The following is a 72,089-nucleotide window of genomic DNA, read 5'->3' as shown; positions in this document are numbered from 1 at the left end:
TCAGCCGTTGTCTACAGGAAAGTATTTTATGTATAATCTCACGTAACATCTGGAAAAGGTACTCATTTGATAAACTGAAATTAGTTACGCTATGTAAAAAGGTGCTAAGTGAAGTTATTTTGTCTCTTCACGTAGGAATTCTGAACAGGAAACGCTGGGGAGGTATAGTCCGTAATTGGGAATGTAGCAGTGCTCATATTGGGAGAAGCTGCCTCCTCTGAAAGAACACAGTAGCTGTTGTAGAGAATCGCTAACAGTTAACTTCCCCTCTACCAGTGTACAACAGAGACTTAAGTACACTGTGTCCACATGCGTGTTCTGTGTTAGTGTTACTAGAAACTAATATCTGCGTTACATGTAACGTTCCCGCAGTTTATCGGATATAAACATTCCCTGTCACGTTGCACAGTGCGTCGCCAGTGCTTCATGGATTATGCACTGGTTGCCTTGGAAATATTTTCGTACGATTCTGCGTTTGCCTTTTGTTGCATTCTGTTTTTGGCTGCTTTTGCTGTCGTTGGGCTCCACTATTTCTCTCATTCTGGTCTGCAGCCTAGCATTTGGTGCTGCAATATTTTAGTGTAAGCTGTTATATGTTGATCAATCTCACGAGAACCATATTGATGTACATGTATTAATCCATATGAATGTTTCATTTTAACGTTTACTTAGCACATTAACAAAAATGGAAAACGTACTTTTAATTTAATATCATTGCGTGTTACTGTATTTCTACGCTATTTTATTTTTTTTGAGCGCTTCTCACTTTGTGATCTGCTGAAATAGTGTGAATCCCACGGATATTTGTCTGGCCTTACGAAAAATATTGCAAAATCCCGTGTTTTTACTTTTTGCCTGATGACACATCTGATGATGTCCTTTAGCCGAAACATATCAAAATAAGGAAAAATGAAGTGCGGTGAAAACTGAAAGATTTTGTTTGTTTTTGCCTACATTGGGGCCGTTGTAGTGATGAATCACAGCCTGAGGTGCTGCTACAAATTGCAAGTTCACTCTGGGGCCGACAGAAAAGTATAAAACATGTACGTGCACTGTACAGTCCGTTCATTTGGTGAGTAGTCTTATGCATCCTCATCCCTTTAATTTTAGTGCATGTGGCTTTCTGCGACAGCACAGTAAACTACAAACAATCAATGTAGCGGTCTGAACAGTAATAACGTGAGCACCCAGTTATGATGCATTCGCAGCAATGGGAGGACGAATGCTCTATTGCAGTCCTTACCGTTGAAGCTGCTTGCTCGTACACATCGCTATGCATTGCCACATTCAATGAACATAATCACACTTCAACTGCTCTGAGCCATTAGAGTCAATTATAAAAACTGTCATCTGAATAATAAGACATGCATGTACAATATAAACCATTACGGTGAACTTATAACTTTCTACAGACTGTAGTGTACTACCAGCGTTAAAGCAGAAGTACACAACACACACTTGTGAAAATATAAAATGAGTCCAGAAACTGTGTTGATTAAGAATTCTGATAAAACTTCTGTCAGCGTTAGGGCAGAGGTGTATTTCATACACTTTAATTGTTATGTAAGAAGTTCAGATAGTGTGTTCAGTAGGAGCGCTTGTAAATAAAATGTAAATGTCTCGTGACTAGGTCCTCCCGTTGGGTAGCCCGTTCGCGGGTTACAAGTCTTTCGATTTGACGCCACTTTAGCGATTTGTGCGTCGATGGGGATGAAATAATGTTGATTGAGACAACACCCAGCCATGGGGCGGAGAAACTCTCAGACCCAGACGAGAATCTAACCCGGGCCCTTAAGATTGACCTCCTGTAGCGCTGACCACTCAGTTACCGGGTGCGGACGGTGCTCTGGTAAAAGTATTACATGCTCCAAGAATGTTTGCTAAGAGCGAAGAATCTTAAAATTGCTCAATAGACTATAAATTCTGTCAGCAGTCGCTCTGTAAAATCAGTTGCATCAGCACCATGCCAGTGTCTGCTCTGGCTCTGAATGGTGGAAAATAAGACTAGGAGCTACCCCCCCCCCCCCCCCCCCCCCCATAGAAGGTAGCTCTTCACCACAAGACAATTAATCAATTAATATGACACACTGCAGGACCACGTTTCATTCTTGTTCAGTCAGCCAAAGAAGTATCGGCTATGAAGCATAAGTGTTCCGAATCCTCTCATGGAGACATGAGCAGACTCTCCAGTTTTCATGGCGACTAGTCTGCCAGTACACACCGTGAATTATATGCCTTTATACTTGTTCGTAGTATGGGTGCAGTCTGACATTTTTTGTGTCGCAGGTGGCAGTATTCCGTAGCCATTAATGGGGGCGATAGGCTTTATCTCCTGATCTCTGCTTCTCATGAGGGAGTCGGATGGTTCAGGGAATATAGAGATTGTAAGCACACATCCCTATATCTTTCTATGTGCGTATAAATGAATAAAATGGTTATGTGGCGTAATTATTCTTTTGTTCCCTTTATGGAATTTTTCAGTGATGTTTTTAGGTGCGTATAGATCCGGTCAACATAAGACCGCTGATTATACAACCCAAGGGTGTGTCCACTCCTGAACTGCTACTTAAAATTGGTGCCTGGGACGTAGGCAAAACGCTGACATCGTCTGCTTTAATCCAAATACTGAAGGTTGGGCAGATCACCGATGGGACGCCTAGTCATCAAGTAGATTATGTTGTGTATGCCGTGACCCCATTTTCAGCCCTGAGCTCCCAGGGCTTTACGCAAATTACAGGTGAGTGTCTGTGTATGTAGTCGTTATCCATATTTCTTGTGCAGTCATTATTATTTATGGTGTATTATTTATAGGATATTTTTGTTCCTAGAGACTATTGACACAGATAATTACCCAGCCCATTGAATGATACCTTTCTCTAGCACGAGCACACAGGGATGGATTCCTATCATAGATGAGTGCATTCGTTTATGGTAACTGATGTTTCTTCTACAATGATCATTTATGCTTGCATGTCCTGCCAATGCGATATTCTTCTTTCTAGGAGCTCTCGATAACATTGTAGGCGTAAGGGAATAGGGTGGTGTCACAACTTTGGAGACCGAGTGGAATGACTTATTCTTACTCCCCATCCCGGGCCACGACCCCTTTCTCTCCCTTGAGCTCACAGAGAAAGACTCCCATCATAGACAGACCGACATGTGACTAGCAATAATACATTTCTCTTGTACATTATTTTACAGTTGCATACAATGCTTGTGAGATTTTTTTTTCTTGGTGCTCTTGATATTGATATCGCAGTGGAGGAGGACGTTGATTTGAATGCAGTGCTAGGAGGCACTGTGATGTGAGATCCATACTTAACGATGTGGATGCTGATAAATTTCTACGTAAGTACCAGAAATTATTCTTATTGATGCTTGCCTGTGATTCTTATCAACGTCATCATTTCTTCTTCCACGCAGTAATTTGGGTACGTGCAGTTGTGGCAACAACACCACCGCTTACCTGTCGATGATGCGCTCGGCGTGCCCATTCTCAGGTGCATTATTGTGCTGCACTCCCCGCACTCGGTAGCAGCAGCTCTATTGCCTGTCTTATTGGTTAGGACAGCACTAGGTCAGATGAAGTATTCTGTGCTTGCAGGCACATTTGGGGATAGTGTCTCTAACACTCAAATAGATAACTACACTGCAGGCTACCGAGATCCAACCGTTTCCCTTACTTTGTTTCTAACGATTATGGAAAGGGAGCTCCTCAAAGTCATTTATCGCGTTGTTGACAGCCCTGATGCCGGCTACGAGAGCTTTTCCCTTGCTGTGTTACGAGATAAGTATTTTAGCGGGTAAGTAATTCCTTTTGCTGTATATTATATAGTATTTTCGGGCATTAGTGTCAGATAGACTTAATAAATTGAAGGTTTTAGATTTTATTTGCGTCTGAATAAGAAAAGCGAAGTTTCTGTTTAGGACAGTTCCGCGTGGACGCAAACGTTTGTTTACATTCTTAACTGACTGACGTTAAAGATGCGGGATTATCAATTAAGTCATTGTACAATACTCAGTATTTACGTTTGTTAGTGTCATTGAAACTCGATACATTGAATGCAGCAGTTTTTATTCGTTTTATTAGGTCGTTTTTCACGTGTACGTAAACGTTTGTTTACATTATTAAGACGAGGGTTAATAAGTTTAAGTTTGTGTACAATACTCAGCACTCATTTTTGTGAGTGTCATTTAGACACGATACATTGATGGTAGCAGTTTTTGTACGTTTTATTAGGAAAAGTGATACTGACAGCGAATTCTAACCTTACTTCTATACGTTTGATTAGCGCAACGTGCGAGAGTTAACAGTTCAAAATGGTTCAAATGGCTCTGAGCACTATGGGATTTAACATCTGAGGTCATCAGTCCCCTAGAACTTACAACTACTTAAACCTATCTAACCTAAGCACATCACATACATCCATGCCCAAGGCAGGATTTGAACCTGCGACCGGAGCGGTCGCGCCGTTCTAGACTGAAGCGCCTAGAACCGCTCGGCCATAACGGCCAGCGTTTGGAGTCGAGTGGAGGATCTAAACCAGAGGCTACGTCGACTCTGTTACGAAAATGGTTGTAGATTCCTCGTCCTACGCTATGGGCTGGAAGGTTGTAGGACGCCCCTCGATAGAACAGGTGTGCACTGCACGCAGGAAGCAGCTACATGGGTAGCACAGTATTTGTGGCGTGCACATGGGGCTTTTTAGATTATTTCCTCCCCGCGGGAGACAAACCGTTGGCCTGAAAAACAACCAGTTCATGGCACTGATGTGGGTGTGCCAACTGTAAAAATTGTTAGTTCGCCTAAACAGGCCGTTCCAACGGATTTAAATACGCTAAATCTCATGTTAGTAAACTGTCGAAATGTCTGTAACAAGATCCCCGAGTTACTCTCCGAAAGAAACAGTAGTAATGCCAATATTGTACTAGGTAGCGAAAGATGGTTGTAACCAGACATAAATAGCAGTGAAATTTTGAACTCGGATTGGACAATGTTTAGGAAGGATAGGACTAATGCTATGGGAGGTGGTGTATTCATTGTAGCCCAAAGCTGTTTAAACACAGTTGAGATCGATACTGGATCGGGCTGTGAAGTAGTCTGGATAAAGCTGTCAATGAGACAAGGAGTGGCCATTCTATTAGGATGTTTATATAGACCACCAGCATCCGCAACAAACGTCGCGGAACGCTTCAGGTAAAGGCTTGAGTACATAAGAAATAAATATCCTAATAATCCATTAGTTACAGGAAGGGACTTTAATCTACCGTCCTCTCTATTTCTTTCCAAGCATTTATCCCGACTGGCTGGGGTCTGCTGTAATGATTAACCGGATTTGGCGTGTTAATCTTAAGGGGTGGCCAGATGCCCTTCCTGTCGCCACCCCGTACGCCACCGGGACGGAATGTGTGTAACCCAACTGTCTGTATCTAGTGTAATCCATGGAAGAGTGCGAACGTGTTTCAAATTTCTGCGAGTCGAGTAACTGAGACGGGACGTGGGACCAGCCCGAAATTCACCTAACAGGATGTGGAAAAATGCCTAAAATCCACATCAAGCTGGTCGGCACCCCGGCTCTCGTTAGTCCTGTGGGTGGATTTGAACTGTGGCCGGCACGCCTACCCGAGTCCAGGAAGCAGCGCGTCAGCGCTCTCGGCTACCCTGGCGGGTTTAATCTGGCGTCCATTGACTGGGAAAATTACAAGTTATCTCAGGGGGCAGAAGAAAAGATTCGTGTGAAGTGTTTCTAGGTTCGCTCTCAACATATAACCTTGAGCAATTGGTTAGAAAACCAACTCGAGATGCGAACTTATTAGCGACCAACAGATCTGATCTTTTTGAGGTAGTTAATCTAGAAGAAGGTATTAGCGACCATAATGTCGTTGTGACTTCTATGTCAGTGGAAGCTGCAGAAAAACAAAGAAACAGCGTAGAGTTTTCTTCTTTGGGAAATAAAATAAAAGTGTAATTAATGAATATCGTCACAGTCAGCTCCAAGCATTCACTGCGCATCTTTAGTCGGAATTTAAAGGTATTGTCCATCACGTACTTTAGAAATATATGCCTAGCAAAAATATAGGGGAGGGAAAGGATCCACCTTGGTTCAACAAATATATTAGGAAGTTGCTGAGAAAGCAGAGAATTTTGCACAGTCGTTTTAAACGTAGTCACTGCCCCGCTGACCAACAGAAATCATGCCAAATAAAGGAGCTGTCAAAACGTCAATGAAAGATTCCTTTAAAGAATTTGAAAGCAATATTTTATCTTCTGATTCTAAAAATAACCATAAATAATTTTGGTCGTACCCAACATCTATGAACGCTACAAATAATTCAACACCTTCTCTTGCTGACGGTACAGATAATGTAACGCATGATGATAATCAGAAAGCCGATTTTCTAAACCTAGCTTTCAAAACCTCGTTTATGGTAGAGGCCTGCAGCACCATTCCCCCCTTTCAATCATCGAACAAACACAAGGATGACTGACATAGTGTTTAGTGTATCTGGGATTGTAAAACCGTTAAGATCCTTAGACGCTACGTAGGCATCTGGCTCATACGGTATCCCCGTAAGATTTTATGTTGACTATGCTACAAATATAGCACCATTCGTATCCATCATCTATCAGAGATCATTGGAACAGCGGAAAGATCCACGGGACTGGAAGAAGGCCCAGGCCATAGCAATCTATAAAAAGGGTAGAAAATTGGATGCACATAATTACCGGCCAATTTCACTGACATCGATTTGTTGTAGAATCATGGGACATATTTGTTATTCAGACATAAAGACCATTCTGGACTTTGAGAAGCTCATCTGCAGAAACGAGCACGGTTTTAGGAAACAGCGCTCATGCGATACACAGCCGGCCCTCTTTGTGCATGATATACATCCCAGGTTGATGCCATATTCCTCGACTCTCGAAAGGCGCTCGACCCAGTTCCGCACTGTCGCTTGCTCCTAAAAGTACGCACTTACGGTCTATCCGATGACATATGCCTTAGGATAGAAACTTTCCTAACTGACAGAGAGCAGTACGTCGTCCTGAATTGGGAGACGTCAACAGAAACAAGCGTAATATCAGGTGTGCCCCAGGGCAACATAATAGATCCGCTGCTTTTTACGATTTACATAAACGATATGGTTCAGCTCGTCGGTATGGAACCCTTACCAGTTGGGTCTGATTCAAGAGATTGAGAAGGTCCAAAGAAGAGCGGCAGGGTTCATGAGTGGTACATTAAGCCACAGCGAGGGCGTTACTAATCTAATAGAAAGTTTGAAGTGGGACACACTTGCAGACAGACGACGAGCTAAACGAAAGAGGCTGCTCACTAAATTCCAAAATCCGATCTTTGCCGAGGATGTAGAGCATATATTATTACCACCAATTTTAAAATGGCGCAATGATCACCATTCCAAGATAAGGGAATTTAGAGCTCATACTGAGGCGTTCAGACAGTCGTTTTTCCCTCCCGCGATCCGATAGGGGAACAGAGGGGGGAAATAGGACTTTGGCACGAATAGTGCCCTCCGCAACACACGGCTTGGTGGCTAGCGGAGTATATATGTAGATGTAGACGTTGATTTAGATCTTCAGTAACCCATTATCATGTGTAGTGCAGTACTATTCTGTGAATTAACGTAGCCCCAAAAGAAGAGGGTAATGGAATGCAGGAGAAATTCTTCACCCATATTTGGGGGGGGGGGGGGGGGGGAGGATGGCTTGATATCATGGAGCGATTCAGTTGCTGAGCGGATCCATGACTTTATGTTGAATGTCAGACTGGGCCCCTTCTCCAAAATGTAGGAATGATTTTCTGGTATGGAACTTATGGCCATTTTGGATCATAAATTACGGTAACTAAATGATAGTTGTGGGTCGTAAATTAGATTAGTCTAATTAGTCAGGTAAGTCAGAAATATTCATGAAGAGTAATATTAGTTGAAAATAAAATACCTGTCGTGTCACAGAAGTAATTATAAAACTATAAATTGAACGTATGTCCTACATTTAGTAAGAGTGGCGCGTTGTAATATTTTAAACACTCTATCAGTGACCACTCTACTTTCACAAAACATATAAATTCTCCATAGTAGATGCTCAAATCGACCTCCATGCATCTGCAATTTTTAATGACGAGCTGGAGTGTGTATCTCTGAATTCTTCGCTTGAAAGTGGGATAATGGTTCAAATGGATCTGAGCACTATGGGACTCAACTTCTGAGGTCATCAGTGCCCTAGAACTTAGAACTACTTAAACCTAACTAACCTAAGGACATCACACACATCCATGCCCCAGGCAGGATTCGAACCTGCGACCGTAGCGGTCGGGCGGTTCCAGACTGTAACGCCTAGAACCGCTAGGCCACCCAGGCCGGCGAAAGTGGGATAATGAAAACGACTGTACTCTCATTTATTTCTTAGAACTAATTAATTGCAATTATTTCGTAAGGTATGCTGACTGTACAATAAAGTGACAAAATTCATGGGATACCTTCTAACATCTCATAGAGCCGCGTTTTGTCCGAAATAGTGCAGCAACTCGATGTCGCGTGAACTCAATAAGTCATTGTAAACCCCAGCATAAATATTGAGCCCTGCTGAATCCAAAGCCGTCTATAATTGCGGAGGTGTTGCCGGTGGAGGTGCCTGTGTATGGAGTAGCCTCTCAATTATGAATCATAAACGTTCGATTGGATACATGTCGGACGATCTGGGTGGCCAAATCATTCGGTCGATATGTCCAGAATGTTCTTCAACCAATCACGAGAAGTGTGGCCCCATGACACGGTGTATTGTCACCGTAAAAATTTACATAGTTGTTTGTGAACATGAAGTCCCTGAATAGCTGCAGACGGTCTCCAAGTAGCCGAACATAACCATCTCCAATCGATGATAGGGTTACAAGGGCCAGAGACGCAGTCCACACAACCCACTCATTTATGGAGGCACTACCAGATTGCATAGTGCCTTGTTGACATGTTGGGTCCGTGGATTTGTGTGATGTGCGCCACACTTGAACCCTGCCATCAGCTCTTACCAGCTCAAATGCATGCGACTTTCCCATGGTTTTTCTGTCGTCTAGGGTCCAACCGAAATAGCCACGAGGCTAGGACTGGCGCTACAGATGGTGTCGTGCTGTTAGCAAAGGCAACCCGACGTAGGTCGTCTGCTGTCATAGCCTATTAACCGCAAAATTTCGCAGCACTGTTCTAATGTATACTTTCGCCAAACGTCTCACAATGATTTCTGCGGCTGTTTCACGCAGTGCTGCTTTCTGTTAACACGGACAACTCTCCGCAAACGCCGCTGCTCTCTTTCGATAATTGAAGGCCATATGCCACTGTGTTGTTCATGGTAAGAGGTAACGCCTGAAATTAGGTATTACAGGCACACTATTGAGACTATGGATCGCGGAATACTAATTTCCTAATGATTTCCGTAATTGACTTCCCCATCGCCTATAGTTCGAATTGACATTCCACTTTCAGCATGTGCTACTCCCCGTGCGGCCATAATCTCCTCGGAAAGCTTTTCACAGGTGTAACCTGAGTACAAATGACAGTTCCCCCTAATGCACTGCCCTTTTGTACCTTGATTATACGAGTGTATGCGTTACTACCACCACCTGTATATGTGAGTATCGCTCGCTATTCCATGAATTTTGCCACCTCACAGTATAGCGATTTAAGGGTCAGATACCACATGATGTAGTGTAAAATAAGGAAACTAAAAAAATTATACCTGGACTTGGACTCGAACTAGCGAACTTGAACCGGGCTAGGTGTTGCAGTGTTTGGCACCGTAGACTCGCATTCGGCAGGACGGCGGTTCAGAATCCCGTGCAACCGTTCGATTTTAAGTTTTCTGTGATTTCCGTAAATCATATGGCAAACGCCAGGATAGTTCCTTGGGATGGACACGGCCGAATTCCTTCCCCATCCTTCATTAATCCGTGCTTGTGCTCCGTCTCTAATGACCTTGTCGTCGATGGTACGTTAAACATTCACCTTCTTTCCTTTCTTCCTTTTGCGAACTCGAGTACTCTAACGCAAAAATTATCCACTGCAGTAACTGGGCAGCTTCACTATAGTGTACTGAGTGATAGGCTTACCAGACACTGCATTATTAAGAGAGTCCTCCGTTATTCGGCCCAAATTTTCTTCCTTCTTCTGTGTTTTACGCGGAGTGATTAATTCTCCACACTTGTATTCAAGTCTATCACGAATTATATTTTATGGAATAATTAGATTCTTAAAACATACGTCCTTGAAAAATGACTTTGTGGTAGTTTCTTCAGTCATGTTGAAATTTATGAGTGGTGTCGACGCTTGAGCTTCCAGACCGAAGCAACAACTAACGGTGGTAATTTACATTGATATCTCTAGTGTCTGCAGTATGATTCAGGAATGGTCCGGAGCGCGTTCTTAATGCGTTCGTTTTAGCTAAAATAATTAGTTTCACCTCAAAAACTGTTTGATGGCGAAGAAGATCCATCAAAGACTGCATTGACATTTAGTTACTAAAATGTGCCAAAAGTTCGTTGAAATAAATTACTCAACCTGAATCTGACTGACAAGTTCTTGAAAATGATGAATATATTACTTTTGTGTTATTTAGATCTGTGCTTTCCCACTGTTTTGTGCACTGTATTAAATGTATAAAATGGTTACGTATTTTTTGTGTGCTGTATATGTCTATTTTAGTTACGAAAATGTTGTTGTAAACAAATAATAAGTCATCACTCTGCCTTTTGTTTTATAAAACCTGGCAACCGCACAGAGTGAAGGTACAATATTTACATGTGATTACAGAACTACCAAACTGTTCCTAAAAGAAGATATGCACGGGACGAGATTTTGTAACAGAATTTTTGTACACGTAGTATGCAAGGAGTCCCACTGTGACGTCTGTCTGTGTGAATTTCGGTTCACCCTGTAGAGCCACTACGGGTCGGAACTCAGGAGAACTCGCCTGGCTTAACATTTCACCCTGCGGGGAGGCAGATGTATCAAAAGCGGATACGATGAACAGTATAAAATCCTTTTGTAGTGCAATATTATTGTTCGACTGTTCCATCTATACCTCTGCACATGCCTACCCTATGAAGAAATGATATGTATCTTAAACGCTGCGCACGTCATTAACCTGCATCAGTTGTACCGGTCACATAGCGTGGAAGCAGTGTTCGTACGTCAATTCGTATATAATTTACGCTGATTGGGCAGTTTAGCGATATTTTCCGTCTTTGATCTGAAATATATATCTCTTGTACAGAGATGAAGGAAAGTGATTTGATTAGACACAGATGACTGCGTGTTAGTTTCAATCTTCAGGCACTAGAAACGTGTTACGTACTAGGCTTAGCACCCGCTGCCTCGCTCGTGTAGAGTGCGCATGATATTTTTTTTTACTTTTCTTGAGTGGAATTTTTACGTACTCACGAATTGCTACACCTTCTATACTACGCACTCTAATTAGGGCCATGAACGTCTCACCAAACAGCGATTTTGGTAGCTGGAGTCGAAGGTTTTTTATAAGCCTGCGTTTTTGGTACTTGTGCTGATATTTACACAGAAACTTTCATCCCGCAACACTTTCTTCATTGCAAACGAAGTAACGTAGTAACGAGTTCTGGAGAATAATATGATTTCGTCTTCAATCGTCTTCTTTAGTCTGGAACCGCACTACCGCTACGGTCGCAGGTTCGAATCCTGCCTCGGGCATGGATGTGTGTGATGTCCTTAGGTTAGTTAGGTTTAAGTAGTTCTAAGTTCTAGGGGACTGATGACCTCAGATGTTAAGACCCGTAGTGCTCAGAGCCATTGGAACCATTCAAGCGTCTTCTATGTAAAATGAAGTGGTAAATAAACTTTAATTTGCGAAGGTTTACATATATAGTGTCATATAAGGACTGTGGCAAATATTACACAGTAGAGAGAGCCATGAAATATTAAACGCCTGGTGTTTATTAAAATTACAGCTACAACAATAGTTCTAAAAGAAGACAGTTACACTGTTATTATTGCCTGTGACCACGTAACCAGTTATTTTGTGCTGGTGATGGCATGTTTAATGTATGATATACAGCTTGTCATCTGCAAACAACACAATTTTTTTCTCTTTCTGTTTTTCTTTCAGTTGAGATTGAGAACTGCTGTATAAAATCGCATATTTGGCACGTCACATATATTTACTGGTGATGCTGTTTTTTTTTCAGTTGTATCACACGCTTTAAGGGATTTATTACGTTCACTTTTGCTTCTTCATTAACCACAAGCGCATTTTACTTACCTTTACCGTGAAACTGTCATCAGATCATTGCTACTGCAGCTGTCTCACATAATAACAAGTATACAGAAAGGAAAGCAGAGGACGGATCCTGCTCTCAACGCCGTATTGAAACAGAATAAACGCGAAATCGTAGCTGCTTACTACAATGGTTCGAAATGGACTTACCTAGGAAATGGAAGTAATTTAACCGACTAAATTAAAACTTTTACGAAAGAAAACGCTAATGAAACAAGTTGCAAAAAAAAACATGTTAAAACTTATCAGGTAAACATTTAAATTAATTACTGTTCACATGTGCAAGATGTGAGCTGCCACTGCATTTAGCTTCAGATGACAACTACTTTGTTTAGAAAATATCGTTTTTTTTCTTGGAGCAATTTTATTTTACTTCTTAATTGTTCTTTTCCTACAGAAAAAGCTGTTGTCGGACAGACTGCAGGAGTTTCAGTGTTTGTATTGGTGCTGGAATTTTCATTCATGTTTTCGACCTGAAATTAACACTTACGTTTTGCTTATTTTCATGTGTGGATAAACATTCATAAATGACGATTGACAGCTATCGGAAATTAATGGTAAATAAATGTGCGTGCACAGAGGGCCGAAGTGGTAATGGCGACCGCTTGTGTTTAGTGGGGAATCTGGATTCGAGTCCTGGCCTGGGACAAATTTTTACACTCATGTCCAGAAGAAATAGAACACCTTGAACGACTAGAAACAGCACGTTCATATTCACAGCACTCGTACATTAGTATGTTGTGCAGAAGCGATCAGCATTTCAGGGCCCTCGGTTCAGCATGTGTTATGCTGCCTAGTAGGCACATGGTCCGCCACGGGCCCTGATAATTTGTTCCATGCGTCATGGCATCGACGCGTATGAGGCGCGAATAGCGCCATGTATCCTGCATCCACCTGATTCTAATGTTCATCTGTGGGTAGTCACAGCACTGCACCCTTCGTTTCAGCGCCTTCCCACATATTTTCGATTGGCGGTGAGTCTAGTGATATGGCGGGCAAGGGCAGGCTGAATGGCTGGCTCTGAGCACTATGGGACTTAACATCTATGGTCATCAGTCCCCTAGAACTTAGAACTACTTAAACCTAACTAACCTAAGGACAGCACACAACACCCAGCCATCACGAGGCAGAGAAAATCCCTGACCCCGCCGGGAATCGAACCCGGGAACCCGGGCGTGGGAAGCGAGAACGCTACCGCACGACCACGAGATGCGGGCTGGCAGGCTGAAATCCTGTGACAAGAAGAAGGCACATCTTTGTGCAGAAACATGTGGTCGTGCATTATCTTGCTCAGAAATGGCGCCTGCGCTGTTGTGTAGGAAGGGAATGGCTACGGGTCACACGATATCATTCATGGTCACAATTCCCCGGAGACGAACCGAAAGTAATTTCTGGTTCTAGCCAATAGCACTCCACAACACGGCCTCGAGTTGGCGCTATACTTCTTGTGCAAATGCAGTCACTGTGAAGCCGCATCCACCTGCCTGCGGCGAACCAAAGGTGTGGCTATCGTTTTCAGACAAACAGATCCTGGATTCGCCAGAAAGGACAATCTAATCCCGTTCCTGTCCCCAGTGACATCATTCCACACAACACAACCACTAGGCATGTTTCTGCGTATTCGCCGAAGATAGGCGGAGAAGTGAGTGACGCGCACGTACCCAGTCCTTAATAAACGGAGACAGACTGGCATCCGTTATAGTGTACTATAGTTTTCGATGCGTTACACTGTTCCACTGTTACGCCAGAGCCGAGCAGAAGGCAGATCTGTCCTGCAGTGACTTTCGGACGAGGTGCCGACAATCCAGGGTGTTGGGGGAGGGGGGGGGGGTGGTCTTGGTGCTGCGACCTGACCCATCCCGTCGTGTTCTACGACCTCCCGTGAACCATTCTACACATACCTGTTGCACTGCCGAAACACTTCGTCCCATACCAGTAGCAATTTGCCAGATGGCTGCAACATATTCATTCATGCCAACGATGCATCTCTTTCATATTCACTGAGCTGACGGTACTGTTCGTGCATACGTCTGCGAGGCATCCTGCACGTCTGGTCGTTCGCGTTATAGCGACAACGGGAGCCGTAGGCACATTTTACCGGTAGGTGGTGCTGCACCGCGATTTCTATGTTGACCTCGAACCCGTGGGGTGACATGGTTCAAAAAATCAAATGGTTGAAATGGCTATGAGCACTATGGGACTTAACATTTGAGGTCACCAGTCCCCTAGAACTTAGAACTACTTAAACCTAACTAACCTAAGGACACCACACACATCCATGCCCGAGGCAGGATTCGACCCTGCGAACGTAGCGGTCGCGCGGTTCCAGACTGAAGCGCCTAGAATCACTCGGCCACAACGGCCGGCGGTGACGTGGTTCTAATACTAATCATAGCTGCAGGATGTAATAATGTACATATCCTGTGAATATGATCATCGTCTTTCTAGCCGTTCAATCTGTTCTCCTTTTTTTTCTGAACCCGCGTGTAATATATCACTGAAATATAACATATCTATCCCTAAGACATCTGATGCCTAGGTATTCGCAGCCACCGGGTTTATTTCAAATTAGCCGACCTCGGTGACCACTTGGTTCTAGGCGCTGCAGTCCGGATCCGCGCTATGGTCGCAGGTTCGAATCGAATCCTGCCTCGGGCATGGATGTGTGTGATGTCCTTAGGTTAGTTAGGTTTAAGTAGTTCTAAGTTCTAGGGGACTGATGACCTCAGATGTTAAGTCCCATAGTGCTCAGAGCCATTTGAACCATTATTTCAAATTAATATAGGTATTTCTTTAAAGGAATATTGTAAGCTGCATTAAAATTTAAGTTACACAAATATTTTGAATTAGGCTCAGAACGATATGCTCACTCTCACATTATCTGCAATGTGAATGATGTTCTTTTAATAAATGACAGTTGATAAGTGTCGCAAAGGAACTTTTGTCAAGCTTTGTACAAAATACGAGGTGTATTTCAGCGTTTCCATTATGTGATTGTTTGTGTGCAGTTCCTTCTCTTTCATCATTATTTTGGTCCAGCTGTAAGTACAACAACATATCACGGTCACTTATTTTGGAAATGTGCGTCTACAAGCACGAACTATTCACGCCTGAGCTACTGGGTACACGTAAGTGGCGCCATCAGGCAGCACGCTCAAATGAAATACTTAAATTTCTGTTTTATCCATACTGTAGTAAATTGTGCCTTTTCTACCAATTTAAAAACACTTTCATATGTTATCTACATTTTGTGCACAGCATCGTATCACCCAAAATGAACCGAACGTAAAGCAGCCAGCGACCACATTTTTCACTGCAAACCCTTAAACCTCTATGCCACAGCGTACTAGAAAATTAAATATCACAGTAACTACCACGAATACCGAAAAATAGACACTTCACTATCGAAATGCGATGTGAAACTGTACGAAACGAAAGAAATGCGGTTTTTGCATCAATTAGTTTCCTTAGTTTCAAGTGGGAGGTATCATGTGCAGCAGTGAAGAAAACGCTTAATTTGGAAGCAAGGCGTTTTTAATGTATTAAAGATAAAGGAGAACTTTTATCGACAAACTAACTCCAGGAGTTATTGCAGCTTTGCTTCATTTACATCCAATATCTTTTCGCAGTTTAAAGACTGTTTACAGCAAGAACATGGGAAAATATTTTGTTCATGTTCTGCTATCAGCCGCTTTGTGGGACAGGAGCGTTGATTATCATGTTGCTCAACTACGAGCGCCATTGCACCATTTCACCGCCACTGCGTTTTCCTTTGTGGTGCACAGAGGATAAGAAACTTTACCACGGTCATACTAAATGAAAGGGAAGATAACGTACAACTGCTATTTTGTAATGGCAAGCAGCGTTCGTATCACAGCACACATGAATACATGAAAGAAAGGTATCTTCTTCAAAGCGTCGTGGCAGCTTTGAGCAGTTCGCACCATTGCGGAACATCAACTATATGTAAATATACCAGTTAGGAACATGGAGTAACTGAAATGACACAAATAGTACTTCCTAGCCCAAATACTTTCCAAAGCAATGGTAGTTTATATGTTACCCTCTGTTAGGGCATATCAGTTCGGTGTACTCACAGCTAACGTTGTCAGATGTTACTACATGACTGCAGTCTGTGTTATGTCTCTGAAGCAGTGAGTCGCAGAATTTTTTGTTAAATGTGGATATTCTAATGAACTAGTAACAATAGATTATGTTATTAATGTAGCTTGGTCAAAATGTTGGCAAGAAATATGCAAAGATCTGTGAGGTACATAGTCGTCACAGAGAAATTCGACTTAGAAAGTCTAGAATTCTAAGGAAAGTATTTCAGTAATTTCGAGGTCAACTTAAATCTCATTTACGGAATATGTGAATGGTATTTTACGGTCTCTTGACACTGATGCCGCAAATAGAAAAGCTGAATGTTCTTTTCCTGTTTCCTAGCACTACCACTGTTATGATTTCCATGCCATTCCAATATATTCAGTTTACACACACAATGAGATGACAAAAGTCATGGGATATCTCCTAATATCCTTTCGTCAGCGTAGTCCAGCTGTTCGACGTGAGATGGACTCAACAAGTTGTTGGTCGATCCTTGCAGAAATTTTGAGCCGTGCTGCCTCTACAGCCGTCGATAATAGAGAGTGTCACCGGTGGTTGTTTTGAGCCCGAACTGACACCTCGATTATATCTCATAAATGTTCAACAGGATTCGTGTCTGGTGATCTGGCTGTCCAAGTCATTCGCTCGAACTGTCCAGAAAGTTCTTCAGACCAATAGCGTACTGTTGTGGCCCGGTGACAGGGCGCATTGTCATCCATAAATATTCCACCGCTGTTTGTGAACATGAAGTCCACGAATGGCTGAAAATTCTCACCAAATAGCCTAAAATAACCATCTCCAGTCAATGATTGGGCCACTTTCTCCATTCCGTTCCATACTACAGGGTGATTATAATTAATGTTAAAGTTTCAAATCGCTGTAGAAATAGCACCACTGGTCAGAATGAGACGGACAAGGTGGAAATCGTATGGTAGAAGAAAAACCAATAGTTACAAAATGTAGCAATATGTGGCGCTGTAAGCATGATAATTTAACAGTGGTCGACTATAAATGATAAATGAATCATATAACAATGCCTAAGGTGTACGTTTGACAGTAAACAAACTGTACTACTCAGTGTGCATAGGTGTACAGATGTGATAGTTACGTAAGCCCATCCGCCACTGCAAGGTCATATCACATCGGATGGGAAAAAATTTGTTTTTAATTGTCCTGTGGCCATAAACCGAATAAAAAGGATTAAGGTTTTCAATTGTCCTGGGACCAAAAACAGCATAAAAAGCATCAATCAAAATCAAATCCGATTATTAATTCCCGTGTGACTGGCGCATAACATGTTCAATGTGCTGTCCACCCTTTTCTGCAACAAGTTGAAATCGAGAATCAGCCTGTTCCACAACTGATCGAAGTGTTTCCGAGGTCACGTTCAGAAAGTGTTGCGCAATGCGTGCCTTCAATGCAGCTGAGTTTGGAATCGTAACATTGAACACATCTTTGAGACAGCCCCACAGCCAGAAGTCATACTGATTAAGATGAGCTGATCGGGATTACCTAACTGTAGAAAAATAGCGGCTGCTAATTCTAGCATTTCAGAAATTTCACTTTAGGAGATGCTTGACTGGATCTACAATGTGCGGAGGGGCGCCATTTTGCATAAAAATGATCTCATACACACATCCACGCTGTTAGAGAGCTAGAACGATGTCGTTGGCCAAAAGACACTCTTAGCGCTTACCAGTAAACAGTACAGGTAACAGGATCGGAAGAACCTGACTCTTCGAAAAAATATGACCCCATGATAAATGATGCAGTAAACCCGCACCACACATTGACCTGGATGAAGTGGCACTGATTGATTTGTACGTGGATTTTCCGTTGCCCATATTCGACAGTTCTATGCGTTGACATATCCTGTCTGTCCACAAAATCGTCCACGGCTAACCATTGTCCACTTCTATGCGAGGAGGCCAATAGGAAGCAACTCGTGCAAATGGGTAATTCTGAATAGATAGCAAAGAAGGATGTTTCCTAGGATTTTACCCACCGTGATCACTGGTATGTCCAACGTTCGGGCAATTCTCCCTGCACTATACTTTTGCCCACCACCATTCGTCTCCTCCTGCATTGTAGTGGCCATGTTTTCACTGACGTCGGATCAATTCGTTTCCTTCCTCTACCAGGTTGCACACCTAACTAACCCGTCTTTTCGAATTTCCGAATCATTTTCTCCATACCCACGGCAGTCATCGGACCAACGCCTTTTTTCAAACCGTTGTGTGTCAGGAACTTCTGCAGAGCGGCGTGTGCACAATCATCATTCTTGTAATACAGTTTTACAAGCGGAGCGCGATCCTGAATTGAGACAGTCATGGCGAACGTCGCAAACCGAGTACCCGACATGTTTATACCAACTTCAATGCGTCATGCGCATGACAGGTCTTTTCATTTACGTATTCTGACACATACAGCGTCAGCTATGATCAATTTTCATACTATTTTTTTTTCTTCTACCTTACATTACCCCTTCTCCGATTTGACGTCAATCTAACCAGAGGTGTTATTTCTACAGCGTTTTCAAAGTTTGACTTTAATTATAATCATCCTGTGTATAAATCATAAGGAAAACATACCTCTAGAAATTAAGGATAATGCAGGAGTTAGAGGAAATTAAATGTTTTGTCTCTGCTATTAGAATTTCAAAAACTGTATCATTAAACACTTACCTGATTTATGAGACGTATTATAGTATCCAAAACAGTAGAAATACAGGTTCAGCGAAATCAGGTCGAAAAAAAGTGGTTATTCACGGGTTATACAAGGATGACTCTGCTATGGGCATAGAAATAGATCCAAATGGGCCCCTGGAAAAACTTCGAAACTATTTAATATGAAATGATAATAAGCCAACGACGATGCTTAAGGACAAAAAGATTTGGATATGACTGATTCCGAATACATCAGAATAATATGATCTTAAGTATAGAGATAAAGCTGAAGTGTGAAAAAATTATTGATACAATTATCGGAGTGGTACCTTGTAACCAATATAATTCTTGATATACATGGATGAAATTTATTACATTATTAAGAACAATAAGACATATCATTTTGATAATGACTGAAACACTGTAGTCACAGACAGCAAACCACACATCTGGTAGTTAGTAAATGAAGCACCCAAGGATGTTAAAAGTTGGTCTGTAAGCCCATACCTAATATTGAACGTAATGGAAACAAACACTTGAACTTCTGCTGAAAGAGAAGAATTAGCACTGTGGAATTAAGTCAAGTTGATAATTTGATGAGAACTGTAACAATTCCAAACTTTAGTTGGGATAAATATTGAAAAAATGGTTCACATGGCTCTGAGCACTATGGGACTCAACTTCTGAGGTCATTAGTCCCCTAGAACTTAGAACTAGTTAAACCTAACTAAACTAAGGACATCACACACATCCAAGCCCGAGGCAGGATTCGAACCTGCGACCGTAGCGGTCTCGCGGTTCCAGACTGCAGCGCCTAGAACCACACGGCCACTTCGGCCGGCAAATATTGAAAGGCCATAAAAAAACTACATGGAAACGCAAGGTACTACAGAAAATATTATCAACATGTTACGTATTTACTACCCTGCTATCAGTACCGGACAGCCAACTGTTTGTAGCTGTGACGTTCCCTTATGGATTATTAATTATCTACACTTCGGCATGGAACATTTTTTGTGTGTCGTAACGAGAAACAATAACTGTGCTGTCATTACAGGCCTTTTTAAAGAGCTGTAATGTGAGTACAGTACATTCAGCAGTCACGGGCATTAAGAAAAAAACATTAGTAATTGGTGCACTACCAGCTGCATCAGTTATAAGGGAGCAATATAAAGACTCAACTTCACTACAAGAAGCAATAACTGGCAAAAATACGGAAACAGTTTTCCCATTACTCAAGTAGTTGACACAGATTGAAGTATACGGAAAGCTGTATTGGTTACAAATATAACACTTTTATCATTCTAGAATAGATTTTCTGTGTATGATGAGTCCTACTGTTAAACCTTATTCACTACATCCGTTTTTTTTTCTTTTCTTTTTTTTTTTTTTTTCAAGAGGAGGAGCCCCTCCACGCCCACACCAGCATGATGGCCAACCCAAAAAGTCTACTGCCATCACTGCATGAGGGCTAGTTTTCACTAAAGTGAGGTGTCGCAGGATGTGGGTACTGTGATGTTTGCGTATGTCTAGTTAAGGTTAACCATTAATACCCGCTCATCTGGAGATAACTTATGCAAAGTCAGTGTAGGTTCACTCAGGTTCTAGGATTGTGTTCTGAAACAACCAGTGAAGATCTGGATACGCGATGAATTAACTAATAAAGACTGCAGATTTCATCTGACGAAAAGATGACGGTCATATTGACGACAAAAAGGGAACCCACCGAAGGAGAGCAGTATACGAAGAAGAAGAACTAAAGGGAGTAGCTGCCATTAAGTTTAGAAAGACCCACTGAACTTAGTACAGCACATTTGGTATGATCCCTGCAATAACCCTAGTGAGCTGATGGGACATTTAGTGTTCCTGTTTACACTCATAGCCGATGAGATATTCTGAAGCAGAACTGACATCAATATCATCAGCATCTATCTTACGTCATTCTATGTGACGAAAGGTGAGTAAACCAAGAAATTGTTATGCCTGAGTATCAAACCAGTAATCAATCGAGTCGATAGCAGATTTCGCACAAGTGATACACTAGTGGCAGTAGTAGCGCCACTGAGCATACAAATTAGGTCTTCTTTAAGTGCACACTGCAACGGTCGTTACCGTTACTTATTTTAGAGATTGGACAAGGTGAGTTGATGTTAGTCAAGAGTGCCTTTAAGATGGCAGAGCCGCGCGGTGTAGCCAGGTGATCTAGGGGCACCTTGCCACGGTTCGCGCGGCTTTCCCCGTCGGAGGTTCGAGTCCTCCCTCGGACATGGGTGTGTGTGTTGTCCTTAGCGTAAACTAGTTTAAGTTGGATTAAGTAGTGTGTAAGCCTAGGGACCGATGACCTCAGTAATTTGGCCCCATAGGGACTTACCACAAATTTCCAATTTCCAAAATAGGGCAGAGAAGTCATTAGCAACAACTCTCTGAGGAGTTTGTGTGAGGTCGTGTAATAGAGCTGCGAGAAGCAGGTGGTTTCTTCTGTGATACTCCAGAAAGACTTGGCAGTAATGTAGCCATTGTACATTCTTGCTGGCAGCAGTGGTCATAGCAGTGTAAGATCGTAAGAAGACTGAGCTCCGGTACCTACAGGGCACAGCCTAGAGGGAAGACCATCGTGTTCCCCGTACGACTGTGGCACAACGTACTGCATCTGCAGCAGCAATTTGAGCAACAGTTGGCACCACAGTGACACAAAGAATTGTTACAAATCGGTTACTTCAAGAACACCTCCGACCCAGACGCCCTGCAGACATTCCACTGCCCCCATCTCACCGCCATGTGCGGTTTCTGAGGTGTCAAGTGAGAGCTCATTGGTGGGTGGGATGGAGGTCTGTGGTATTTTCTAATGAAAGCCGGTTCTGCTTCGGTGCCAGTGACGGCCATTTCTCGCTTGGAAGGAGGCCAGCTGAGGCCCTGCAATCAACATGTCCGGTGATAGAGACACTGGACGTACGACTGGATATATAGTCCAGGGTGCGATTTCTTATTACAGCAGGAGCGCTCTCGTGTTGATATGATGCACCCTGCTGTAAATTTGTAATCTGGTGATTCGAGCTGTTGTGCTGCCAATCATGAACAGCATTCCAGGGGGTGTTTTCCAACAGTATAAAGCGAGCACAAATAAGGCTGTAGTAATTCAACATGTTCTATTGAGTGCCGACACGCTGCATTCGTCTGCTCGATCACCAGATCTGTCTCCAATCTAGCAGATAGTGGACATAATCGTACGACAAATCCACTGCCATCCTCAGATATTATTACCCGCTCTTGTATTGGCCGACGAAGGGCAACAGGCATGGAACGCCATGTCACAAACCGATATCCGGCACCAGTATGCAGTGCATGCTCGTTTGCATGCTTGCATTCAATATTCTGGCGGCTACACCGGTTATTAATGTACCAGTATTTAACATTTGCAATGACTTACAACAACCTTTCATCTTGCGAAGATAATCACCTATACAGGGTGTTACAAAAATGTACGGCCAAACTTTCAGGAAACATTTCTCACACACAAAGAAAGAAAATATGTTATGTGGACATGTGTCCGGAAACGCTTACTTTCCATGTTAGAGCTCATTTTATTACTTCTCTTCAAATCACATAAATCATGGAATGGAAACACACAGCAACAGAACGTACCATCGTGACTTCAAACACTTTATACAGGAAATGTTCTCCGTTAGCGAGGATACATGCATCCACCCTCCGTCGCATGGAATCACTGATGCGCTGATGCAGCCCTGGAGACTGGCGTATTGTATCACAGCCATCCACAATACGAGCAAGAAGAGTCTCTATATTAGGTACCGGGGTTGCGTAGACAAGAGCTTTCAAATGCCCCCGTAAATGAAAGCCAAGAGGGTTGAGGTCAGGAGAGCGTGGAGGCCATGGAATTGGTCCGCCTCTACCAATCCATCGGTCACCGAATCTGTTGTTGAGAAGCGTACGAACAGTTCGACTGAAATGTGCAGGAGCTCCATCGCGCATGAACCACATGTTGTGTCGTACTAGTGAAGGTACATGTTCTAGCAGCACAGGTAGAGTATCCCGTATGAAATCATGATAACGTGCTGCATTGAGCGTAGGTGGACGAAACTAAAATGAGCTCTAACATGAAAATTAAGTGTTTCCGGACACATGTCCACATAACATGTTTTCTTTATTTGTGTGTGAGGAATGTTTCCTGAAAGTTTGGCCGTACCTTTTTGTAATACCCTGTATATGCTACGCAGACAAATTTATTCTGGAAATTTCATTACTATGTTGTAACTTTATTTACGGCAGTGTGCTAACTAATTCGGGGTGGCAGGCTGTCGATGTGGAGGTGACATTTCTTTTCAGTAAACAAGTCTTAACGTAAACGTATATGTGAAATGGAATGTCGTTTTCCTCATAAATAACGAACAGAATACAAGAATTGAGGTACTGGGTTATGAAGAAGTCGCTGAGAAGTTGTAATCCCCTCCAGTGAAAGTTATCACCTTAAGGAATCCAAACATATTTGTTCTATTTTAGCCAAAGTACTAGTTAAATCCAGTTCCTACTTCTGTTAAGATGAGGAAATACTTGCAGTAACGAATGCATAATACTGGCATACAATAGGGGAACTCATAGCAAACTTCCGTGATTATGACACTAACCTTATCCGTCAGTTTGGTAAGTGATTTATCGACAAGGAAAAAGAGAATAATTGACATTTAGTCAAGGCGTTGTCATTCCAATAAATTCATTAACCGAAATGACAGACCTATCGTGTAGGAAAGTACTAGTAATTGGACAATGAAATAGCAGTTCATGGAACTTGAGAGGAAAGCTAGACTTCGGATTCAGAACTGGCCGTCAGGGTGGTAACCACATTTTTAAAATGACGTATGTAAAAGTCAGTTCACGTCACGCGAGGTTGGGTCTGGAGTAATATTTTATCGTCGAATGGAAAGACGAGCAAAAAATAATATTTTCAAAAGGAAATTGCTTGTGAAACCAGGAGGGTTTCTCTTTACAAAACCGAACCGTAAGATATTTTTAAGGGATGCAACATATCTTTTGAGCATTTCGGAAATGTTTTTATGGAATCCATTGAATCACCATCTTTGGAAAATGTGAATGAAACATCAAATTTCCAGTGAAGTTCGATATTATAAAGTTTTTAGAGGAAGGACTCACTTTCATTTGATTGGTACCTATGCGAATCGCCAATGGTTCTGAAGGGAAGAGGATTCTGTTGGATAATGAATGTCATGTGTTTTAATCTGTGGAACTGGCATGAATTCCGTAAACAACAATTGTATGAAACCCACCCTCTTTAGATGGTTCCCTTGAAAGGGCACGGCCGATTTCCTTCCCCATCCTTCCCTCACCCGAGCTTGCGCTCCGTCTCTAATGACCTCGTTGTCGACGGGACGTTAAACACTAATCTCCTCCTCCTCCCACCCTCTTTTGTTGGTCCACGAGGCCAAAAAGCTAGTACATACAAATTCACAGTGCCGTAGACACTGGCGAGCAGATTGATGCCGTATTCCTGGACTTCAGGAAGGCATTTGATACGGTTCCGCACTTACGTTTAGTGAACAAAATACGAGCTTACGGAATATCGGACCAGGTTTGTGATTGGATTCAGGATTTCCTAGAAGAAAGAACACAACATGTCATTCTTAACGGTTCAAAATCTGCAGATGTAGAGGTAATTTCGGGAGTACCGCAGGGAAGCGTGATAGGACCTTTATTGTTTACAATATACATAAATGACTTAGTTGACAACATCGGTAGCTCCGTGAGGCTATTTGCAGATGACACGGTTGTCTACAAGAAAGTAGCAACATCAGAAGACTCGTACGTACTCCAGGAGGACCTGCAGAGGATTAATGCATGGTGCGACAGCTGGCAGCTTTCCCTAAACGTAGATAAATGTAATATAATGCGCATACATAGGGGCAGAAATCCATTCCAATACGATTATGCCATAGGTGGTAAATCATTGGAAGCGGTAACGACCGTAAAATACTTAGGAGTTACTATCCGGAGCGATCTGAAGTGGAATGATCACATAAAACAAATAGTGGGAAAAGCAGGCGCCAGGTTGAGATTCATAGGAAGAATTCTAAGAAAATGTGACTCATCGACGAAAGAAGTAGCTTACAAAACGCTTGTTCGTCCGATTCTTGAGTATTGCTCATCAGTATGGGACCCTTACCATGTTGGATTAATAGAAGAGATAGACATGATCCAGCGAAAAGCAGCGCGATTCGTCATGGGGACATTTAGTCAGCGCGAGAGCGTTACGGAGATGCTGAACAAGCTCCAGTGGCGGACACTTCAAGAAAGGCGTTACGCAATACGGAGAGGTTTATTATCGAAATTACGAGAGAGCACATTCCGGGAAGAGATGGGCAACATATTACTACCGCCCACATATATCTCGCGTAATGATCACAACGAAAAGATCCGAGAAATTAGAGCAAATACGGAGACTTACAAGCAGTCGTTCTTCCCACGCACAATTCGTGAATGGAACAGGGAAGGGGGGATCAGATAGTGGTACAATAAGTACCCTCCGCCACACACCGTAAGGTGGCTCGCGGAGTATAGATGTAGATGTAGATAGAACCCAGGTGGATACCCTGACCTTGACTTCGAAAGGCGTTCGACATGGCTCCACACTCTCGCATAAACATAGTACTAACCTACGGAATATCAGATCGGCTTTGCGATTGGATCGAAGAGATAACTGCAAGCAGTACACTTTAAGTCATTCTTAACAGACAGAAATCTCCAGAAGTGAAAATAATCTCCGGTGAACTGCAAGGAAGTTTTATACAACGATTAGCCTTAGCAATATACAGTAAGATCCAACAGGGTAATGAAGGATATGAGCCTGTTCGTGGAAGGTGGTGTTGTGTACAGAGAGGTTGCAACGCTGGAGACCTGGTGCAGGAGAAACCGCAGAGAATGGATATTGGTGAAGCGGTTGCAAGTTATCTCTCAAAATTAGCAAGTGTTAGCTTATTGCCCACAAACAGCCTAAAAAGCTATGGCTGTATAACTGTACGATTGCGAGGCAATCACTGAAAGCAGAAAACCATTTAAACATCAGGAACAGGGGAGACCGTGGCACGTTTACGCACGGGGCACGCTTAGGCAGAGCACTTTTCTCAAGAACGCTTCGTGTTAGAGCGCTACCGACAGCGGAAGATTAATAGTACCATCTACTGACGACTCTCTAAAACTTTGTGGCACCAAGTGAATAACCATCTTGGCGAGAAGAATATATTTGTATTATTTTGCAAGGTGAACAAATTTTACTAATCAAATATCGAAGCTCCTAGGGCGTATACGTTATGCAGATGAGAACAGATAGACACATACTCGTCCACAGGAGATCATTATACTTTTCGAGGTACATTGGTATAATTTGAAAGCTTGAAAGTTACCACTGAAGTTTCGAAACTACTAGAAACATGACAATGGGGTATGTTTACGCAGTTCTGTTGTGGCACGTATACGCACTATTTTTCTACGTCAACATGATACCCCAGTAAAGAGTAAACAAGTGAAGCCGCATGAGAATAAAAGGTAGAAATTGCCACAAAAGCTAATTGAACCTAATTAATCTCAAGCAGGAAGATAATTCAACGGTAGCAAGGACTAACATAAGGGCAAGAAACTGCTAAAAGCAAGAAAAGAGAAAATGGTGGATAGGCCTACTTCTGATGTTGGCATTAGTATTTTCCTCTGATGTCGTCATTAGTATTGGTTTTTTTCTCTCCGTGTTATCCTATCTTCTGCTACCCGCTTCAAGCCCGCATAGTTTCCACTTTCTTTTATGTCGTCTACCTTCTTGTATCTCCTCCTTCCTCTCAGTCTCCTCTCACAAAATAGTCCTTCCAAAGCGCGTGTTAGCAAGCACTCCCATGTCCACGAATGTTATGTTCAGTTCTTCTTCTTTTCTCTTATAAACTGCAGCCATCTGATTAAGAGGATGAAAACTGTATTTGTATTTACTGCGCGAAACTATACAACCATTCAAAAAGAAATCAGGAACGGACCCAGTGCCTTAAATGTAAAAGGTAGTCTCACGATGACTGTGCCACAGAAGACAAATTATTTTTTATGTGTATAAATTCCAACTCGGACAGTGACGACGAACAGGCCTTTACTTAACATTAAAACTTCTGTATGCGCTTCAGTTGCTAGTAAATTTCTTACTTATTCAAGGACCAGTTTCTAAGCTTAATGCTTCTTCTTCAGGTGGCACCTGAAGATGAAGCTTTAAGCCTCGAAACCTGTTGGGGAATAAATTAAGAAATTTATAAGCAACTGAAGCGGATTTTTATTCTGTAAATATGTTCCTCAGTTGTGGATGATCACCTGATAAAATATTTTCCCCTATGTAGACCATATTATGCTAACAAGCAGAAATTCGCCATAAAATTTGTTTATTGGCTGTAAAAGGTTTGTATTTTACCATGTTAATTGGTGTAAGTATGCCTGTAATTTTGGTTACTGGCAATAAAACTTATTAAAAGCAGTTAGTTCTGTGTTTCGCCTACTCATTATTGTAGTCTGTGATATGTCGAAGTGTGTCCCTGTAGGTGGATAAAACTGCATTCTCAATTGTAATGTTGAGCTGTAAAAATATATTTCAATTTATGCCTTAGTAACTGTGTTATAAGACTGAACAATTTTAAACACAATAAATCTGACCAAATAATTAGAAAGTAAAAAATTCTGAAAAGAAATCCTCTCAAATGTGCACCAGTCTCTTCTATGCATATGGAGAGGTTTAAATTGGCACGCCAAAATGTCCGACTGAGATTCATTGGAAGAGTTCGTAGGAAGTGTAGTCCAGCCACGAAACAGGTGGCTAACTGGCCAACTAATTAAACCTTCGCCGCGCGGGTTGCCTCGCGAGTTGCGGCGCCATGTCACGGACTGCGCGGCCCCTCCCTTCAGAGGTTTGAGTCTTCCCTCGGGCATGGTTGTGTGTCTTGGTCATAGCATATTAGTTTAAATAGTGTGTAAGTCTAGGGACCGATGACCTCAGCAGTTTTGTCCCTTAGGAATCCGCACACAACTGAGAAATTGAACAATAAACCTTCTTTAATTTGATACTTCAATATTGCTCAACTGTCTGGGAGCTGTATCAGATAAGAAAGATACAGCAAGCCTGAAAGACCTAATTAAGAGCAGTGCATACCTTCACAAGCTAGATTAGCTGGCGTGAAAACTTCAAAGAGGGGCTGATCCAAATTTGTTGGCAAATGCTGCTAAAGAGGCATTTTACATCACAGTTAGGTTTAATCCTACTGTTAAATTTCCGAGATTTTGCTTTCCCTAGCAGACATATTTATGCAGACTGTAATGAGAGTAAAAATTTGTACCAAGTCCAGGCCCCCTGCTCACTAAGCAGGTGCACTAACCACTTCGCCACCCTGGCACAGTGTCTTTACACAGCTGCACCGAGTACCCCAGCAAGCCTCCTCTTTGATTGAAATTCTGATTTACGCCTCGGCCCACTTGGTATTCCCCTAAACTCTAACAGCAGTGCAGAGGTTCTCCAACTGTATTGGAATAGCATCGGAGCATCGAGCGAAACGGGGGTTCCTGCCTGAAAGCCACCTATCGGTGCTTTAATCAAATGAAACTATATGGTTCCAGAGACCTTTTCAAGTCTCAGACCCATATGACATATACCATATAGTGATAATTCAACTTCCGCTATTTAACAAGTCATAACACGGAAACTAATTACCCTAAGAGTACCAAAATTGGTTGAATTAATTTCAAGTACACGTGGAAGACAAGACAGAATAAATTCAATATGCTGCCTACCTCTCTTGATACGCTGGGCTTCAGATCAGCACATGTGTGAATATTTCCCTAGTAAATTCTGTCCTCCAGGTAGCCCCACATCAGAAACCACAGAGAGTGAGATAAGGCAGTCGTGGCTGCCAAGCAGCAAGTGTCAGAGCCGCTGTCATGACGCTGCAGTTGCTGGCAGTGAATGAAAGTTAAAAAATTTGTGTTGTAATCATAGCCATCACATAGCACGCCACTCCTTTCCGTTTGCCTTCCCTCTCCTCCTCTACCTAATCCTCCCATCTCCAGTGAATAGCAGCGCAGTATTGAAACAACACAATTTCACCCCAGGATATTAGTTTTCATTAAAATGAAGCAGGTAGTTACAGTGTATCCCCAAAGCTGCTCCCTGGACATGCTCCAAAGCATCTGAATGGTACGAACTACTTTTGCCCAGTATTAAAAAATGTGTAACAATAAATTACATGACGGATATAACTTTCAGTATTTCCATATCTAAAATATGAATGAAGAAACAGACAGTCTTGGTTGCTGGGATACATTTATTGGCTCAAATGGCTCTGAGCACTATTTGACTTCACTTCTCAGGTCATCAGTCCCCTAGAACTTATACATTTATTATTTATTTACCAATGACGCGTTTTGCCTGATACAGGCATCTTCAGACTGGCTAAATATTAAATATTGTTAGGTACATAGGATATGGGTTATACAGAACACCGCAGCAAATAACTGTCCTCGTCAAATATCTGGAATCATTGTGTGTTGCTCTTGTTGGGGCTTGTGACACAGTCCAATGAATGCAAAATAGGATTAGAGCTATATAGATCTGTCACCATGCAACACATGTCGGAGGTACATTTACATGAATGTGTATAGACTGGACATCGACAAAAGTTGATATGTTTATATGGTGGCAGATCTTTCTAGCCCTGATCCTGCTTAGCATTCGTTGGACTGCGTCTCATGACCCACCAGGGGCACCAAAAAATGTTTCAAGATATCTGACGAGGGCAATTATTTGCCGCAAAGTTCTGTATATTCCTTACCCCATGTACCTAACACCACATAATATTTACCCAGTCACAAGATGCCTGACTCAGGCGAAAAGCGTAATTGGTAAAAAAAAGTAAATAAATAAATACATCTCTGCAACCTAGACTGCCTGTTTTCCACTCAAATTTTGGAGTAGAAATACTGAAAGTTATCTTCATCGTATATTCCTGGTTACTGTACCATCCACTCCACATGTTGGAATACATTTTTTATCTCTAAAATACGTCAATAACATTAACACACACACACACACACACACACACACACACACACACACACACACACATGCACATGTGCATGCACACACCATGTCTATGCCGTGAACGTACAGGTCAAACAGCGATAGTGAATGTGTAAAGTTCGATTTCTCTGCCATACATCGTATAAAGCACAATCGGCACTACAACCAAATATTTCCCACTTTAAAATTTTTTTTGTCGCTTGCAAAGTGTCGCAATCTAAATTCAAAGTTCAGTATCTCTGCAGAAATATATCAGTAATAGTGGCAATTTGCTTAAAAATGTCGTGACACGACACGGCCTTTTGGATGGATTTTTAATAATTTTTCTTATGTCTTGACAACCCTTTTACTTTTCGAACAGTCTTACGCGTTTCGATTTTCCATTTTCAAAGGATAAAAATGCAACACAAAACTGGAATTGGAAGATACGGAAATATAATGTATTTCACCATTGATACGAGACATATTGCAACGATTAAAATATGGCTTCCTAGCTTACCGGTGTTATGTCAGTCAGGTTCGAATCCTACCTGGAGCATGGATGTGTGTGATGTCCTTAGGTTAGTTAGGTTTAAGTAGTTCTAAGTCTAGGGGACTGATGACCTCAGACGTTAAGTCCCTTAGTGCTTACAGCCATTTGAACCATTTGAAAATTTCCATGTTAAGCCTAAATGAGGTGATACAATAAAACTAACCTGACCAAGAACTTAAGAAAATGGTTGATGGCTAAAAAGAAGTACTAAGTAATAAAACACAGTAAGGAACTGGCAGTCTGAATTACCGCCAGCTACTGGAAGAGTGTATCTAACTGCATTTGTTGGGCCTACACTTGTTGTAAGGCACCATGCAACCTCAAATTAAATATTTCAACATCTAAATTGGTCTATGATGCTTGTCTAGTGCTATAATGGTATGTATGAAATAGGAATGGGTGCTGACATTTTAATATGTGTTTATGTTATTGATGGTTCATAGAACGAGGTATCATCACCTGCTGTTTTTACGTGTTTTACAGTATTGTTTTACCTTAGCAAGCACGAGTTTAGTGTGACAGAGACAATGTATTATGTTCTACACTAGAAAAATATAACCGATGATATGGACATTATAATATTGCTTTTTATTTGCATTTGAACTAAACCTACTTGAGATTATGTACATCAAATCTGCAATATTTACCAACGGAAATCAAGGGCCAAATCTTTCTGAAACGTGTGTAAACTGTACCTACCATAAGGAACTATTAAATAAAACCAAAATCTAATCAAATTACATGACACAAGAACATACACAACATATCCAGAAGACAAAGACACTAACCGAGCGCTATTTTAGAAAGGAAGGAAGGAAGTGAGGAAGGAAGGAAGAAGGAATTTTGATGATATTTTTATTGTGATGTAACTGCTGCACAGCCCATATTTTTGTGTGTTACTGCACAAATAAGCAGCTGAGCAGCAGCAGTTACGGAAATCACGAGCGGCTACGGGAAGTCCCAGTTTTAGGGCAAATGGTCGTCCACCCAAGAATTAACAAGCAATGTTTACGCGTTTCTAAAACTCAGGAAGCTGTGGGTGTCTTTCACCCTTGGTCTTCTGACAGGATGCTTTAGACACGGTGGATCTTTGGAAAGCGTTATGTGCTAGGAAATGTTTACTGTGTGATTTATTCTTGTAGGAACTATGCAATTTCTGTGTTGCATGGTCATAACGTTGGAATTTCAGCATCGTAGACAACAGCCTCGTATTGCTGTTATTTTCGTGTGTTTATGGAGTTGTAGTAATTGTAGTTATGAATAGTACAAGTGTGTATGTAAAACAACAAGTGTCTATGATCAGTTATTAACGAAAATGGGGCTATTCTTTAAAATTCGTCTATGGTTTTCGGATGGTACTCTGAGTGGTGTGATATTTACAGATGCACTAGATCTCAGTAGCAAAAACTGTTTCAAACGGATTTGAACAGAGCCTTAGTACACCAAACAAGGGCCTCAAAAGGGAAGCTGAAAACGTTTCAAGGGATCAGAGTGTTCTCCATGTGGATGATGAGCGCTGGAGCGATATGGGCCCAGAGGCACCATCTTGAAAGTTGCACACCATGGGAGACCACCCCATAATTGACAGAGTTAGCGTGGGTCTATAATTACTCACACTGGCTGACCAGGTAACACAAAAGACCGTGAAATGAAAAGCATGACAGTTCTGCTGCTGGCAAACTCACCGTCTGCATTTGGTTTCGGTTTTGTGGAATTATGAAATCAAATGTTACAGCAATTTTAGGTGCTGTAAATTAAGTTAGATGGAAAGACTGAAGCACAATACACGAAACTTGATGCCTTTACTAAAGAAAATAAACAAGATTTGGGCAAAGCACGAACCAGTTTAGAGACGATTAAGCAGTGGCGCGAGGAAGTGATTAATAAAATAGAAAAATTAGAAATTTGGTTTGGAGTTAAAAGGAGAGTTACTTATAAGGAACAACACCCCAGCGCAGATAAATTGACGTCGTCGCCTAAGTTATGAAGAAACTAACAGCGCTGTTGCTTGCTGATTCCTCCCTGCGTGGCCGCAAACAAAGCATTAGAAGATGCAGTAACCTTTCTTTTCTTATTATTCCTCGTGCTGGCATTGAGTATATGGTGAGGTGACCAGTGACTAATGACTGTTTGTAACGACATGCCATTGTGCCCACTGAGTACTTTAAAGTGTGTAATGTGAGGCAGCATCGAATATATGGTCGACGTTTTCGCACCATGTTCTCCTTTAGATAAGAAACGAAAGAGATGATTAAGCAGATCCTAGAACTGTTAGATTTTGGTCAGTGCTAATGACTGGTAGTCTAATTGAAAATTTGAAATCTGTGGTAAGGTCCTATGGCACCAAACTGCTGAGGTCATTTGTCACTAGGCTCACACAATACTACTTAATCTAACTTATACTAAAAAAAATTACGCTAAGGACAACACACACACACATGCCCGAGGGAGGACTCGAGCCTCCGACGGAGAGGGGCCACCCGAACCGTAACAAGATGCCTAAGACCACGTAGTTTAATTAACAAACTATCTTATTAGTAGAAATCGTGGAAATGTTTATAAAGGGTGTCCACATTGTAACACCCCCCCCCCCCTCCCGCCTTTCATGGCAATTTTTAGAGAAGGTGGAGAATGGCCCACTGCCGACTGCTGGTTAAAAAGGCTTGTGGATAATAAATAAAAATGGAACAATGGGTCTGGTAACTGACAATGCATGTCTGCAATCTTGAATGGTCCTGGCGTGATTTTTTCTTTTCTTTTTGGTGGAAGTGTGTAGACTGCAAGGAATGAACTGTGTAGATGCCCTCTCCTCATTTCTCCCACCATTGCGGTCTTGTCTGAAGTTTTGTGACGTGAGAAGAAACAGCCTTGGCCGAACCTTCTAATAGCCTCCCGCAACCACATGCTTTGTGCCTGTGCAGAAAGAATGAAGTTCAGCGTTAGGCGATGCACTGCGAGGAGATTCTATAAAGATTATGCGAAAGAACCCTTCTAGTAGTAGTTTATCGTAGATCGCTTGAGCAACGAAAGGTACCTAACGACTGGAAAAATGCGCAGTTCATTCCCTTTTTTAAGAAAGGCCGTAAGACAGATTCACACATTTATCGACGTCAATCTGTGGCAGAATTGGGGAACATGTTTTATAATCAAGAATTATGATGTTATTGGGAAATTATCATCTCCTCTGTAAAAATCAACATGGATTCCGCAAACGGAGATCCTTCGAAACTCAGCACGCTCTGTTCCTCCGTGAGATCCACGGAGCTCAGGTTGATGCCGTGTTCCTTGATTTCAGTAAGACATTTGACACCGTGCCGCATTGAAGTTTGATGAAAAAAATACGAGCTTATGGAGTATCGGAGAAGGCTTGCGACTGGATCCTTGCAGATAGAACTCAACACGTCACTCTTAACGGAACTAAATCGACAGCTGTAAAGGTAATATCCAGAGTACCACAGGGAAGTTTGATAGGACCGTCGCTGTTCACAATATTATAAATGATCTAGTAGAAAGCGTCGTATGCTCTTTAAGGCTATTCGCTGATGATGCAGTTGTTTATACCAAAGTAGCAACGCCAGAAGATAGTAAGAATTTGCAAAACGACCTGCAGAGAATTGATGAATGGTGCAGAATCTGGCAGCTGACCCTGAACATAAATAAATCTAACATATTGCGCATACACAGGAAAAGAAATCGACTACTGTACGGCTACACTATTGATGACAAACAGCTGGATACACCATCTGTCATAAAATATCTAGACGTAGCTATCCAGAGGGACTTTAAGTGGAATGACCATATAACACAGATAGTGGGAAAAGTAGACACCAGACTCAGACTCATGGGAAGAATCTCAAGAAAATTTAACATATTCACGAAAGCAGTGACTTACAAGGCGCTTGTTCGCCAGATTCTTGAGTATTGTTCATCTGTCTGGGATCCATATCAAGTAGAACTGATAGAGGAGATAGAGAAAATCCAACGAAGAGCGGCGCGTTTTGTCACGGGATCGTTCAGCTGGCGAGAGAGATGCTAATCAAACTCCACTGGCAGACGTTATAAGAGAGGCGTTGTGCATCACGGAGATTTACTATTCAAATTTCGAGACAGAACTTTTCAGGAGGAGTCAGACAACATAATACCTCCCCCCACATACATCTCTCTTATTGACCACGTGGAGTAAATTCGAGAAATCAGAGCCAATAAAGAAGCTTACCGACAATCAATCTTCTCAAGCACTATTCGCGAGTGGAACAGGTTTGAAGCGATCAGTTAGTGGTACCGAAGGTAGCCTCCACCACACACCATTAGATGGCTTGCGGAGAATGATGTAGATGTATGAAGTGTGTGAACGTGTAATTTTTTTGTGTATCTTCTTTTTTCTTTTTCGCAGGACATGACGATTATCGTCTACTGTTCTTAAATTCATCCGAATAAGAACCGTATTGTTTATTTTGTTTCTTTATTTCAGAAATAAAAAAGACATTTATTTATATCACATTCCGTCAAAATGACGATCATATTTCTATGTACCAAGGTTTTAGAAATACTGTATTGTATCTTTGTTGAATGACATCATTTTGTGACACCCACATTTCTTGTATCATGAACACATTTCTACACTTTGGAACATTGTGTATCATTATGGAAATTTGGTGTGTGTAGTAACTAGTGCTCTTGTATTTTATGTCCGTTGAATGACATAATTTTGTGGCACGTGTGCTATGTGTAACAGTGACGCACTCTTAATTAGAAAGATTGTGAATTGTAAGTGTGTCCTGAGTGAGGGCAGGTCTTGCATTTTTTAGAAACACTGACGCTCCTGTGAGTATTACTTGACGAAATTTACACTTTTGACAGGACGTCATGGGGTGGAAAGTAAGTAAGAAAGCATTCAAGCCGATCATAACAGTTTAGGGTTCCCTCTAGTGATCTCTGCTTCCATTTGCACGTTTCTCCTTTTCCTTCTGCTTATTCCTTGCACAGTTCTATTGAAATAGATCAACAACTGTTCAGCTGTGTGTGAATTCCTAAGGGACCAAACTGCTGAGGTCATCAGTCCCTAGACTTACACATTACATAAACGAACTTAAAGTAACTTCTGCCAAGGGAGGACTCGAACCTCCGGCGGGAGAGGCTGCGCAATCCGTGACATGGCGCCTTAAACCTCGCGGCCACTCCGCACGGCAAATGGATCAACAGATGCCATTTCTATAGTCTAACATTTCCTGGGGATTTAGGCCTCTTGATGTCAGATCTCCATTTACACTCTACGGCCACCATTATTTAGGACTTCCAGGGCGTCTCTGCTCTTGAAAGTCAGATGATAGGATGAAACGATAAGTCAGCTGTGCAGTAACCATACGATGTATCCTAACCAACAACGTTTCCATGCTTAAATGGGGTCCTCCTCTATCTCTGTCCAAAGTGAAACCCCAGAAATCAGGGCTGTATTAATGTAAATACAACTGGGGCTTCTAAGACGGGGTGGTGACTATTTTGGATGATAAAATATGGTAACTAAAATTCTATTTGTGGCTCATACATCAGATTAGGCTAAAAGCATTTTGCCATTTAGTAACATTCGAGTACACATTACAAAGAGTGGAAGTGAGGAGTACAGACACATTACACCACTCTGTTTTCATTAACGTGCAAGGCCAAGTGGCCAGTTTCTTAAAACAAGGAGAACAATGGGCTCATTAGCCCCATTCTCTCTTTGTTCTACTACTATTAATCAGAGAAGTCATAAATATCCATGGAGAGTAATAATCAGTTAAAAATAAAATACTTGTCATTACACAGAAATAATTATAAAACTAGTCTGTGTGCAGTACTAGTCTATGTACTAAATTTAGTAAGAATGGCTTGTTGTAATATTATAAATAAACTGTCAGTGACAGCTCTACTTTCACAAAACATATATATTCTTCAGAGTAGATACTCAAATCGACCTCCGTGCTTCTTCAAAAATTTAAAAGCGAGCTGGATCGTGTATCTCTGAATACTTCGCTTATTTATTTGTTACAACTAATTAATTGCACATGTTTATGTACGACGTGCTGAATGTCCAATAAGGCGAGAAACGTAATTGGATACATCCTAACATCGTGTCCAACCGCCTTTTGCCCGACAGATGCTGCAACTCGATCTGGGGGTGGACTCAGCAAGTCATTAGAAGTCTCCTGCAGAAATACTGAGCCATGCTGAATCCAGAGCCGTCAACAAGTGTGAAAGTGTTGCCGCTGCAGGATTTTGTGTACGAACCAGGCTCTCGATTATGTCCCATAAATGTTCGATGGGATACATGTAAGACGATCTGGATGGCCAGACCATTCGCTCGAATTGTCAAGAATGTTCTTCAACCAATCGCAAACAACTGTAGCTCGGAGACATGGTGTATTATCATCCATAAACATTCCATCTTTGTTTGTAAACATGAAGTCCATTAATGGCTGCAGATGGTCTCCAAGTAGCCGAACACAACCACCTCGAATTAATGGTCGGGTCACTTGAACAAGAGGGCCTCCGAGCACTATAGGACTTAACTTCTGAGCTCGTCAGTCCCCTAGGACTTAGAACTACTTAAACCTAACTAACCTAAGGACATCACATGCATCCATGCCCGAGGCAGGATTCGAACCTGCGACCGTAGCCGTCGCACGATTCCAGACTGTAGCGCCTAGAGGCTCTCGGCCACCACGACCGGCAGAGGGCCTATTACATTCCACGTAAGCACAGCCCGACCATTATAGGGGCACCATCAGCTTCGGCAGTGCCATGTCGTGTGCCTGGGTCCATGGCTTTCTGTGGTCTGCACCACGCTCCAACCCTACCATCAGCTCTTACCAGCTGAAATCCATCCGACCAGGCCACTGTTTTGCATTCGTGTAGGGTCCAAGCGATAACGGTCACGAGCCCACGACAGACGCTGCAGGTGATGTGCCGTTAGCAAAAGCACACACGTCAGTTGTCTGCTGCCATAGCGCATTAACGCCAAAGTTTTACGTACGGGCTTAACGGGTACGTTCGTCGTACACCCCACATTGTATTCTGCCGTTATTCCACGCAGTGTTGTTTGTCTTTCAACACTGGCAACTCTACGCAAATACCGTTGCTCTGGTTCGTTAAGTGAAGGCCGTTCGCTACCGCATTGTCCATGATAAGAGGTACTGCCTGATATTTGGTATTCTTGGCACACTCTCGTGACTGTGGATCGCGGAATATTGATTACCTAACGATTCCCATAATGGATTGCCCCATGCGTGTAGCTCCAATTGCCATTTCGAGTTCAACGTCTGTTAATTCGCGTCCTGCGATCATAGTAGCGTTGGAAACCTTTACATATGAATCACTGGCGTAGAAATGACAGCTCCACCAATGCACTGCCCTTCTATACCATGTGCACGCTATACTACCACCATCTGTATATGTGTGTATCACTATTCCACGACTTTTGTCGCCTCAGTAGACAGCGATTAAGGGCTCAGATACCTCAAAATGCAGTCTGAAAGAAACTAGAAAGAAATTATACCTAGATTCGGTCTAAGTGGGGCAGTAGTTGGCACCGTAGCCTCGCATTCGGGAGGACGGCGGTTCAGAACCCCGTGCAAATTGCCTGTGAGTTTCGTAAATCAGAAGGCAAATTTCTTCCCCAGTCTTCCTTAATCCAAGATTGTCCTATCAATTCTTTCAATTTTAATGATGTTACACAGTTAGATTTTTTGTACAATCATGGCATGTTACTTTATAATGGTCCTTAGGTATACACTGTAATGGTTTTATAATACCCAAGATTTCTACTTATCAGTAATTTGATAATTTACCACACATTTGTTGTACAATGTACTTCAAAATATCTGCCAAATTTGTTAAACCGCGCTGGAGAGTTGTGAAAGGACTCTACCGGGGTACACTTGTACGTGGCACCGGAATATGATAATAATATTAGTGTAAATCAAAATGGAACTACGATTTTATAAACGATGTATGTCTCTGATATGCTTTATAATGCGGATCGCTGACTGTGCTGGACCGCAGGGCCAAAGATACTGTTTCTGGTCAAAGACTTAGTATTGGAGTAAGAGAGCGCTGGGCGCATAGTTGTAGCGAAAGAAGTTGGAATAGGCAGTTTTTGTGGTGTGTTTTGTGAAGCCACGAAGTGTTGGATTGATATAGGAATTACAAGAACGTGGAAGCAGAAATCTTCTCACAAGCAAGGTAAAGATTTTAAATATTAATGACTTTTCGTCTTGCCAGCGCATTAGTACAGTTGAGTTGGCTGTTAATTTGTAATTGTTGAGTAACGTCAGAATGTACGTAAACTGATTTGATAAAAAGACTACTTAGATATTTCACTTTTGTAATGTTTCTAAGATTTGTGAACGGAGAAATACATAATCTGATGATTTGTATTTAAGCTGGTTTAGTGAGGTTAGATAATACTTGCAGTATAAATCTCATTATTTGTGGATCAATTAGTAAATATGATATTTATTTCCACCAATGTAACTTCAATTGTCAAATGTTTTTGAAAAGCCGAACTTAACTCGCAATATAATTTTACTAAAAAAGAACTCAGCCTTAGTAATTCACCACAATCAATACCGCCTCCCTGCTCAGGCCACATGTTTTGCAAAGAAGTTGGATTTTTCTTAATCGTTTTGATTTATCAGCCAAAAGAATTTCATGTACATTTCAAAGTATTATGGCCATGACTGCACACTGCTGAACCTGTAGCTAGCATATTTTATTTTTTTCATGGGAGATCAGAATATATCGCGTTCCACCATTGGTGCTTTAGAGGTAAGACAATTTCATTTATTTGGATGCACTTGCCATCATTCAGTGTATTCCATAGACAGCAGAACAATTTTAACAAGTATCCAAAAGATTTTATTATAGTAAAAGAACATAACAGTTTCACGTTAAGAATATTTGATTGCGAAGAAGACCCATCAAAGACTGCTCCGTGAAAGAGTGATATTCAGTTATTAAAAAGTGCCAAAATTTCATTAAAATGAATTGGATACGAAAATGTTGTTGTAAACAAATAATGAACCGTCACCCCGTTTTTTATTTTAAAGAACCTGACAACTCTAATGAGTGAAGCCTCAGTACTGTGCTGCCAAGCTGTTTCAGGCGAAAACATGCACGGGACGAAACTTAAAAACAGAATTTTTCTATTGATAGTGTGCAAGGAATCACACCGTGACGTATGTGTGTGTGAATTTCGGTTTACCCTGTAGAGCTCTTACGTGGCGAAACTCACGAGAATTCGCCTGGCTCGACATTTCATTCTGCAGGAAGGTAGATGTATCAAACCGGATACGATGAACAATGTAAGATTCTTTTGTGGTGCAATTTAGTTGTCTGTCTGTTACAACTATTCCACTACCCATGTCCGTCCGGTGAAGAAATGTTCTGAATTTTAGACGCTGCGCACGTCAGTGAACTTGCGTCATTTGTACCGGTCACACACCGTGAAAACAGTGTTTGTGCGGTACTCCTATTTAATTTATGCTGAGTGGGAGTTTAGCGGTATTTTTCGTCTTTGATCTGAAATGCATTTCTCTTACAGAGATAAGAAAAAGTGATATGATTAGTCACAGACGACTGCGTGTTTGCAGTTCACTCCTCAGGCGCTAGAAACGTATTACGCACAAGCTTAGCGCCCACTGTTCCGCTCGCGTAATGTTATATGGTCTTAACAGATTTTTAAAATTTTTCTTGAAAGGAATTTTTATGTTGTTCACAAACTGCAACACCCTCTAAACTATTCATACTAATTAAGACCATAGAAGCATGGTATTTTCCGAATGTACTTCTGACAACAGAGCGATTCTGGTAGTCGGAGTAGGTGGTTGTTGTTAAGCTTGTGTTTTGTGTTCTTGTGGTGATATTCCCACGGAATCATTCATCCTCCTAACGCACTTCATCATTGCAAACGAAAGAGTGCAATACGAATATGTATACATATACATTTAGTTTTAAAAATATTCTAACAAGACGAAACATTTTCTTTAAAAATTTATCCCCCTTTCAATCCCTTCAGAGTTGAATTTCCAGAAACACTGTAACAGATATTTTTCTTATTTCTTACCGAGAGGTTAAATACCAGTTCTCATAAGTGGAGCATAAAAATACCTTGGAAGTTGTTTAATAATCTTTAACTTCAAAAAATATTTTCACCCAGTATTTCACACTCGCAGCGGTCACCTGTGGTCTAGGGGCAACATCTTTAATTAGTAATCAAAATGCCCTGTGCCCCGTGTCCGAATACTGATTAATATTCAACATCCGCGGCCGAAGACTTCCGACGTAAGAATTCACCCTCATTCTGCCAAAGACCTTCAAAGAAGGCGGAGGAGTGGACAGAGGTTCAGGGCACTCTCTCGTCGTTGGGGTGGGAAACTGCTCTGAAAGGAGGAATAATCTGCGGTTATCAACGGCACGAGGATGGAGAAGGCAATGAAAGCCACAGCATTAAAGGCATAAAACGTGTATCCACAGGACAAGCGGCCTGTACTTGAAAAAGTGTCATAATGATCTCTCCATTGGCAAAAGATTCCGGAATAGCCTCCTATTCGGATCCCTGGGAGAGGACTGCCAACGTGTAGGTGACCATGAGAAAAAGATTGAATAACTTACGAAAGCATAACGTTCTACAAGTCTGGGCATGGAATGTCAGATGCTTGGTAGGGAAGCTAGAAAACTGAAAAGGGAAATGCAAAGGCTCAGTATAGATGCAGTAGGTGTCAGTGAAGCGAAATGGAAAGAAGACATGGATTTCTCGTCAGATGGGTATAAGGTAATATCAAAAGCAGGAGAAGATGGTATAACGGTAGTAGGATTCGTTATGAATAGGAAGGTAGGGCAGAGATTGTGTTACCGTGAACAATTCACTGATTCGATTCTTCTCATTAGAATAGACAGAAAACCAACACCGATAACGATAGTTCGGGTACACATGTCGACATCGCAGGCTGAAGATGAAAAGATAGAGAAAGTCTATGAGGATATTGAACGGATAATACAGTATGTAATGGGTGATCGAACTATAATAGACATGGGGGACTATAATGCAGATGCAGGAGAAGAGAAGAAGAAAAGGTTGCAGGCGAATATGGTCACGTCCAAAAAGGGTAATCACAGAAGGTAAAATGAAAAACTTAGGTGCGAAGAAGGTAAAATGGTCAGCGGAATACGGGAATACAGGTAGTTGAGGAAGAAACAAGAAGTGCAGGGAAACTAAGACGAACTGGCCGCATGAAAAATGTGAAGAAATCGAAGAAGAATTGACTGTCGGAAGCACTGAGTCAACATATAGAAAAGTCAAATCAACCTTCGGTGAAATTAAAAACAAGGGTGCTTATATTAGGAGTGCAACGAAAATTCCATTGTTAAACGCAGAGGAGAGAGCGGATAGGTGGAAACAGTACCTTGAAGGCCTCTATAAGGGGGAGATTTGATGTGATAGAAGAAGAAACAGGAGTCGATCTAGAAGTGATAGGGGATCCAGTTTTAGAATCAGAATTTAAGAGAGCTGTGGAGGATTTAAGATCGAATAAAGATGAAGGGAAGCATATCATTCCATCAGAATTGCAAAAACATTGAAGAAAGAGGCATCAAAACGACTATTCACGTTGCGGTATAGAATGTATGAGTCGCGATATACCATCTGACTTTCGGAGGAACATCGATCACACAATTCCGAAGTCTGCATGAGCATACAAGTGCGAGAATTATCGCACAATCAGCTTAACAGCTCATGATTCCAAGTTGCTCACAAAAGTAGTACACAGCAGAATGGAAAAGAAAACTGAGAATGTGGTAGATGGCGATGAGTTTGGCTTTGGGAAAGGTAAAGGCACCACAGACGTAATTATGACGCTCCGGTTCATAATGGAAGCAAGAATAAAGAAAAATGAAGACACATTCAAAGTATTCGTCGACCTTGAAAAAGAGATCAACAATGTAAAATGGTGCAAGATGTTCGAAATTCTGAGAAAAATAGTGGTAAGCTACAGGGAGTGACGGGTAGTATACAGTATGTACCAGAGCCAAGAGAGAGTAATGAGAGTGAACGACAAAGAACGAAGTGCTTGGATTAAAAAGGTTGTAAGACAGGAATGTAGTCTTACGCTCCTAATATTCAATCTGTACATCTATGAAGCAATGATTGAAATAAAGGAAAGGTTCAAGAGTGAAATTAAAATTCAAGTTGAAAGGATATCAATGATACGATTCGGTGATGAGATTGCTATTCTGAGTGAAAGTGAAGAAGAATTACATCATCTGCTGAATGGAACGAACAGTCAAATCAGTACAGAATACTGATTGAAAGTAAATCGAAGAAAGACGAAAGTAAGGAGAAGTAGCAGTAATGAGAACAGCGAGAAACGTAACATCAAGATTGATTGTCACGGAGCAGATGAAGTTAAGGAATTCTTCTAGGTAGACAGAAAAATGACCAGTGATGGACGCATGGAGGGGAGACCAGCATTGGCAAACAGGGCATTCCTGGCCAAGAGGAGTCTACTAGTATCAAACATAGGCTACAACTCGAAGACGAAATTTTTTAGAATGTACGTTTGGAACACAGCATTGTACAGTAGTGAGACATAGACCTTGGGCAGACCAGGACAGAAGTGAATCGAAGCTACAGAAAATTATGTGGACTGATAAGGTATATAGTGAGGAGGTTCTGCAAAGAATTGGAGATTCATGGAATATGTGGACAACTGACAAAGAGAAGACATCAGGGAATGACTTACATTGCACTAGAGGGAGCTGTAGAGGGCAAAAGCTGTTGAGGAAGACTGAAACTGGAATATATCCAATAAATAACTGAGGACATATGTTTGTAAGTGCTACTCTGAGAGTAAGAGATTGGCACAGGAGAGGAATTCGTGGCGGACCGCATCAAACTAGTCAGAAGGCTGCTGACTTAAAAAAAAGAAAACGGAAACTGCCTTAACAGACACATATCTTAAAAAAATCTTCTCATCCCCTACTTTACGCACTTAGGGCTGGGTCTTCGAACAGTCTCTTACCAAATGATGTCTACAGTTTAGGATCAATACCCACTCCAAGGTCCCATCCTTAGCTGTTTGGGCTGAGCAATGATGAACCAGTGAATCAGTCTCACCATATTTCATCCCCCTTAGGGGTTGAATATCCAGACACATGGAATTATGAATTCTTTTTATTTCTCACTGAGAAGTTAGTTCCAGCTTCAAAATTTCCATACTAAGGACATATTTTCAAAAACCCTTTCATCTCCCACTTCACCTCTTCAGGTGTGGAATTTCGTAAAATCCTTTCTTAAACGATGTCCACCTTCTTAAAAGATGTCTACAGTGTAAGGTCAACACAATCTCCAAATTTAAAGTTTCTCCTCATAGTGGTTTGGGCTGGACGATGATGAGTCTGTCAATCAGTCAAGTCATTTCCTTTCATACACTGTATAAAGATTATCTAAAAATGGTCACAATAATAGCCTTAAATGGTTCATTTCGATATGACAAACTTACTGCTGCCTATTTCCACTGCCGCTCTGAATAAAAGTCTCAATGCGGTTGCAGAAGAACGACGATATGGCGATCTTATATCCATTTTCTTGTTTTTATCTCATTTGTTCTTTTCTTTATGCACGTTTCTTTAATAAATGCGTAAAACGTTGGCGAGACTTTCCATCTGATGCAAGACATAATTCATTTATTATAATCTAACTCACACATGTTTCAGCTCTTTATATACCATCATCTGTGTATAGTATTCTGCCTAAACACTTTTTTAACGTAGTAACTTTTTCTTCAGGTTAGCATGATTTCAGCTTAAAGCGACTTCTATGTAAAATAATTTTAAATGAAACAACAATTTCACTGTTACCAGTCACCAAAATGTTCGTAAAATAATATACTGTGACAAACACTACACAGTTGAGCTATGAAATATAAAACGCCTGGTATTTATCAAAAATTAGACCTACAATACTATTTTGAAAAGAAGACCACTGTACTATTATTTTTCCTCTTACAGGTTAACCAATTACTTAGTGCTGTTGATAGCATATTTAAGATACGATATACGGCTTGTCGTCTGCAAACAACGCAATGTTATGTTGTCTTCTTTACGGTTGTATCCCACGGGTTAAGAGACTTATAGGTTCACTATTGCTACTTCAAGTGGTACAAGCGCTTTCTGTTTAATATTACCTTGAACCTGTGTTCAGATCAGGTGCTACTATACCCACATCACATAGCAGAAGGCATACAGAAAGACAAGCAGAGTGCGGATCCTTTCAGTTGTATGAAGTTGAACTCTTCGCTCGACGCCATATTGAAACAAAGTAAACGCGAAACAATAGCTGCTTACTACTATGGCTCGAAATGGAAATACTTAGGAAACGGAAGTAATCTATTTAAGTAACTTAGAACTTTTACTAAAGGAAACGGTAATAAAACAAGTTATGATAAATCATAAGTTAAAACTGAAATTAATTACTGTTCACATAAGCAAGCTGTGAGCTTCAACTGCTTTTAGTTTCAGATGACCACTACTGTGTTTCATAAATATCGTTTTTTTCTCGTTCGAGCAATTTTATTTCACTTCTTAATTTTTCATTTCGTGGAAATTGAGCCGACAAATCTTTACTTCCGACAGAAACAACTGTTATGGGACACACTGCAGGAGTTTCAGTGATTGTGTCGGTGTTGGAATATTCATTCATGTTTTCGAAGTGAAATTAACACTTGTATATTAATTACTTTTATGTCTGGATGAACATTCATAAATCTCTATTGGCAGCCGCCCGAAATTAATTCTAAACAAAATTTTTTTTGTACACGGAGAACCAAGGTGGTTAAGGTGACTGTTCGTGTTAACTGGGAAATCTGGGTTCGATTCCTGTTCTGGTACAAATTTTTACTCTCGTATTCGGAAGAAACATTACACCTTGAACGACTAGTGACAGGACGTTCATATTCACAGGACATGTATTTTAGTGTGTTCTGAAGAAGCGATTAGTATTTGAGTCACGTCGGTTCAGCTTGTGTCCCGTTGCCTCTTAGGCACAGTCTGCCATGCGCCCTGTTAACTTGTTCCGTGCTTGATGGCATCGACGCGGATGAGGTGCGAATCGTTTCCTGTAGTATAGCCATCCATGCTGCATTCACCTGGTTTCAAAGTTCATCTGTGGTGGTTGGCACTGTTTCACAGCGCTGCACCCGTCGTTTCTCCGCATCCCACACATTTTCGATTGGCGACAAGTCTGGTGATCTGGCGGGCCTGGGGAAAAGGCTGAATCCTGTGACACCAAGAACGCAATATGTGCTCATGCATTGTCTTCCTGAAAAATGGCGTCTATGGTGGTGTGCAGAAAGGGTATGGCTACGGGTCACAGGAGGTCATTCACGTACGTCAGACTGGTCACAGTGCGCTGGACACGCACAGTGTAATTTTTGGTAGTACCCAATAGCACCCCACGCGATAATGCTTCGAGATGGCGCTGTGTGCTTGTGCAAACGCAGTCATTGTGAGACCGCATAACCCTATCTGTGGCGAACCAAAATGCGGGCGTTATTATCAAACAAGCAGAACCTGGATTCGTCAGAGAAGACTATCTGATGCCATTCCTGTGCCCAGTAACGTAATTCCATACACCATTGCCGTCTGGCATGTTCCTATACATTCGTCAAAGGTAGGCGGAGAAGTGGGTGCAGCGCACGTAACCCATGCCGTAATAAACTGCGAAGGACTGGCATCCCTGATAGTGTACGATGTGTTACACTGATACACTGTTGTGCCAGAACTGAGCAGGACGCAGATCGGTCTTGCAGTGCCTTTCAGATGAGGTGTCGATCTTCTCGGGTGCGACCTGCGTGGTGCGACCCGACCCATTTCGTCGTGTTCTACGGTCTTCCGTTAACCATTCTGCACACACCCGTTGCTCTGCCGAAACAGTTCGTCCCACACGAGCAGCACTTTCCCGGGTGACTACATCACATTCTCTCATGCCAATAATGCGCCTCTTTTAGACTCACTGATTTGAGGGTACGGTTCGCGCACACGTTGCGAGGCATCCTGCCCTTCTGATCAAGTCACATTGGTCGATTACCCTCGGTTTATGGTGACAACGACAGCCGCTGGCACATTTTATGGGTAGGTGGTGTTGGGCAGCGACAACGATGTTGACCTTGAACCCGCGGGCCGACATAGTTTAAATGCTAATCATTTCGACAGAACCTATTAACGCAGACGTCCTGTGAATATGAACGTCCTACCTGCAGCGGTTCAAGCTGTTCTGGTTTTTTTTTCTGAACACGAGTGTAACATATCACTAATAGTTAGAATATCTATCCCTATCACAGCTGATGCCTAGATATTCGCAGCCAGCGAATTTATTTCTGATTACAATAAGTATTAATTTAAATGAATATTGTAAGCTGCATTAAAATTTAAGTTCTACAGATGTTTTGAATTAGGCTCAGATCGATATGCTCAGTCTCACATAATCGGCAATATGAATCATATTCTTTTAATAAATGACAGTTGATAATTGTTGCCGGCTGGGGTGGCTGAGCGGTTCTAGGCGCTACAGGCTGGAACCGCACGACCGCTACAGTTGCAAGTTCGAATCCTGCCTCGGGCATGGATGTGTATGATGTCTTTAGGTTAGTTAGGTTTAAGTAGTTCTAAGTTCTAGGGGACTGATGACCTCAGAAGTTAAGTCCCATAGTGCTCAGAGCCATTTGAACCATTTTTTTAAATAATTGTCGCAAAGGAACTTTCATCAAGATTTGTCCAGAATGTGAGATGTTTTTCAGCGTTTCGATTGTGTAATTGTTGGTGGGGAATTTTTTATCCTTTGTCATTATTTTGATCCAGCTGTAAGTACAAAAATATATCGCGATCACTAATTTTAGGAACGTGCGTATATAAGCACGAACTTTTCACGCCTAAGCAGCAGGCTGTATGCAAGTGGCGCCGCCAGGCAGCACGCTCATATAAAATACTTAAACTTCTGTTTCCTCCACACAGTAGTAAGATGTGGACTCCCTTCCAACTTAAAAATAGTTGCAATATGTCAGCTACATTTTATACACAGCATCGTATCACCAACAATGAACCAAACGTAAAGCAGCCAGTGACCACATTTTTCACTGCAAACCCTTAAAATTTTTGCCGCAGACTACAAATAAATTAAGTATCACAGTAACTACCACGAAAATCGAAATACATAGGCACTTCTTTATGGAATTGTGATATGAAAATGTAAGAAAAGTTAGAAATGAGTTTTGTGCACCAATTAAGTTCCTTGGTATCAAAGGAGAGGTATTATGCACAGTAGAGAAGAAAACGCGTAAATTCGAAACATGTCATTTTAAATATATTAAAAGAAAAGGAGAATCTTTATCGCAAAACTAACTCCAGGAGTTGATGCAGCTTTGCTTCATTTACTTGCAGTATCTCTTTACAGTTTGAAGGTCTTTTATTATTCACAGCAAGAAAATGGGAAAAAATTTGTTCATACACTGCTATCAGGCGCTTTGTGGGACAGGACCGTTGATTATCATGTTGCACAACTACGAGCACCATTGCGAAATTTCACTGTCAGTGCTTTCTCCTGGCCCGTACAGATAGTTTTCCTTTGTGCTGCACATAGGCGAAGAAACCTTGCCAGTCATACCAAATGAAGGGAAGATAAAGTACAACTGCGATTTTGTAATAGCAAGCAGCGTTCTCATTACAGCACACCTGAATACATGAAAGAAAGATCCCTTTTTAAAAGCGTCGTGGCAGCCTTGAGCAATTCGCACCGTTGCGGGAACATCAACTATAAGTAAATTTACCAGTTAGGAACATGGAATATCTGAACTGACAAAAATAGTATTTCCTAGACCAAATATTTTACAAAAACAATGGCAGTTTGGAGGTTACCCGCTCTTAGGTCATACCAGTTCAGTGTACTCAAAGCTAACGCGTGGGATACTAATTTAGAAGAATCAGGGCAAGAGTTAGAAAGTAAGTGTACTTCGTAGAATATTTTGTTAGTAGATATCGTCATTTTACAGACGACATGGCACACTGGTCGTGAGGAACAGTAGCGATCATGTGGTACAAGATTAGCTACACTTCGTTAATCTTTCAGCCGTGTAAGTTGTAGACTATAGAAGAACTGAAAGAGACTCGCAGCTGCAAACGAGAACAATCAATCTTCCAGGGGGAGTCAAATGAAAATAAGACAGGCGGCAGAAAGTAAGTTAACTGTTTATTATTTCAAAAGTAATCGACATAACTGTCAACACATTTATCCCGCTGCATGATCAGACGGTCAGTACCTCATGAGAAGATGTTGCGGATGTCTACTGTGACACCACTGGGGTGATTTTCTCTCCTCCAAATTGACTCAATCGAAGCCGGTCTCATCGTTAATGAATCGCCCTAACCATTTTTGTCGATATTCACGTGATTCTCAGCTTTATTTTGCTATGTCTCTGATTTTTATTGTATTTTTTTTTCACTTATTCTCTTGTTTTATTCTGCTGGATAATCATGAGGCTGTCCTACATGATTTTTGTACGAAAATGTGTACTTTCTGAACACTAGTCATCCTACACTTTTAATCTCAGTTTAAAACGAAAACCGATAAAAGTAATTACTAATGCCACTACAAGATGCATATTGCAATATCTGCTTTTCAAATTACAAAATTAGTCTCACAGAATCGATCAGTATAATTTATTTGAAGAATCATGTTTCATAGATGTTTGGTTATCAGATGTTACTACATGACAGCAGTCTGTGTTACGTCTCTGAACCAGTGAGCCTTAGAATTCTTTGTTAACTTTGTAATGAACTAGTAACGAATAGATTATGTTATTAATGTAATTTTCTGATTATTTTGGCAAGAAATATGCGAAGATTAGTGAGCTATATAGTCACGACGGAGAAGTTCGAATCAGAAAGTGTGGAATTTCAAGAAAAGTATTTCAGTAATTTCGTGGTCAACCTATATATCCTTTATGGAATACGTAAATGGAATTTTTACTGTCACTAAACACTGACGCCGCAAAAAGAAAAGCTGAATGTTCTTTTTTTGTTTCCTAGCACTGCCATTGTTATAATTTCCACGCCATTGCGATATATGCAGTTTATATATACAATGAGATGACTTAAGTCATGGGGCATCCCCTGTTATCGTGTCGGATCTCCTTTCGTCCGGCGTAGTGCAGGAGTTCGACGTGGCATGGACTCAACAAGTCGTTGGAAGTCTCCCACAGAAATTCTGAGCCACGCTGCCACTACAGCCGTCGATAACTGCGAAAGTGTCGCCGGTGTAAGTTTTGTGTACGAATTGACCTCTCGATTATGTCTCATAAATGTCCGGCGATCTGAATGGCCAAATCATTCGCTCGAACTGTTCAGGATGTTCGTCAAACCAATCACGAACAGTTGTGGCCCGGTGACAGGGCGCATTGTCGTCCACGAATTTTCCACCGTTGTTTGTGAACATGAAGTCCGTAAATGGCTGAAAAATTTCACGAAGTGGTCGAAGATAACCATCTCCAGTCAATGCTCGAGTCCATTCCTTGTAAACACAATCCCACTCCATTATGGAGGCATCACCAGCTTGTACTGTGACTTTTCCGCAACTTAGGTCCATGGATTCGTGGGGTCTAAATCACACTCTAACGGTACCATAAGCTTTTACCAACCAAAATCAGGATTCATCTGACCAGGCCACAGTTTTGCAGATACGTAGGGTCCAAATGGTATGGTCACGAGCCCTGGAGAGAAGCCATAGGCGATATCGTGCTGCTAGCAAAGGCACTCCGGTTCCACTTGGAAGTGTTATAGGCGCTGCTGCTGTTGGCCCTCTTATATTGCTTGCAGATGAGGCAGTCACTTACGGTCTTTTAAAGTCTTTAGATGATCAAGACTAATTACAAAATAATTTAGACAAGATATATTTGAAGTACGAAAAGTGTCAGTTAACTTAAAATAATGAAAAATGTGAAATCATCCAATCGAGTACTAAATGAAATCCTCTAAATTTCGTTTATACGAGAAATGACACATATTTAAACGTCTTAAATCTGTAAATTCAGCTAAAGACTTATGGTTTACAGTTACGAATAACTTAAATTGGAACGATCACACAGCTAATGTTGTGGGTATAGCAAATCAAAGACTGCAATTTAATGTCAGATCACTTAGAAAGTGAGAAAGTGCATCAAGTCTACTAAAGAGACGGCTTGCACCACGCTTGTCCGCCTTTTCATGGAATATTGCTGTGCGGTGTGGGATCCAGCTCAGATTGGACTAACGAAGGACACTGAAAAAGTTTGAAGAAGAGAAGCTTGTTCTATAATATCGTGAAATAGGGGAGAAAGTACCACGGACATGATACTTGAATTGGACTGGCAATCATTAAACCAAAGGCCTTAATCATTATGGTTACATTTTCTGGGGAAATTTCAGCCACTAACTTTCTCCTCTGATTACGAAAATATTCTGTTGGTGCCCACTTACATAGGGAGTAATAACATTTGTGATAAAATAAGAAATATCAGAGCTCGCACAAAAACTTTTTAAGTTCGCGTTTTTCGCTCGCCGTTCTAGAGTGGAACGATAGAGAAAAAGTTTGAAGGTGGTTCGATGAACCGTCTCCCTGGCATTGTATTGTGAATTGCAGAGTAATCACGGAGATGTAATGTAGTCGTAGACATCAGACATATAGACACAGATAAATTTCGGAACGCAGTTAACAAAAGAATCACCATTTTGTCCATCAGTGGAAACTTTATGCAACAGTTGTGTAGTATGTATCTGAAGTATCATACTGCGTTGCCTAGAACACACCGAATGAATACAAGTGGATATCCAATGGTTGCAACCTTTTCAACGTTCATTTCTCATTCTTCTTCGGGAAAATATGGGTTACTCGTATTAGTATTATTCTGAAAAGATCTTCACTAAAACTAAAAATTATTAAAACAAGTAACAGGTCTAAACATACGTCATGTTCTGAGTTATTTCCTCGTTTTTAAATATGTGATAGTTACTTTAGAGTATGGCAATTTTCAATAAAAATAAATACTCTGCCGTGGCCCACTAGAAAATGTGTGAGGCTGCGGCAAGATGAATCAGATTATTAGATAATTATTTTTTTAAACTGAGGATGTCGTTGATAGCACAAATGATGTTTACATTGAGATACATCAGTTAAGTCATTGTCAACGAAAAGTCTTTTACGAGCAAGTTGCAGCATTATCATATGAATCCCTTATAGTGGATCTTTGATTCTTACCGGTAATGCAGTTTCCTCGCATCTTAGACATCGATGCTGATGCTTATAGTTGACCTTTGTTGATAGTTACATGTTGGCTGATTCTAGATGGGCTTCGAATTAGATCCCATGTTGCAACTGCTACGAGATATTTTATGTTTTTTTATATTAAAGGGCACTATCAAGGACCACTTATTTTGCGCATCAATTAGAATGATGCTGCTGTGCCTTGAAGGCTTCAAATTTTTAACGTTACACACAGTTCGTTCTATCAAAAACAGCTGTGAAAATTTACTTGTCAAAAACCCGGTCAAATACAGAAATGTCTTGAAAATTCCTAAAATCTAGCGAAGCATAAATTATGACGAGTAACTGTTTGTGTACGTATGTTTGGGTGTGTTCAACGTGTAGATAGTTGGTATACAACTGAAGATAACATAACTGTAAAGGTATCAGTACTGGTAATGACGAGATGATTTTGTTAAATTGTCGTTAAGGCATTTACAACAAAAAAGGCTGTTTCCGTATGTCATGCTGAACAACTGAAGGAGGTATAAAAGTGGCTTTCATTCCGTCAAGTGGCCGTTAAAAGTAACATTCATCTATGGAATCAAATTCCATTTCATGCTTAACATAGTAGGGTGAAAGAAGAAAATCCCCAAAGTATTTCGTGCACTCTGTAACTGTCCCTACACACCCAAGAAGACGGCAGTGTTTTAAGAAGTTCTTTTGTGAAATTCGTAAATTTGACCTTCTTTGAAGACAGAAGCGCCGATAGTGACGATACTTGCTTGTTTTTTGCCACCGCATTACATAGAGCCGTCAGCTTAAGGCTACAGCGTAGTGTACTGTTCCATGTGCTACATTTTTTCGGAAAATGAAATGCGTATGCCCTTGTCTGTTTGTACACGGATTATGTATTTTGCCTTTGCTTTTTGTGGCAAAGTTCCGAAAATTGTCACTGTTGAGCTACCTTGGTAAAACATTTGTGTTAAAGGTAAAGTCTGTGGAGCTCGTTGGTAGCACACCGCTTCTTGTACACGTCGACCACGGCGCTCGGGGTCACAGCACCAAGTTGCGGCACCTGAAGATGGGCGTATAAGATTCCGAAACCGGTCGTGTGTTAAAAGAACATTACAACCTCTGGGAAATTGATAGAAATGTGCGAGGCAGACGAAGTACTGTACGCTGAAAGCAAAAATAGAATAACCATACGCAAGAACTATAAGAAAATTGAGGAGGTCATTAATAGTGAAGCGTGGCCAGGTTGTATCCCTGAGGGTGTAAAGAAGAAAATCTACAATTTTTGTTGAAATAAAAATGTTTCCTAATGGTTGCAGTATTTACTAAATACTTATTTGCATTCAGTTATTCTTCCTTCAGTGCTTTGTAAATAGCTTCAAACATTTGTGTTACTATTTTTGCCAATTTTCACTGCGGTATTTGAGGGCTGTAGTGTAAACTAGAGCACATCTCCCCTGTTGCAAGAATTCGCAATATTACTGTGAGTCTGTCTTTTGCGGATGTAGATGAGTCACTTTACTGAGTACGTATTGAAATGTACTCTCCTTTATTAGCATGTAGCTAATTTTCATACGGCTTTATGTTCTCAACCTCCAGCTTCCGTTAAGAAATTTTGTTAAATGCTTTTATTATCTCGCCGTGAAACCCATGGCTTCAACTAAGCATGCTTTCTTTTCATTTTTTTCTGCTCCTCTTCCAAATACGAACATAATGCAATCTTAATACACATTTGCAGGGCATAATAATAACTTTTTGTCTGCCATTCTGAAACTTTGACGAAATATTGAATGAGAGCGTAAAACTACCTTTTTTCGCCACGTCAAACATCTTTGTCCAATATTTGATTAGATTTCTTTGTCCAATAAATTTGATTGTGTAATAGCCCTCTTATCCGCGGGAAAGGTTCTCAAACTGACAGCATGGTGAGTGGACATGGGCTCAACCTTGGCGGACTGAAACGATAAAAAATCCCCACTCGTATACACGATTGAACGCGCGATCTCTCGGAATTGTGTCCAGCACTCTACTTGCTAGACCATCGCGCCAACTAAAAAATTTGTGAGAGTACTCCAGTTAGCTACCTTACCACATTTGACAAAGGAACAGCTAGTTCGGAGAATAACTGAATTCAATGGAGTCTTTGAGCTTCATATGTTATAAAACTACTTTGAACATAAAAAATTTCTGCAATTGCTCTACATTTTTTATAAGAGAGCGGCATATCCATTATTCCTCTGCAACGTTACCCACTTACAGATAAACGTGAAAACGTTGTAATATAACAGAATAATAGAAACACCTGGCATACAGTTTTTTTCTGAGGGACAACGTTATCTCCTAAGTTAAATATATATTTGAAAAACACTACTGTTTAATTCCGTCATATGTAATTAGTAGGAGCGTGTATTGGAGTCCAACGGCTGTACCTATGCGCGTAGTGCATTTCCCCGCCAAGATATCCCCGTATCTCCATGCCTAACGATATGACGTGATGTACCATGTCAAGAGCGTGTGAAAGAATGGGCGTATTTCTTTGCACTGTAACCTTCCGAAATTTGTCATTTCCCGTTCGTGGCATACCACCTGTTGCACTTTGTGAGATAAGATCAAGATAACTGTGATAATTCGATACATGCTGTGATATATAAGCTCTAGCCTCCACTCGTTATCCATAGTAGCTACACTCGCTTAGAATCGTCGAAAGCTCGGACGAGTTTCCGACATGAATCTACGAGGTGAGTTACATCAATAGCTTATTCTGCCGTCTCCATTTGTTTCCTGCTTTTCTCTTTCAAAGGATTTCCAATACAAATATGTTAGATATACACTAGGGATCTTCTCTATACCAGGTACGTTTCTGTTTCTGATTATTAGCGATTTCCAAGTGTATTGTCACAGGGAATAGGGTGCAACGTTTTCATCTTTCTTGTTATTTCGTCTCGTCGGAAAGTTTACCACTTGTGATTTGCAGATTTTTTGATTAGTAATTGTAAGTACAGCAAAATTCAGTTAATTGAAAGGCGAATGAACAATCAGGACAAGGTCAGATAGAATTTATGGGTTCGTTGCTTATAGTCACAAATTTAAAACTTACTGAGCTCTCAGTGGATGTATTATGATTGATACCACTCGGTTTAGTTTCTTATTCTACTGTTCCGGTATTTGACAGAAGTTTTTCCGGTATCTTGAAAATCATTTATTTCCTTCGTTCACGAAAATATGATTTTGTCCAGATGGGTCAAACAAGGCACTATTCTGGGACAGAATTTCACTGTTAATAAATGTTATGCAGTACACCTTTACGTTTTAAATAAAAATCGCTTTTCTCTGGCACCAAGCTTTGACTTGTAGTTCGATATTAATAGCATAACACTTTCCACATAGAACTTGAGTAATTTCGTTGTGTAATTGTGCTCCTGACTCGAATGTAAATTTTTTATATAATTCTCTGCTCAACCAGTTCGATATGATTTCTGCCATAATGTATGTTACCATGCGTTAACTTGTTTTACAAACACTTCATTATATTCAGTCAAGATCGTTATTCTTATATGTGTTGTTTAGTAGGTATTGCTGTTTCGTAGGTTTTCCAAAAGAGTTGTCTAACCCTCATTTGCACATGTTAGATATACACAAGGGATCTTCTCTATCTTTTGGCAGAAGTTTTTCTGGTATCTCGAAAATCATTTATTTCCTTTGTTCACGAAAACATGATTTTGTTCAGATGGGTCAAACAAGGCACTATTCTGGGACAGAATTTCACTGTTAATAAATGTTATGCGGTACACCTTTGCTGTTTCTTTAGCTAATAGTACCTGAAGAGGGCTACTGGACGTGTCTTTGAAGTAATGTACACGAAAGTGGTTTTATCACTGTTGTGAAAGTCACGAAAATAGTACTGAAAGGCTTTACTCCTAGCCGCTCAGAAAATAAACGACTATCCCAATGCTCGCACCCCAGTTGCTGCACCTCTTTACCCCGAATCATGAGGTAAAGTTAGGAAAAGTATACACATTCTTTAATTGTGTACAGGGATTCAACAGCCGAAATTATTGTTGTTCTTATGGTCTTCAGTCCGTAGACTGCTTTGACGGAGCTCGGTGTGTTACTCTATCCTGTGCCTGGATCTTCATCTGCTAATAACTACTGCAGCCTGCAACCTTCTGAATCTGCTTGCTACATCATTTGTTGGTCTCAACCTACGATTTCCCCCCACCCACCCCCACCATTCCCCCCGCCCCCCTAGTACAAAATTTAAGATCCCTCGATGTCCCAGAAAGTGTCCTATCAAGTCCCTTTTTCTAGTCAGGTTGAGCCACAGATTTCTTTTCTCCATTTTTCTAATTAGTTACGAGATCTATCCATCTAACCTTTAGTATTCTTCTGTAGTGCGACGTTTTGCGAGCTTCTATTCTCTTCTTGTATAAAATACTTGTAGCCGTTTATCGACCATGTTGCACTTCCATACATGGCTACAACCCAAACAAATATATGCACGAAAGATTTCCCAACACTTAAATCTTAATTCCGTTTTCCGTTTCTTGCTTTTGTCGACATTCATCTCGAATCCTCCTTTCAAGACACTGTCGATTCCGTTCAACTGCTCTTCCAAGTCCTTTGCTGTCTCTCACAGAATTACATTGTCACAGTCAAACCATAGTTTTCATTTTTTTCTCCCTGCTTCACTCCCTTACCAACCACTGCTTAACTTCCATGGCTCTTGGCCCTTATAATTGCCGTTCGGTATCCGTAAATTTTGTCATTTTGTAAATAGCGTTTTACTGCCTTCGGAATTTGAAGGAGAATACTCCAGTCAACATCGTGAAAAGCTTTTTCTAAGCTTACAAATTCAAAATTACTATCAATGAAAAAAAATTCCTAATTTAGCAGGCCGTTCTGGAAGACCAGTATCCTATTTATGTTCAAATTAGTGTTTAACTCTGGGATGGACACGTCTTGCCCAGGACCACGTTGTCTTCAATATTCTCATATCAGCAACGATTTCATTCATCTCATTGCATGTAACTGCTGTTTTTCCTAATTCATGTGTACATTGGGTGTTATTTACGTGATGTGTGTGGGAAAATGTTTCAAGGCTGAAACAAATGAGCTAATTAACCGTGATTACTACATTGCTGCATGTAGTACTGCTTCTTTCACATGGTTACTTTATTTCCACAAAGGATGATTGTGAATTTTCTTTAAAGGTAGTACAGCATTCGAGAAAACAAGGCATTCATTCTACGAGAGCTTCACTGGACTTCTTCTGTAGTATTTAGAATTCAGTGGCTGCTTTTGTACTACATCACTGGTCAAACTTGTGGCTCACTCAGTACATCAGTATCTACTTAAGTCGAATGAGATGGCTGTAGCTATAAAATGATGTAGAAAGCCTCCAGTTCAGCTTTCATAAAAAAATATATGGGTGCCCATTGTTTTTGCAGTAAATGAGTATTCTCTGCTTACAAAAAATTATATGTTGTCGTTGCTTGCTCCATTGTGGGTTAGTCAACATTAGGCGTACACCGAATAATCGCAAAATTTTCTAGTTTCTGAATCGATCGAAGCCACGGAATCAGCAGTGACAGTTATTCCTTTTAATGACAGACGTAAAACATTTCATGGTGTAATCTAAAAGTCCGTAATTACGGCTGTGGACTATCCAGTTGTTCCAAAGCCGTAGGACGCAGGAAAAAGATAGAAATTGGCTATCCCGTTCTCACGAAGTATATTTCCTACCTTGCCGGCTATTTGAGTAAATTTATACTTAGGGTTGTTGTATTATTTAAACCAATGAGTAGAATGTAGAGGATTGTGTACTGCACTAGGTTTCCTATTTGCTGCACTACCCATGATAGCTTCTTTTATTTTTCTTATTCTCTTTTGTATATCTACTCTCGCCGAGGATTAATATTTCAGTTTACAATCATGGAAGGTACAGAACTGCATCTTAATCACAGTTTTTTTTTCATTACGACATTCTGACCTGCATTAGTTTCAAATGCATGATGCACTGTATGAAATTCATAATTTTGAAAGTATTTGATGGTATTACATAGCCGTACGAATACTGCAGTTATAATTTTTTGAAGATTCTCGGGCTTTTACCTTAAAATATGAAACGTTTGGCCAGGTTTTACCCCGCTTTCTTGTTAGGAACATCTGACGTAACTGACGATTCCGATATGAAACCGTATTCAACAGTGCCGGCTGTAAGGATCTCTTGTAAATCTGAGCCTCAAGACATCAAGTAACGTAATTGTTGTAGTTATGTTACTGCCGTTGGCGGACAGTAAAGGTAATGGGAGAATTACGACCCTTTACTGAAAGCTTTTAACTGACAAATGCCGATATAAATGGCTAAACTTTTAAGAATGACAATGACAGCAATATCATACCACTGTTCATAACGGATTTAAAGTTCACTTTAAGTTACAACAAGAGCCCGAATTTATTTATTTTAGATGTATCACCCTCCACACTCTTCAAACTGATCTAGAAGCTCAACCGGTATTGGTGTATAACAGTGAGTGATCACAGAGGAAACAGTAGTTTTCTCCGCCTTCCTCGCGTGTAATATACCCTGGACTTCGATCGCTTTAAAACGATCTGTCTAATGCGAAAGTTGTCTTGGAACGATCTTGATTTTTCAATTACAAACATAAGGAGGAAAAATAAGATTATTTGTACTTTACATTACCTATAACTATCAGAAAATGTTACACTGCTTCTGACCATGAACTTGAGACGTTGGATTGCAATCAGGTTGTCACATGTTTAGCTTTCAGCGAAAGCCTCCTCTAGAAAGCAAAACACACAAGCACACATACACATTCATTCACACAAGCTAGCACGACTCAAGCACACCAGAGCGCCACATCCGTCAACTCGGACCAGCAAAAACGGTTCTAGCTGCCGCACATGGCGGCCACATGTGAGTAAAGCGTTTTAGGTTGTGTAAATGAATTCGTGTGTATGTGTGTATTTACATTTTTGGAGAAGGCTTTGGCTTAATGCTAAATGCGTAACAATTTTTTTCGTTACGCCTGTCTGCAAATCAACAGTTCATCTTTACAGTGAGAAGCAATCCATCCTTTCCCTTATACTGTTCATATTCCCACTAGGAGATTCTATGACTATCAGATAATCGTATAACTGTTCCCCAAAGCGTTGGGTACCGGGAGGTCCGAAAAATATTTCCGCATTTGTAAGATAGACTACTTTAGCAAGTAAATGTTGATACAGCCTGGTAAGAATTAGATGTTCAGTCATGTCATTCAGTGTTACATAACTGGATTTTACTATATTTCATCAAAAATTATTGAATTGTGTGTAACGACGTGAATTTAAACGCGATGAATAGTAACTCAGCAATTGGCATGATTCGCATTTGCATCAACAAACACGTTTCCAGACTTTCTCACGGACTTGATCTCGGGTTCACAGCGAAACACAACGACAGGTCATTCTTTTTCTGCAAGAGAAATATATAATAGGATTAACATAGCGTTAGAGTTGATATTTTTGTAATGGGAAGAGTAATTCAATGTGCTATCTTCGAATACAGCCTGACGAGTTAGTTTGGCAACGAAATAAAACTTCTTCCAGACGGAAAACTACATGACTCTACACACAAAAAAAGTCCATTCGTAGAGTCATTACAATAACATAAATGTTTCCCAGTAAATAAAAGAAACCTCTCGTCAACTGCACGTCATCCTCCACCAGAGTTTGTCCTTTGTAGAGGGCAAGTGTATCATGAGAAACCTTGTTGGGAGTCCAGAATTAAAACATACAACTCCAGTAGTTTTCCAGTGTACTATGGAGCCATGGTCATCGAATTTTTTGTTTGAAGAAAATGATCTGTTATCGCTTCATTGAAACCATACACAAACTGAATCATTTGTTCTAGGAATGTATGGAGAAATAATTGCCAATAAGTTTTTATAAACCAAGAAGGACGTCAGGCAGAGGGTGTAATATGGGCACAGGGTATTATCCATTTTGTTTAAGTTTCTTTCCATCTATTTATTAAAATTAGCAAGAAATTCACTTCTGTATTAGGACAATAAATGAAGTGGCAACCAGTATAACAGCAGAGGGCAAAAAATATTGGTTAGGACCCAAAGGCCACTACAGTTCCAGTATGATATTCTATTTGAGTCAAACTATGGAAAATTTAGTCTTATGTGTGAAGTAAGCTGTCAGTTTATAATAAATTTTAACGAACAGAATGTCTGTAAGCAAAAGATAATTAATGTTGACACTTCTTCTATTTCAGCAAGTGTATTAACGACCGTATTAGTCGTAATTGCTACTGCTGCCGTCCGTGCATCACCCGTAGGGGACTGTCCGCCAGTAGATCCAGTGGACCACACAGACCATCTACCAGACAGCAAAAACTGTTCACTTTTCTACAAATGTGATCACGCAGCTCCTGTACTGTTTGAATGTCCTGATGGGTTGCACTTCAACCCTACACTGGAAGTCTGTGACTGGCCAGAAAATGCAGGTTGCACAGGTGGATCAGCATCAACTCCAGCATCAAGCTCAACAGCTAAGCCTCCTCCACCAGGAGACTGTCCAGCTGTCGGCACATGCCCACAAAATGAAGATGAGGATTCTATTGCTAAGCACCTTCCACATGCCTCAAACTGCAGTCAGTTCTGCAAATGTGACCATGGGAAACCCGTGACGTTCGACTGCCCTGCTGGACTCCACTTCAACCCTACTCTGGAGGTATGTGACTGGCCAGAAAATGCAGGTTGCACAGGTGGATCAGCATCAACTCCAGCATCAAGCTCAACAGCTAAGCCTCCTCCACCAGGAGACTGTCCAGCTGTCGGCACATGCCCACAAAATGAAGATGAGGATTCTATTGCTAAGCACCTTCCACATGCCTCAAACTGCAGTCAGTTCTGCAAATGTGACCATGGGAAACCCGTGACGTTCGACTGCCCTGCTGGACTCCACTTCAACCCTACTCTGGAGGTGTGTGACTGGCCAGAAAATGCAGGTTGCACAGGTGGATCAGCATCAACTCCAGCATCAAGCTCAACAGCTAAGCCTCCTCCATCAGGAGACTGTCCAGCTGTCGGCACATGCCCACAAAATGAAGATGAGGATTCTATTGCTAAGCACCTTCCACATGCCTCAAACTGCAGTCAGTTCTGCAAATGTGACCATGGGAAACCCGTGACGTTCGACTGCCCTGCTGGACTCCACTTCAACCCTACTCTGGAGGTGTGTGACTGGCCAGAAAATGCAGGTTGCACAGGTGGATCAGCATCAACTCCAGCATCAAGCTCAACAGCTAAGCCTCCTCCATCAGGAGACTGTCCAGCTGTCGGCACATGCCCACAAAATGAAGATGAGGATTCTATTGCTAAGCACCTTCCACATGCCTCAAACTGCAGTCAGTTCTGCAAATGTGACCATGGGAAACCCGTGACGTTCGACTGCCCTGCTGGACTCCACTTCAACCCTACTCTGGAGGTGTGTGACTGGCCAGAAAATGCAGGTTGCACAGGTGGATCAGCATCAACTCCAGCATCAAGCTCAACAGCTAAGCCTCCTCCATCAGGAGACTGTCCAGCTGTCGGCACATGCCCACAAAATGAAGATGAGGATTCTATTGCTAAGCACCTTCCACATGCTTCAAACTGCAGCCAGTTCTGCAAATGTGACCATGGGAAACCCGTGACGTTTGACTGCCCTGCTGGCCTCCACTTCAACCCTACTCTGGAAGTATGTGACTGGCCATACCATGCTGGCTGCGCAAATAAATCAGGATCAACCGTAGCGTCTAGCTCATCTACAGCTTGACCAACAAGTATGCCTCTACAGATGGTCCAACATCAGCTACAACAACTACTGCAGAACCAAAGAGCTCCATAGGGTCAGGTGATCAAGACCCTTACAAGTCAATGGGATCATGTCGTGCTTATGATCTAGTCCTTATTGCCCAGTATCTTGCATATAAAACCAACAGTACTGTATATTGTAGACGATGTAGCAATAATCTGGATATGTCTGGGTGACTGCATTTAGGTGTAAAACTACAGGATTTTGACTGGCCTTCTTGTACTGGTTGTGAATCACTGAAAAGTGTATTTATATATTTGAACTGAATATGATGTTAAAATTTTTTATGCTAATGTGTTTATGTATTGTACATATTCCGTTCTGAACACATAATAAAGTCATATGTTTAATGCTAATAAACTCCCTCTTCATTGGCATGGACGCAACACGTCAGATATATACAGATATGTCTGTAGATCAACTGAAACGTGCTATAAATTTTTACTTTTATACCAATATCATAATCAGAATTCATAACCGAAAGTATCCACTAAATTAGCATCCATCTCTATAGGCTCCTAAAAACTACACCTTTGTTATCATATTGGTTGGTTGGTTGGTTTCGGGGAAGGAGACCAGACAGCGTGGTCATCGGTCTCATCGGATTAGGGAAGGAAGTCGGCCGTGCCCTTTCAGAGGAACCATCCCGGCATTTGCCTGGAGTGATTTAGGGAAATCACGGAAAACCTAAATCAGGATGGCCGGACGCGGGATTGAACCGTCGTCCTCCCGAATGCGAGTCCAGTGTCTAACCACTGCGCCACCCCGCTCGGTGTGTTATCATATTAATACCCACATTATAGATGTATGCTTCTCCTACATTCATTCTCATAACTTGGTAAAGTGTTTGGACATATAAACATCATACAAGCTGATCTTCTCAGAACAAGTAATATATCTCGAGTGCAGGTTTATTTTAGCATTCCGAAAGTGAACATTTCATGATTAGTCTTAATGGTTCTGTATGTCACTCATATTCAGTCATTAAAATGTCATTATGTCATTCAACCATCTGTCAAGTCCTTCTTGCAGTATTGTGTGCCCAATTCATCTTCATCTACTTTCTCTTCCCTTTCTATAATATGGCATATCCCTTGATCTATCGTCCATACATTTCTACCACATTTCAGCGTTCTCTTCTTTGCATATGATATTCATATAACTGCTTCTCTTGACTATTACTGTAAGTGGTACGTGGATTTCCCCTAGTTATATGTACCTCTATAGACTTCACTTTACTTAGTGACTCGAGCTTAGCCATTGCATTCCTCCTGCCAATCTCATTTTCAGATGTCTGTATTCCCACTCACCTGTTTCACTTGGTGTATTTTTATATTTTCCCCTTTCATCAGTTAAATTCAGCATCTCCTCTCATATCCATGGATTTCTACTATGCCTTGTCTTTTACGTCTTTGCTCCTCAGTAATGCATGACACTTTTACAGAAGTAGGAGGCGATGTTTCGTAAACTGTTGAAATGTAAAATTATTTTGAAAAATATCTTAATAACCTAGACTGTGCTCACATATAAAGATTAATATTTATTAACTAGACTAGTTTTACTTGCCGATGCAATTATCCTCAGATCTACAAAATAGCACAAAACACTTAAGTCCGCCTTAGAAAAAGCTATTTTACGAAGTAATCTTAAAGCTGAATATGTTTGCACAAAACACTAATGCCAAGAACATTACGTAGGATAGATAGTAAAAATGTCACCATCTGATGTACAGGAAGAATATAAAAGGTAAATATCGTACAAAGGTGAATAAAAGGCAACCTCTCAGAGTTACAGCACACAAAGAAGTTTTTTACGTGTACAACAGGCACAGGTTAAGTAAAAATTTATATACCAGTAAAAATCATATTATGCAATAAATTCCATTTGCATAGGAGGCAAATTCGGTGAAAAAATTTGTAGTTGTAACAGCACAATAAAAATGAGACATGTTCTATACCTCCAAGAACATGAATCAGATAAATGCACCGGTAAGAAAAGTCATGGTATACTGCATAACATCGTGTCAGACCTCCTTTAGGCCAGCATAATGCAGCAGCTCAACATGGCACGGACTCAACAAGTCGTTGGGCATACTGCCTCTGTAGCCAACCTTATTTGAGGAAGAGTTACCGGTGATGGATTTTGTACACTATAGCCCTGTCGATTACGTCCACTTCTTCCTGTAAGCCGTTCAAGGGTCATCAATGGAGCACTGAGGATGGGTATTATTTTCAATTTTATTTTTCTGTGTGAGATGTTTTCAGTCAGGGCAGGACTGCAGCTATCAGTTGCACAATAAATTTTATTGTGTACAACTCTGCTTTGGCGTCCTCTTTGAACATAGGAACGGATATGATTTGGTGCACCATTCAGTGGAAAGTTGCATGGTTTTATGTTAATGGGTGCTGTGACCAGGAAGGTACTATTGTGTCTGTAGGTGCAGTTTTTCTATAAATTCTGATACAATGCCTCTGTGTACTGATATCAGCGGTGATATCTATGAAATTTATGGGTTCCATACCAATTTACTTTGAAAACAGGGTATTTTTCTGTTGGCTGTTTAAGTTTGTTTTAGTTAAGGTGACCAATACTGTAGTTAGTTTATGAGATGGAGCAGTGAATGGAGATAAAAATGAATGGATGGATATATCTTACTTATGTAGTTTAGTAAGCCCATACAGTCTGAAAGGAACTGCATTCATATTAGTTAATAGCTTCGATTCAAAATCAGAAAATATGGTTTTGCATGAACTATTTACACATTTAATATCATATCTAATTAATTTAGTGGATCCAATAGGAAAGCATTAACTTTTTCCACAACATCAGGCTTCTACAAAAGTAAAATACTAATGCCTTTATGTGATTTTGTGACAATGGTCCCTTGCTTGTGTAATTTCTTTTGATGGTTTCGATGGTGTGAAAATCAGTAGCCTGTGGAGTAATACACTCAAATGTTCTTCCTGTTTTTAGGGCATAAGTAACTAAATATTTTGTTTTAATGTCTTTAGTTAAAGCTTATTCTGTATCTTCTTTCATCACATTTAATTGCTTTTCTGATAGAGGATGGAATGGAGAGTATTAAAAACCTTTCTACAGCACCTTTTGTTCATTTGTCGAAATGACAAAGTCCCACATGCTAGTTATATGTTGGGAAAGCCTTTGTTTGCACTTTAGGATTATTAGGTGGATCCACAGCACTAAACACAGGTAACTCCTTGTTCTGTAACAAGAATATATCATGAAGATAAACCCAAACATACTGATAAACGTCACCATCAAAAACATCAAAATCATATCGATGCAACTTCGATGCAGCAGTTACATCTATCGCTTTTAGATGAGTAGAGTTAGGTTAACTGGCTCACTTCTTAAAAATTTGTCATAATCATCATCTATGTAACTCAATAACATCAGGTTTCATAGGAAATGTGAGTTATACTTTTTCTTTACAATGTGGTGCCCAAGGAATCCGTATTACATTCTATTTCTGTGAAATCTGAGGCAACTAACTAACTTTGAAAGTGATCACTTCACCTAACTGGGCCTAGCTAGTAAGGTTAACTGGTCCAGGCAATAAAATAAGAGGAAATGTATTAAATAAACTTACTTTTAATTTTAAAACATTGTAAAAGTTCATTGCAGCAACATTCAGTTGTAAGCCGTTGATGAATGAAATAGAACTATTAGAAATTTTAAATAAAAACAGTGTTAGCAAATACGATATTCACCTAAAATGAACACTGAAATGAATCTGCGACATAAGTATCGAAAGGGATGAAAAAGTTTTGTAACAATATCAACAGCAGTAACATACGCATTATCGTCTGTTATAGAACATCTGTTGGAAGGTATGTGCCACTTGAACATCAGATTGAAGAGACTTCTCAAACTCACCAACAAAATTGAAACTGAGTCTTTTCTTAGTCCATACAGTTTAACAGTTATGAAGTCAACAGTTTTAGTTTTTGAAAAATCGTCATCATCCTCAATGTCTTTGTCCAAAGAACAGCCAGATTTTTCTAATACCAAGTGATTGTTTTCATCTGGCAATCAATCCTGATCTTATGGAAAACGTTTCTCTAATTACTTTTCTTTGATTCTCTGGCAGAAGTTTAGTCTTCCAGGTAGGCCTCTGCAGATGAACTTGTAACAATAAAAGATTCTCCTTTCTTTCGCCAATGCCAATCTCCTTTTTAGGGACCACAATGTGGATATGGAAGCAAGACTTCAGAACACACAAATTATCCTGCTTGGACTTCTTGGTCCCGAGGACAAGAAGGAATGTGATTACCAACAAAAGTATTAGATGTAGAAAGCACTGAATCAGTAGCAGACACAGGAGAAGATGCCAGAAATAATGCTGTAATTGTAATAGCAGCTTTCTGAAACAATTTTAATTCTTAAATGGCTCAAAAGTCTGGTGTGTCACAGATGAACACAAACAATGTTTAATTGCTGAGAAACATTATTCCTTTGTTTTTGAAACCTTTGCTGATATTCGAGGGAGCGAAAGCAGATGAAAATGTTTCAGTAGACCTCATATGTCACAGATAAGAAGTGTCTGACCAGGATGATTTAGTAGCTACCTGATGCAAGCTGTGTTGCAATAGGACTAGAAAGGCCCATAAAAGGCAACATCGGATGGTTGCACTTTTTACTGCATTGTGGTGATATCAATAACAAAATTCGTGGCACAGGAAAGTAAGAAATTATGATTTATATAAAGAGATCTAAAGTACATTTTATCACAATTACTGTACTGAATGACGTAAAATATTTGTGAAATGAAGAAGATCTATAAATTATAAAAGTAAAGAATTATATTGGAGTTAATTGGATCATACTCTAACAGCTATGGTGTCCAGTTAACCTAACCACGTATTTCTTTCTTTCTAAGACACTGAAAAACTGTTTAACTAAGGTTAATCAAAAATATATCAATCTGTTGTGCAGAGATAACACTTCCAGCTGTTATGATGTATTTACCTTCCCTGAAATTGTTACTGAACTGACAAATAATCGATAAACAAAATGAGCAGTAAAACATTTAAAACCTCTGGAACTAAACAAAAGAATTGCTTTTAGCTTTTCAGTCGTCTTTAGTAACTTAATTGGTTTGGGCTGAAGAGTTTCTTGAGTTATCTGATGGAAGACACAGGAAACAATATCCATTACTACTTACAACCAAGGTCCAGTTGACTTGACGTCCCCATTAACCTAACTCTATTCGATCACGTTGCAAAGGACGTGATTGCACTTCATTTCTTCCTTTATCCTCTAATACCTTGGGCCTGCTATGAGTTTATTTGCAGCGGCAGATGTTCCTCTTGACTTTACGGTGATGTACAATGGCGCCATTTTACGTTGCAAACACTGTTTGTTAAACCTAATCTGTTGTGTCAACTTTGCTTTGTATCTCAACAGCCTACAATAAAAGACCAACCTCTGCACCGTGATGGCAAATTTTTCAAGTTCTTCTGTCACTTCTTGGCAGAACAGCATAATAATAAATTAAAAGAACTATAGTGCGTATGTCATCGAACCCATCGTTCTACCATTCCTAGACCGGCAAGGGAACTTGCTGTTCCAACAGGACAATGCACGTCCGCATGTATCCCGTGCCACCCAACGTGCTCTAGAAGGTGTAAGTCAACTACCCTGGCCAGCAAGATCTCCGGATCTGTCCCCCATTGAGCATGTTTGGGACTGGATGAAGCATCGTATCACACTGTCTGCACGTCCAGCATGAACGCTGGACCAACTGAGGCGCCAGGTGGAAATGGCATGGCAAGCCATTCCACAGGACTACATCCAGCATCTCTACGATCGTCTCCATGGGAGAATAGCAGCCTGCATTGCTGCGAAAGGTGGATATACACTGTACTAGTGCCGACATTGTGCATGCTCTGTTGCCTGTGTCTATGTGCCTGTGGTTCTGTCAGTGTGATCATGTGATGTATCTGACCCCAGGAATGTGTCAATAAAGTTTCCCCTTCCTGGGACAATGAATTCACGGTGTTCTTATTTCAATTTCCAGGAGTGTATTACATTCGTTCATTACAAATATTGATGTCTTTTTCTTGAAATAAGAATGAACTGCAAAACTGGATGCACAACTAGTGTCCAGTAAGTCAGCAGACATTCTTACTGTATGCCACTGATTGTTGCTGTAACTAATTAATAATTTTTAGACTAAAATTCAACATGAATCTATCCAGTAACACCTCTCAGAATTACCAGTCAAATGAATCTGTACAATTTCAGGTTTGTCACTATGTTGTGGAGACTCAGAAAAGACCAACTATTTCACAGAGTACACTGCATTTCGCAATTACTACTACATTAGGTGCCTATTTACAGTTCATCATTCAGTGTACTGCTATGTGCCGTTGAACATTATCTTGCCTAGAAATGTTACATCTGAATTTGACTGTGGAGTCCTTCAGTTGACAACTTTATCAAATAGTTTAGTTTGTTGTATGGAACTTGGAATATACATTCTATGTATCGGTCACCACCAGTCTGTAGCCTCTGCTACCTTTCCTGTTCAAAAAATTACGTGTTTAATTCCATAAGACAAAATTGTATGTCCGTTGTAGCTACCATGTTGACAAGCTGTGTGGAACTGCGTGTGAAGTGAAACTGTTGTATATTTTTTCCCATGATTTCGGATATTCAGAAGCATCACTTATTGGTCAGAAAACAAATATCTAATCCTTTAATTAATACCTAGATAGCTCGTTATGTTACATGGATGTACTTTACATGTTTAGTAAATATTTTGCACTAATCTTTTCATTGCATGAAACTGGATTACTTTTCGTGTTTCCTACAATGCTCCTGAACACGTTTTCAGCATTGACCATCCTTGAAATATCTAAAAGCGAAAAGTTTTGCGATCTATAACGCTTATCCTCATGTTAAACACGCTACTTCTGTAGATGACCTATTAAACAAATATGAAATAACTTACGTGAAAATAGCCAGCATCGTTTATTGTTGTCATCATAACTGAATGGGAACTGTATTCTAGGAACAACAAACCACAGAATAAAATGGCATCATACATCGCACACTCCAAGCTAAATCTTCATTAGCCTATTCCTCACTGAGCTATTCCTGATTTATCACAAGGCTATACAGCAAGCCCACACGGAATAAAAATAAAATAAAAATAAATCAACAAACACAGGATACTGGAGGAATAGGAGGGAATAGACAGTGTGGGAGGTAATGGAAACCCAGACTTTTACATGGAAATTAGGAGATGTGATGTATTGAGCTGTGTTTGCTATTTTAATATCAAATCAGAATTGTGGACTGGATATGTGTTCAGTTCCAGGCTTCCAATAGGTCAAGTTTTTGGCCTTTGTTAGTTAAGAGAAGAACTTGCTCAGTAAAACTGCAGTCAGAATTTTGCAGCCTCCAGCTGTTTTTATTTACAATTAGTCTAGTTGCTATGTCTCTATCTTCTTATCTAATATACAAATTATCACAGTTAAGGAAAGTAATTTTATTTGCAACCGCACTGTTGGTTAGTAATTGTTACTTTTTTGACGCAAATAGTGAGTTCAATTCCGATAATGGCTTTAAAGCCAATAAATTAATAAATTAACTAGTGTCAATAAATTAATCCAGTAAAACACAAGCCATATAGTGTTTTTAGTTTATTATTATGTCATTCTACCAACAAGTGATGGAACAATGACTTAAAATCCTTTAATTGGCTAGTTCATGTACCTAAAAAGTTAAATATGACATCTAGACTAGTGTTAGTTGTCGATGTGGAAATCCTCAGATCTGTGAATTAAAAATAAATAGAAAACTTCAGTAGAGTAACCCTTTTTACAAAGAAATCTTAGGTTTACAGTGTTTGAGGGAGACACAAATACCAGGGTAAATAACCTGTGACTCTTAGTAAAAATGCCAGCATCTAACACACAAAGTCAACATTTAATATTAATATTACATGAATGTGAATCATACGGAAGTTTAAAGTGCTACAACAATTTTTTTTGACAAACAATATTCGTATTAGACGCAGGTCGAACAAAATCAAGCTACACCATTAACAACCATATAATGCAATAACTTGTATAAGAGAGAAACTGCTTAAGATGAGGCTGCTTCTATACACATATGAATACACAAGAAAAGGTACAATCGCCTTAGAAGAAATTACGTTTTTAGAGCATTGAAGGAAACACAAATATGAAGATATAACCTAAGGTTCATGGTAACAATTTTAATTCCTATACATGTATGTGATCTACATATATAAAAAGATTTTGAAAAAAAATTAATTCTGCATATCAACTTATTTTATTCTCTGACACCTGAACTATTTCATCTCTCAAAGTTAACAATTCGTCTTCCACTGTATTTGCTTCCCCTATCTGAATCAATCATTGTCTAATGATTCACTTGAAACTCTGAACAACCTACTGTGCTTGCAACTCTTGCTGCTCCCATCTCCTTAATTTCTTATGTATGTCTTATCATTTAAAATGTAGATCTGGAACTCCTGCCTTACCATTAAATAATCTGTCTGAAATGGTCCAATGTTTCCAGATCCCTTCTTCTATTACATTTAAATGAACTCATAGCGATAATTAAATAATTCTCTGTAAGATATTCTATAAGTAGCTTCCTCCTTCATTCCTTTCCTTTGGAGCTACCTGGCATATGTACAGTACTCAGGAAGATGTTGGCAATGTGTCTATCTTTGCTTCGATTATGCCATCAGCAATCTGCTAAGTAGAGATGATATTCTGCTTGTTGTGGAAAAAGTATGTTTCTTAAGAATTCCTTGACATAAACCAAAACTTTATGTTTTCTGTATGTTCCAGATGAAAATTTATCTATAATGGCAAATGAAATTCTCATTTACTGAAAAATGATACACATCTACAGAATATTTTCCTTTATAATTAACTTCTGCCAGATAGTGAACTACACCAATGAAGTAGATTCACATTTCTTTAAAAATATAAAAATCTAATAAAGTTTTTTCCTTATACGTGAGTTGTCATAGACTGTATTTATCCACATGAATGACTGAAAGTTTCATTAAAAACGCAAAGGTACATTTCAACACTACACATTATAATTTTTAAAAATCTTATTTTTATATAATCAAAAAGTAAAAAATTCACCATAGGGTTCAGCTATTTCAAAATTTAGAAAACTATTCTAAAGAAAAAGTTGGATCACTTAATAGTGACTTAGAAAATTGTTGAAAACTAAATCGTTATATATATGTAACCAGAAAATGTCCCTTGGTATTTACTGATTATTTTAATATGAAATGAAAGAAGAAAAGAGAACAATGATATAAAAATATAAAAGACTTTCAGACAATTTGTATAATGAGATATTTAAAAAAATTATTCCAAACTTAATAAAGAAAATTAATCGATCTTTTAGTAAATCCTGGTGACCATATTAATAATAAACATTGCGAATTGAATAAGAAATCTTCAATAGAACTTCATGAAATCTGTTAATTTAATTAAAAAATATTCTAAATGTAATAAACAAAATTTATTCCATCCTATCAAATAGTCCAAGGTGAATATTAATAAACACAATTACTTGAATAAAAGTCTTTGTAAAATTTGTGAACGAAACAGGTTAAAAATTATTGTAAACTTAACAAACAAAAATTAATTGATCTGATCAAAAGATCTGATGGTAATATCAGACATGTATATTATTATAAAAAATCTTTAGTAGATAAATATCATGAAATCAAGCAACAAAGACTATAAATTTGCATCATTACAATTTTCTACCTGGTATTCATTTTTTAAAATCACCTAAACAAATTAACAGAAAAGCTTTACTTTGCAATCAAGAATAATGACTTATGAAATCAATAATGAGGATAATACTGATGAATCACAAGGACTCTTAAATCATTTTAAATATGAACTAATATCTTAAGTGAACAATATTTTAAAAGAAAGGAGAGCGGTCAATAGCATTACGAAATATCTTCTTCTCACTTTAGAAGACAAATTGAAATACAAGAATTTGCCTTTAAAAGAAGTCTTATTAACACAACTGATTTAGAAGATTATAATAAAAAATAAGTAATACACTACTAACTGAAATGGAAAAAATGCAAAGGAAACAACTAATGGGTTTTCATTTTTATAAATAGTTTC

General features: G+C 40.3%; 1 protein-coding gene across 1 annotated transcript; it reads left to right on the top strand.

Moving 5' to 3' along the window:
* Nucleotides 1–54,745: 54,745 nt before the first annotated feature.
* LOC124607218 (chondroitin proteoglycan 2-like) lies at nt 54,746–62,181 on the top strand. Its single transcript, XM_047139488.1, has 2 exons — nt 54,746–54,788; nt 60,335–62,181. The coding sequence occupies exons 1-2, from the start codon at nt 54,776–54,778 to the stop codon at nt 61,876–61,878; spliced, it is 1,557 nt and encodes a 518-aa protein (XP_046995444.1). The 5' UTR covers nt 54,746–54,775; the 3' UTR covers nt 61,879–62,181.
* Nucleotides 62,182–72,089: the final 9,908 nt, after the last annotated feature.

The sequence above is a fragment of the Schistocerca americana genome, chromosome 3 (assembly GCF_021461395.2).
Source record: "Schistocerca americana isolate TAMUIC-IGC-003095 chromosome 3, iqSchAmer2.1, whole genome shotgun sequence".
Lineage (NCBI taxonomy): Eukaryota > Metazoa > Arthropoda > Insecta > Orthoptera > Acrididae > Schistocerca > Schistocerca americana.
The sequence above is the reverse complement of the archived record's forward strand: the minus strand, read 5'-3'. Positions and strand labels throughout refer to the sequence as shown.